Raw genomic sequence first — 57,348 nt, forward strand, 5'->3', positions numbered from 1 at the left:
TGTCTCTACAGCCCATACTCTTAACTTCTCTGATCCATATACCTTTGTAATTATGTGTATATGTATCTCTATTTCAGTGGACTCTGAGCTCTAATGGCACTGAGTCTAAGACGAGTCTTTCCCTCAATCCCAGAACCCCATAGCTGGATGGGACTTCCTTATATGAAGCTTGAATTTCCTACTCGGAGCTCTGTCGAGAGATGTTTACATGCCCCCCCTTGAATCTCACTATCATCCAAGATGGTCAGATCTGTTTCTGGATTACTTTGCTCATCCAATATCTTCCCCCTTGAGTTTTACCTCTTAATTCTGATTCTGTTCCCCTTGAATCTCCAACATCTAGAAGGCAGCAATGACAGTGAGACATGCAAGGGAACCCCTACACCCCCTCTGGTCTATAGCTGTTCCAGGTCACCATGCAGACTAGGCTAGATGGCTAGCAGCAACCTTGGATTCAGCTGCTGTTTGTCCCCTACTGTTCTGTTAAGTTGAGCTCTTTCTTTTTTTTTATTATATTTTTTAATTTAAATTCAATTTGCCAACATATAGTATAACACCCACTGGTCATCCCATCAAGTGCTCTCCTCAGTGCCTATCACCCAGTTACCCCATCCCCACCCCCCAAACTGAGCTCTTTCAAGCCCTACCATGAGGAGATCAAAGGGCAAGTTGCTTCATAGCTGCCACTCATCTCCTGAAATACTCAGGGCCACGCCTCTTCCAAGACCAGGCTTAGGGTGTGTAGGGGAGAAGTCCATCCTGGCAATGGACTCTTTGTGCTTTCCTGGTGACACAGGTGGGGACGCCCCCCCTCCCACCTCCTGCATCTGCACCTGTTGAAGTCTGTTCATTGCCATGAAGCCAACTGTGCAAAAGTCTTTGTGAACCTTGGGCTCCTGAATTTCCAAGACAATCAAAGGTAGGATGTACAGGCTCCCTTCCTTGCAGGGAGGCCCCTCCTCTCTTCCCACTCTCCTTGCCATTCCAGATCTGATAAATGAGGGGAAACCCTTCTGCATTTGGTGCTGAGGTTGTCCCTTTGTCATCTCCAGGTAAGCGGCTCCTGGGACCACCCTCTGTTCCCAGTCCTCTGTGACTGTGTGTGTGTGTGTGTTTGATGGTGAGGAAGGAGGGTACCACAGGTACCAGTAACACCCTGAGCCTGCCTTCCTGAATCCCCTTTGCTCCCCACCCCTGTGCCTCCCTGTCTTCCTGGCACCCTCTTGTCATTTCCACTGCTTCAAACCCCAGACACTATCCATCTTCAGCCATCTTTGGTTAGGAAGTTGAGGCAGGAATCCAGGAACAGCTGATGGAGCCTGAGCAGATGGGGTGGCAGGGAGAGTGGACAGGAAAAGATGCATTTGAGAGCTACTAAGGAAACAGTGCCACACAGCATCCTGGGTCCACCTGCCACCATGGCAAGGGTACAGGTTCTTTATCAACAAGACATAGGACTACCCTGGCTGCATTATGGCTTCAGGGTCTTGCAAGTCATGAAGCCTCTCTGAGGCTCATTTCCTTCCCCGTGAAATGGAGACCTTAAGAGGATCAAGTAAGATTTCAAAGGAGCCAAGTGAGTCTTTAAGGAAATAGCAGAAAGGATTCTGGTCTGGTCTGGTGGCAACTTGTTACCAGAAGGCTGGCCTGGGATAGAGTGCCTTATTGAGGCTCAAGGACCATCCCCCTCCCCCCCCACCATCCTGGGCGATGGGCTTTCACATCCCCATTTTACAGAAAATGTGCTGAGCTTCCAAGAAGTTCAATGCCTTGCCTGGTGCCACCAAGAAAGCAAGTAGGAACAGGGAACCAACCCAGGAATGTCTGCCTGTAGGGGTGCACCATTTTCATGGCACTATACTGTCCATGCCTGGGGTGGGCTGGGGTGAGGCATTTAACCTGTGCAATCTCTTTGGGTCTGCCGCCTTCTCGAAGTCTCTACAAGAGACACCATGACTCTGAACACCACAGCCCCAAATAACTTTCACCCAGACTTGTTTTCCTGGTGGATTCTGCTCTTCCTCGAATGGCCCCATCCCCACCGCACACCCAAGTTGGAAACCTGAGTGGTATCCTGGCCACCTCCTTCTCCTTCCTCAACCACCAGGGTACTAAATCTTGTCAAATCCATTTTCTGAATAGTTCTCAATACCATCCCCTCCTCCCACCCCCATTGCCTCCACCTCTCCCTCACTGCAACCTTCCCATAGTCTTCACAACAGTCTCCCTACACTGGCTGCCTACCGCCAGAGTGATTTCTGTAAAACTCCAGACTTGACCAAGATACCTCTCCTCTTTGACTTCATACCTGTGGCCTCCAGGGTTTGGAACACTCCTCCCTACCAGGTATTCACTGCTACCCTCCCATACCCTCCCACATCAATCAGCCTTAAGTTCAGGAGGCATCTCTTCCAAAACATGTTCTCTGACCTCTTCTGCTATCTAGTGTGGCCAGGTGTACCTCCTCCATGTGGGTACCTACAACCTGTACCGTAATTGGTTTGTCTCTCACTGCCCAGGGTGAGTACTTTGAGGAAAGCCCCTATACAGAATTCCCCTCGTGTGCCTAGGGTGAGCAAGGCACCTGGCGTACAGCAGCATTCAATGGGACTTGATCCCAGGACCCCAGGATCACGATCTGAGCCCAAGGCAGATGCTCAACTACTGAGACACCCAGGAGTCCCAAGACAACCCTGGTATTGCTGGATATATATTCAAGTCATTTTCCTTCTTCATTAAAGTCCATTCAAGAGCCAGCAGAGCCAGATTGCTTTGAAAATCCAATTTTAGGGGCACAGAAAGACCCTGCTGACCCCAAATATTTGCTCCTCTACTGTTTAATGCCTGAAATGGGCTTATCTGATTCCCACTGAATAGTAATAACATGCAGGTCTGCCATGCTTTGAAGTTTACTGAAAGCTCTCACATCCCTAATTTCTTTGGATTCTTATGACCATGTGAGTCTACATCCTACCCCACTGCTTTTCAGAGATGAGGAAATTCAAGCTTGAGAGAAGTGATTGATTTGCTTGAGTTCATCCAGATGGTTTTTAGCAGGTCTGTGACTAGCACATTCCAACATACCATAGTTCCTTTCCTTGATGCTCAGTCTGGTTTTGAACCTTATTAGGAAACTCACATGAGTTTTTTTGTTTGTTTTAATGTCCTCCAGTTTTCTTCACTATTGAGTTACTGATTTTCTGTTCATAATTAGCTAGAATTTGTGAGGAGACACACTGAGACAATGGAAATACCCCATTTCCCATCATACTTCCACCTTCGAGCTTTAGCGTCCTTGGATGATTTTCTAGCTCTACCATTTCTTCTCTGCTTATTAGTTGGCATCCTACTGCAGGATGGAGCTTCCCCTGTGTTGGTCTGCTACAGTTGCTGAAAGGAACTTAACAGGAATGTACTGTCTCACAGTCTGGAGGCTAGAAGTCCAAGATCAAAGTGTGGTTCTTCCTCAGGGCTGTGAGGGAAGGTTCTGCTCTGAGTCTCTCTCCTTGGCTTATGAATGGCCACCTCCTCCCCATGGGTCTTCACAAAATCTCCTCTCAGTGCATGTCAGTAGCTGTGTCCAAATTTTCTCCTTTTTATTGGGACACCCATCATTGTGGATTAGGGCCTACCCTACTGATCTCATTTTAACTTGGTTATCTCTGCAAAGACCCTGTCTCCAAATAAGATCACATCCTAGCATGTGATTAGGGCTCCAATACACATTCTTTTTGGTGGAAGGTGGGTGGGGGTGAGGGAGGTCACAATTCAACCCAAAACATATTTATTTATGGATTTTTATTTTATTCAGTACATCACTATCATTATTACTAATTGGATTGTCCCAGGTTTGGCCAGTGTGAGCCCTTGAAAACTGCCTCCTCTGTCCTTTTGACATATCCCCATGATTCTTGGAGCACTTTGTTACTTTCTGGCCCAGAAAGATGTTCCAGGCTCTATTTTTTCTGCCCCAGGACTAGAATCAGGTGCTTTTCCAAGAAGCAATGTTTTGAGCTATGCTCTTTGCTCCTGGCATGTCATTGTTTCTAAGTGGTTGCATATATCACTGCTACATCTAATTCTATTCCAATATCCTTGAATTCATTCTCTCCTTCCCCCTGTCCATAGTTTCAATGCCTTTTTCCAGCAGCAAAAGGAGGTGCAGAGGCCTGAGGAGGGATTGGGGAAGAAAAAAAAAGAGAGTGAGTGGGACCTGAAGACAGCCAGGAAACCCATCAAAGAAAGATTCCTTTTCTGCCTGCTTGCCAGGAAGTTTGTGCAGGGTAGGGGAAGGACTGGGGGAAAACCCACTGTCCCCACCTCCCCCTGCCCTCTCAGGTTCAATTAGATAAGTCAGACTGTTGGATCAAAGTCAGGCCACAGGAAGAAGGCAGGTGAAGTCTTTGGGTGTGGTCTCAATAAAGCCACGAAGTCCCTACCATTTGAGCAAATATTTTATAAGTTTCCTTAGCTTCTGCTCTCTACTTATTTCCTTAGTTTTTAGTTGAGATAAAATCCACATAACATAAAATTCATTATTTTAATGCCTTTAAAGATTTTATTTAGTTATTTATTTAAGAGAGAATGCAAGTGGGGTGAAGAGAAGAGGGGGAGAGAGAGGGAGAGAGAGAATCTCAAGCAGACTCCATGCTGAGCAGAGTCCCACGTGTGGGCTTGATCTCACAACCCTGAAATCATGACCTGAGCCGAAACCAAGAGTCAACACTTAACCAACTGAGCCACCCAGGTGTGTCCCGATGCCTTTAAAGTGTACAGTTGAGTGGCACAATTGCTACAACCCTCACACTACTTAATTCTAGAACATTTCTATCACCTCAAAAAGAAATCTCATATCTCTCAATCTTCTTCCTCCCAGCCCCTAGCACGTACTGATCCACTGTAAATCTCTATGGATTAACCCATTCTAAACATTTCTTGTAAATGGAATCCTATACTGTATGACCTTTGGTGTTTGACACCTTTTGCTTACAAAGAATGTGTCTGTACACTTCATTTCTCTTTATAGCTGAGTAAAATTCCACTGTGTAGAGATGCCAGTTTTGTTTAAACATTCATCCTCTGATGAATATTGGATTGTTTACATTTTTTGGCTACTATGAATAATGCTGCTATGAATGTTCATTGGGAACTTTTTGCGTGAACATGTTTTCCGTTCTCTAGAGTATGTACCTTGGGGTTGAGTTGTTGCATCATATTGTAACCCTGTGTTTGACTTTTTGAGGAACTTTCAAACTTTTCCACTGTGGTTACACAATCTTTCATTCCCAGGAACAATGTATGAGAGTTCCCATTTCACTGCCAATACTTATTTTCCTTTTTTTTTTCATAGCCATCCATGTGAAGTCGTTTTGATTTGAATTTTCCTAATGAGTAATGGTGTTGAGTTATCTTTTCATATATTTATTGGACATCCATATATTTTATTTGGAGAAATATCTAGTCAAATTCTTTGTTTCTTTTAAAATTGGATTATTTTTCTTTTCATCATGAAGTTCTAAGAATTTTCTGAAGAATCTATCTGGATACTGATGACTATCTATCAGATGACTTCCAAATATTTTCCCCCACCATGTGAGTGGGCTCTCCACCTTCTTGGTAGTATCCTCTAACTCACACAGTTTTGATTTTAGTAAAGTCGAACTATTTTTTCTGTGCTTGCTTGGATCTTGATATCATATCAAAGAAACTGTTACTTCATCCAAGGTCATAAAGATTTACACCCACATTTCCTTCTAAAAGTTCTATAGTTTTAACTCTTACATTTATGCTGAGTTAATTTTCATATATGGTGTGAGGGAGTGGGTCCAACTTCATTCTTTTGCATGTGGATATCCAGTTGTCCCAGTATCATTTGTTGAAAAGACTATCCTTTTTCCATTAAATGGCTCTGGCATGCTTATAAAAAATCAATTGACTGTAAATGTGAGGGTTTATTTTTAGACTCTAAATTCCATTGATCTGTATGTCTATCCTTATGCCCATACCCAAACCATCTTGATTACTTTAGTTTGTGGTAACCTGTGAAAGTGGAAAGTGTTAGCTCTATAACTTCATTCTTCTTTTTCAAAATTATTTTGATATTCTAGGTTCCTTGCATTTCTGTATGAATTTTAGGATAAGCTTGTCCATTTCCTTCTCTTTCTTAGCCTTTCATTCCCTTACTTCTCTCATATTTTTAGCACCTTATATGGCAGTTGAGGTTTCAGCTGTGAACCAGCAGTGAGATCAGTGATTGTGTGACCATGAGCAAGTTGCTTCACCTTTCTGTACAATGATATTATAATATCTACAGTACAGGGTCATTACTGTAAAGATTAGATTAAACGCAACTCTATATTAAAGTTCACGGAAGATCCTGTGGATGATTTAGTTATCTCATTGGCTTGTAAACAAATTGTTGTAATAAAAATAAGAATGGCCACCTGGCAGGGGTCACTTGATCTATGCCAGACTGGGAGCTAAGCACTTGACATGAATTATTATGTTCAATACTCATAATAACCCATGAGATGATTATTATTAATACCCATAATAGTCCATGAGATGAATATTGTTATTTCCCATTTTATGACTGAGAACATCAATAATAAGGCACAGAGGAATTAAGTAATATGAGTAATGCAGTTAAAGAGCTGAGCAACGATTTCAATCCTGGCAGATGACACTCAAATCCAGAAGGTGGTGCTTCTAGGCCATGGCTACTGGGGTTAGGGAGAGGCTTAAAATGGTGGGTTCTGGGCTGATTTCCAAGAAGTGGGTCTTAGGTAACCTGCAGGTGCTTCTCATCCACATTTTTTAATGCACCAGGGGGCACCTCAGATTCTGTATCTCCCTCTCCCTCAGGCACTTCAGGTAGATCTCATATGTGGAATGGAGCCAAATGAACCTCTCCTGGTGCCTGCCCCAGTCTCTCATTCTCCCTCCCCTGGACAGCTACAATATAGCCTCCAGCCAGCCTTCCTGCTCCAGTCCCTTCCTACCACACCTACCAGTGGATCCAATCATACCACTAGAGCACAGATCTGACCTAACTCTGCACATCCAAACCTTGGGTGGCCCCACTGCCTACAGGATCAAGGCTGAGCTCCCAGGTGAGAGACAATATATGAACCTTGAATTCACACAGAATGTAGTTCAAATGCCAGCTCTGCCTTTTCCTGACCTCTATGCCTCAGTCGCCTTGGGGATGAGTGTGGATTCATGGAGAGGAGAGATCTGAAGCACTTAGCAACTTCATAGGCAGCTGTGCTCTGCTCCTCTGCTGCCCTCCTGCCTGATCCACCACACCCTACCCACACAACCACCTACTTTTGGACTATTTGGGGCCATCAGGGCCAACTCTGTCTTTCTGGGACATGTTTTCAAGTGTTTGAAGCCATTTCTTGTTGAAGCTAACAGCCCACTTCTTCCAGTCGTTTCTCACTGGGATGTGTCTTGGAGTCCCCCTCACCCCCTTGGTTACTGTCCATTGACCTGCATCATGCACTTTTGGGTTTGGTGCTACATCATTATTCTTGGGTGACTCATTCAGGAGTGGCAACCAGGACAGTTGCTCTTGGTGCCATCCCATGAGGGCAGGACCACTGCTCCCTGCTCACTGCCAGGCACGGCTCTGTTTCCTCACCTGCTCCTCTCCTCCCTCATGCCTACTTAGCCTCCAACCTCCTGCTCCCTGGATCCACAAGGGAGGGGAGAGACCTCAGAGGGCACCTTGGCCAGGTTTCCCAGGTTTCATCATCACAATTTTTGTCATATGTACACACTATTTGTCCTGTTACCTACTTTATTCTATTTTGTAAACTCATATTTTTTACTTCTGGGAAAATCTGATATTGATTCCATAAATATAAAACCCCTTATCTTAGAGGGTAGCTATAATAAGATATATTTAAATTAAAGTGAAATATGCCCATTTTTGTCTCACATGGTAATGTGGCTGCCACACTTGGGGAAATGCAAATCCAACCACATCCCACTTCTCAGAGGGAGAAACTATGGTGGGCAAGGGGCAGAGTCTGAGCTGGAGCCAGGTGGGGTTCAGGGCACTTCACAGGGCCCCTCTTATTTCTCCTCTTTCCTCTCCAGCTCATTTCCTCAAGTCTGCTCTGTCTGTACCTGCTGCTCTCTGGCCCTCCTCTTCTGCTCCTCCATTCCCTTCCCTCTTTCCCCTCCTCCTCCTTTTCCTCTTCCTTCTTTCTGAGTTCTCCCTTTCTATTCTGTTTTCATAGAACCACCTTCTCTTTTGCTCTTACTTTAAATGTAAAGATCACTCTGGCTGTTGGATTCCACCTCTTCAAGATGGAAAGGTTTAAGTTCCCATTTTGGGAGCAAGGATAAGAGACTCTACAATGTTATCTAGTCATTTAGCACTTGTAGATTTCAGTTTTTCCCCCTTTGGAAAATGGGGTTGATAATCCCTGCCTTCCCCAGATAAAGCATCAAGACTGGGTGTTTTGTTTTACTTTTTTTGTTTTTGTTTTGGGGGGTGTTTTGTTTTTAAAGATTTATTTATTTATTGGAGCAGGGGGAGGAACAGAGGGAGAAAATCCTCAAGCAGATTCCTGCTGAGCATGAAGCCCTACCCAGGGCTTGATCCCATGACTCATGAGATCATGACCTGAGGTGAAACCCAGAGTCCAGATGTTCACCCAACTGAGCCACCCTAGGTGCCCCAAGACTGGGCATTTTTTTTTGACTGGGCATTTTTTTTAAAGGGCCTTGGAGGAAAATGGGGCACCTGGGAGGCTCAGTCAATTGAGCCTTTCCCTCTGCCCCTCTCCCCAACCAGCACATGCATGTTCTCTCTCAAAGAAAGAAAGAGAGAGAGAGAGAGAGAAGCAAAAGAATGGACTTTGGCCTGTAAAGGATGTTCCTAATTGGGGTGAAGCACCCCACCCAAAACCCTCCCACTCAATGACCTCTGCCATGCTGCTCACTGGGGTTGCAACATGCGACAGCATGGGCTTCCCGCCCTGTTCAGCCTTGTCCTCATTCTTCTCCTGCATGCTGCTTCTGCTGGATGTTTTCCTTCTCCTGCCATACACTGTCCCAGTACCCTTGACTCAGAAAGTTCCCTCTGAATTGTTGAGAAGCAAATCTTTGAACGTGTATCATCAGATGGAATCATGCAAAGCCCCTGAGTGTATAAAAGGCATCTCATTCAATGTCCTCCATACTCTGCCAGGTGAGGGTCATCACTGAAGGCTGCTGAGGGGAAGGTATAAAACTGGTGAGGAGTTGAGGGGGGCACTCAGTATTTTTCACTCCCGGAAGAAGAGCAATGAAAAGATCAGGTGCTCCTGGCCTGGCCCCCATCAGAGGACCTGCCTACTGACTCCCCCATGTACACACTGATCCCAGTGGTGCTGGGCAGAGACCACATGGGAGTCCTTGGTCTAGGGGAGAGCAACTCAGAGTTGGTCCATCATATATTCATTCTATAAACACTGGCCATGCAATAGGTGATCTGCTTGGGAATTTTTGGGCATGAAAATGGGACATTGATCTTGGTGTTCATGGTCACATGGGAGACACAGACATACAACCTCATCTGAGTGACGTGTGACACTGTGCTCCTACGCCCATGTGTTGCTGCATGTCCTGGATGACCAGAGCAGGGAAGGCAGGAAGCCGAGTATTTCCGTGAGAAGTAGAATGGAGCGCATTGGAAGGAGGGGTTGGGACTTGAAGCAGCAGTGATAAAAGTTCAAATAGGGGGTCCCAGCCTGGGATCCTGGAAAGGAGGACAGAGTGAAGTGGGTACCATATTCCTCTCTGTCTGACAAGGTCACTTCAGTCTCTATGAGCAGCACTGCTCATTATGATCTACAAAGCCCTCCTGGAGCTACCAGTCCCTTTCACTGTCCAAACCTCAGCACAGCCATCAACATCAAGTGCATTCCCTACTTTCCTTCCAGCAAAACACTGGCCAATTCCTTCAATGTTCCCCCTCCTCACCTATACCCCTTGTCTCAGGTTGGGGTCCTCAGAACAGACCCTGAAAGGAGGATTCAGGGGCAAGTGTTTCATTAGGCAATGGTTCCAGGGGGAACCAACAGGACAGAGGGGAAGCAGAGAAGAAGGGAAGGGATCAGCAGGGTCAGCTGCCAGAGAGGAACTGGCTTGACCCAGTCGGGATCTCAGGAAATAGTGTAGGTCATGCTGTATCTGGAGTTTGTATCCCTCCAGCAGACATATGTCAAAGTCTGCCCCAAGGATGTAAGTTTCTAGGTACTTCCCATTTTTGTGGGGAGCCTGCTGGATAGGTGGCTCTGGCACTAGAAACCCAAGGCCATCAAAAGCCAGTGTGTGTGAACAAGGTGAAGGGGTCCAAGGACATATGGACAATGAGATGTTGTTGAAGCTCCATGTCTGCTCAATCAGCACCTGTAACAGTTTATTCCGTACACTTGCTCACGTATCCACGTCCCCACTGGAAGTCTGGAACATAGCACGTGCCTAATAAGAGTTGGTATATGTCAACTCAGGTGAATGCACCTGGGTGGCTCAGTCAGTTTCGTGTCTGGCTCTTGGTTTCAGCTCAGGTCATGATCTCAGGGTTGTGAGATTGAGTCCCACATCAGCCTTCCCTCCGGGCATGGAGCCTGCTTGAGATTCTCTCTTTCCCTCTCCCTTTGCCCCTCCTCCACCAAAAAACAGACTTGGGGAATGAATGAATGAATGAATGAATGAATGAAAGCAAGGAGATAGGGTGACTTTCCCCATTTTTGGCCAAAGAAACTAAAGTTCAGAAAGGTGAGTGACTTATCCAGAATCCCACAGGGAATGAACAGCACACCAGGGATCCTCATCAGCCTTCTAACTACTCATCCAATTCTCTGCTTCACTTAAGCTGGGCAATCCTCTCCTCCTCCAGCCTTTCTTAGAAACCACATAACCCACATAACCCCTGACTCAGCTAGGCAACAACTTCCTCTTGGCAGAATTCATAAGCCTCTAGGACTTTCAAGGCAGCCTGGAGGGGTTGGGGGAGGTTCCATCAGTGCATGTTTCCTCCTAACTGCCCCTATAAAAGGCAGCAGGAGGTTGGGGTGGTCTGAAAGGAACTGTGGCCCTCTCTTCCCACACCCCAGCTCTAGGTCCTGAACTCCTTCTCCAGCAAATGGCAGGCCTTGCAACCTTTGTGGTTAGCCTCCTGCTTGTGACCTTGTGTGCCCACTGCATCGATCCTGCAGGTAAGACCTCCAACTGTACCCCAGGGCTGTCAGGTGGGTCAGTCATGCCAAGAACATGGCTGAGACGGCACAGCAAAGGGGAGAGGAGCAACCAGGCTGGGTTGGAAGGAGATGCTGAGGAGTGGCAGCACAGTGCCTGGGCTGGAGGTGTTAATGTAGGGAGTGTGCTTGGGCTCCAAAGCCCAGAGTCTCAGGGAGGCTGGAAAAAAACATAGCTCTCTTCTCTGCGTGTTTTAGGCTCTGTGTCCATCCCCTCTTCCTGCTGCATGTTCTTCATTTCCAAGAAAGTTCCGGAGAACCGAGTGGTTACCTACCAGCTGCTCAATGGGAGCGTCTGTCCTAAGGCAGGAGTGGTGTGAGTATCTCCCTCTTCCTGGACACCTGGCAGGAGAGGGGGGAGTGAGCCTCCAAGGTCACCCAGGGGTAAAATCAGGAGGACCTGGCTCTCTAATCCTGGGGGAGCCACCCCACCTCCCCAAGCCTCGGGTACCTCCCCCATGAGATTGGGAAGAGAACTCAAGCAACCATCATTTCTTGAGCATCACACATATATGAGGCACTGTTTGGGGCATATAACATTGTCTTTTTTTTTTTTTTTCAAATTTTTTTTTTATTTATTTATGATAGTCAGAGAGAGAGAGAGAGAGAGAGAGAGGCAGAGACACAGTCAGAGGGAGAAGCAGGCTCCATGCACCGGGAGCCCGATGTGGGATTCGATCCCGGGTCTCCAGGATCGCGCCCTGGGCCAAAGGCAGGCGCCAAACCGCTGCGCCACCCAGGGATCCCGGGGCATATAACATTGTCTTAACTAACCCTCTCGACCATTCTGTGAGCTAGCTATGATTATTCCCATTTTACAGAGAACAGCTGAGGTCCAGAAAGGTGACCTGCTCAAGGTCACTGGGACTCCAGATAACTTCACAGCTGCCTCTCACACAAGGCAGCAAGTGTGAACTCACTTGGTAACAGTGGCCTACTGTAGAAATGTGACATTGGTATTAGTAATAATTTTGCCCACTGGCACCAAAGCCAGTTCCCTAGCCCAGCACCCCCTAGCTCAGAGCCGGCTTGGCAGAGGGCATCCCACCGCCTCCTCCCTGCTCTGGCACCTATATTAGTCATGTTTCCTCGCATGGCATGTGAACTGGAGGCATCTGCCTTTATTCATGGGGACTTTCAATGCATTTTCTCCTCTCTTCTCTCTGTGGGTAGAGATTTTGTATCTTCAGACCTAGCATTATCTTTTTTTTAATATAGAGTATATTTATTTATTCATGAGAGACACAGAGAGAGAGGCAGAGACATAGGTAGAGGGAGAAGCAGGCTCCCCGTGGGGAGCCTAATGTGGGGCTCCATCCCAGGACCCCGAGATCAGGATCTGAGCCGAAGGCAGATGTTTCACTGACTGAGCCACCCAGGTGCCCATAGATTCAGCATTATTTAAAAGCAAGGCTGGGCCTCCCTCATCTGACAGGAAGGCTGTCGAGCATAAACAACTGATGGACAGAAATGCAGACACATAGAGAGAAGGCCATGTGTCAGGCGCTGGCTAGGAGACTCCGGGCAGCAGCTTGCCCTCTGTGGGTTTCAACACCTACCTTCTCATCTAGTGAAGTGGTCTGAGGTTCCTGCCAGCTCTCAAGTGTGCCCTGTCACCCTTCCCACAGCTTCACCACCAAGAAGAACCAGAAGTTCTGTGGCGATCCCCAGCTGCACTGGGTCCAGAAGTTGATGAAGAACATAGAGGCCAGGAGGAAGAAGGTGTCTCCTGGGGTCAGGGCAATGAGCACCAAAGCCCTGGTGCAGAGGTACCCTGCCAACAGCACCTCCATCTAAGCACTACCCAGCCCTCAGCCTGGGGCCTGTGAACCAGTAGTGAGAGCGGGGAGAGCTAATGTCCTTTTCCCTAGCATCAGTCTATTAAAAAACCCAGGGTAGGGCAGGCCTGCTCTGGCGGACTGAGCAACCACTCCAAGTGTCCTGGGCCCCTTGCTTTCCCTGAGCTGGAGAAACTCCCAGAAGGAAGGTGGTGGCCGCTGTTGGTCCTCCTCCTGAGCTAGTGCTGGCCGTTCTCTGCTTCCCAGGCTCCGTCAGAACCCAGGAACATAAGGCCCAATCTGCAGACAAACTCGGCTTGCACCTAAAAGCTTAGGCTACAACTGGCTTCTGTAGGTCCTCTGGTCTTGCAGTGGGACCTGTGGGCTGTCTATCTGTCTGTCTGTCTGGGCATGGATGACCTTTAACAGCTGTGGCTCTTCATAACATTGCAGATGCCCCAAGCTTGTCCCCGTTCAAGAATCCCAGATGAATAAAAATCCGAGAAAATATAGCGCTCTTTTGCCACACGCACTACCAGATCCTGGCCTTCCTTGCACGCATCTCATGGAATGTGATTAATGAAGTTTAGAAGGACTTGTTGGTTTCTGTAATGAAATGGACCTGGAGGGGGTCGCTTGGGTAGCTCAGTGGTAGAGCATCTGCCTTTGGCTCAGGTAGTGATCCGAAGGTCCTGGGATCAAGTCCCACATCGGGCTTCCTGTGAGGAGCCTACTTCTCCCTCTGCCTTTGTCTCTGTACTTCTCACGAATAAATAAATAAAATCTTTTAAGAAATGGACGTGGCGGATCAAGATGAGGGGCCAGCCTCAGTAGTTTTTAAATTTCTTTGTGAAGATATGGTTTGGAGAAGGCGTTCTGCTTTGTGGCATGGCTTGCTCTGTGCTGCTTTGGGGGAGAAGGACCTGTGGTGCCTTTAAAGCTGGTCTTTCCCTACACTTGGAGGATGAGAAGATGGAGGGGGCGCCCTGGGGCAGGGAGAGGGAATCCAGGATGTTTTTTCCCCCACTATGTATAAGGTACCATGTGATTTAGATGTCAAGAGTGTGGACACACTTGCTCAAAAAACAATTCAAATAAAATGTGATTTTCCCTTTGAAGGTGATCGTATCTTGCCTATTCTTTTCCTGGAGGGACAGGGGTCTGGGTATGAACAATAATGTGCCTCAGAGAACATCCTGAGTGGCCCATCGGAGGGTCTAAAGGCAGCCTGAGTCCAGGGCATCCTAGGAGAGATCTTGGGCTGCTCTTGGAAGTTCTGATATGAGCTTTGTAAAACATTCGTGCACAGCTGGATTCAGTTTAAAAAAAAATTCAACCAAACATTATTGCACAAGGCTATGAAATGAAAAAGATGGTCTCTGGCTTCAGAGAATTAGGGAGAAAATAACACACACATGCTCACAAATCAAGAGCCAAATGAGTTTAGTACCAATCCTAGTTTGTAAGCTGTATGACCTTGAGATATGTCATTGCCTGAGCCTCAGTTTCATTCATCTATAAAATGGTGATAATAAGCCCTTTCTACTTGGGGTTTTCCCCAGAAGCAGACCCCAAAACAAAGATTTGAGTGCAAAGATTATGTGTGGGAAGTACAGGGAGTATCCCCAAGAGAACAAAGAGGCGATATAAGGCAAAGGAAGGTAGCCAGTAAGGGAGTGTCACCTGGCAGAGAGCAATGAGAGCCAAAGCCACTGAAAAGTGGTTTGAGACCCACTCCCTCAGTATCAGCCCCACTCTGCTCCGTGGGTCATTGCCAGCTGTGGGGAGGGGCACTCATTCTGCAGGTGGGGATAGAACAGCCTTCCATGTCTCCAAACAAGCCTCCAGGCAGTTTGGAGACATGGAAGGCTCCAAACAAGCCTCCAGGCAGCCTCCAGAGTCTGCAGGACACATTCAGCACATAGCTGCTCTCGAGTTCTTATAACTCCACTACAAAGCAGAATAAAGAGTAGTGCTAGGCAGTTCAGAGGAGCGGACATCTTGGTGTGTGCCAAGGGGAGCCTGCAGAAATCTTAGCACAGACTTGGCATTGGAATTGTGACCGAGATTTTACTCTGGCAAGAAGAGCGTATTTGTAGGGATGGACGAGAACTGGAGCCTTCAGGGTTGAGGGACTGAGATGCAAATGGACAATGGCCAGGCTGTAGATGACATCGGAACTCTGACCCACGGTCTCTGAAGCAACCAGCCCGGGACCATCATGACTTGGTCATACTGCCAGCTTCCTATTTTCTCCCCTTTGCAACTCAGGACCAACCAGAGAGGGCCAAAGACATTCCCAAATCAATCACATAAGATGCTTGCTTCTCCATGCCAACCGCCCCCAACTGAAGAACACCTGTGCCTTCCCTTTTGTCCACCGTGAGGCACCCCCAGTCCCTGGCCTGCCTGGGAGTCTCTGACAAACAAGGGTGAGAATGGCTGACTCTCTCGCTGTAGCAAGCTCTGAATAAAAATTGTGTTTGTCTTCATCTGGCTGATCTTTGTTATTTCCACAAGGAAGTTGTATAGTCTGGCCTTCACTTTCCACATCTGTAAAACGGGCATAATAGAAATGTTTATCTCATGGGTTGATTGTGAAGACTCAGTAAGGTATTAATGCATGGGAAGCATTCAGCTCAATGCCTGGTTCATAGTAGAAGCTCAATAAATATTAACTGGGGGCATGGCCAAGCCCAGATGGGAGGCGAGAAGCTGAAGCTGGTCTTGCTGGGGCCAGGGCAACTGGCTGACACTTTTTTTAAATTGCAGCATAAGTGACATTCAATATCTTGTTAGTTTCAGGTGTATATCATAGTGATCTGTTTATACATTATGATATGGTCCCCACAATAAGTCTAGTTGCCATCTGTCACCATACAAAGTTATTACAATAGTCTTGACTATTTCCCACTGCTGTATGTTACATCCTCAAGACTCATTTACTTTATAACTGGAAGTCTGTACCTCTTAGACCCCTTCACCTCTAGCTGACACTTCTGTGGCCATTCCAGCAGGCTCTGTGCTCCTGCTTCCTCCTGTCTTATTTCTCTGGTGGCCTTTAAATGTATCTGGAGAAAGAAGGCAGTAGTTGGAATGATGACCGCTGGAGCACCTGAACTGTCCACCAGAAGTCTTGTCCTGCCTTTATCTGCCCTTGCTCCAGAATGTGAACCATGGACATGGATGGCCAGTCTTTTTCTTTTTTAAGATTTATTTATTTATTTGAGAGAGAGAGAAAGAGAGAGAGAGAGAGAGAGTGGGGAGAGAGGTAGAAGGAGAGAATCTTTAAGCAGACTCCCCGCTGAGTGCTGAGACCCATATAGGGCTCGATCCCACAACCCATAAGATCATGACCGAGGCCAAAATCAAGAGTCAGATGCTCAACCAACTGAGCCACCCATGAGCTCCAATGGATGGCCAGTCTTACCTGATGACATGATACCCTCCTGCTTGGCTTCTGGACAGGCCGCCAGCATAATGATACCAAGCCACTCACACTCTTTCTCAAGCTTTCTTGGGAAAGACATTCTGGAGATGGATATGGAGGCTGTCCTAGTTGCTGGTCAGGGAAGGACTGGGTTCAGTTTGTAGCCATGTTGGGGCAAAGTTGACCTATGTTTGGGAGAGTTCCCCACCTTCAGTAAAACCTGTCATACAACTCATTAAAAGTGAGTTAAAAGCTCTTTCCTAACCACACAGCTGGTATGTCAAAAGGTTTTATCATAAACCAAGAGTGGAACAGGAAGGGGACACTTGAGTCCTTGAGGTCTTGAGGCCAAGGGGTGGGAGAAAGAAGGAGATACCTAACAGCCGTTCTCCATCTTGACTGGGCTTTGAATCAGCTGAGAAACTTTACATACAGATTCCCAGGGCCCACCTCATACATGACTCAGACTCTTGCCAGGATGCAGCCCAGAAATCTGCAGTCTTTTAAAAAGTTGCCCAAACTGGGTGTTATACTATATGTTGGAAAATTGAATTTAAATAAAATGTATGGTTGTTTGAATCTAAAAAAAAAAAAAAAAAAAAAAAAAAAGTTGCCCAAATCGATGTACCCACTGTGGAAAACAGTATGGAGTTCCCTCAAAGAACTAAAAACAGAACTACCATATGATCCAGCAGTTTCACCTCTGGCTATTTGTCCATAGGGAAGAAACACACTAATTCAAAAAGATATGCACGTCCCCATGTTCACTGCAGCACTATTCATTCATACAGAAGCAACCTAAGTGTCTGTCCATCGATGGACAGATGGATAAAGAAAAGGTGATCAAATATATGCAATGGGAAATAAATCAGCCATGAGAAATCCTGCCATTTGTGACAACATGGATGGACCTTGAGGGCATCACGCAGAGTGGAGTAAGTTAGGCGGGAAGAGACAAATACTGTATGATCTCATTTATATGTGGAATTTTTTGAAAACAATGAACTCACAGATACAGAGAACAGATGGGTGGTTGCCAGACGCAGGTGAGATGGGGTGGGTGTGTGAAATGAGTGCAGGTGGTCAAAAGGTACAGACTTCCGGGTTTTAAGATGAGTAAGTCCTAGGGATGTCCAGTACAGCCTGGGAACTGGAGTTAATGATACTATATCACATATTTGAAAGTCGCTAAGAGTAGATTTAAAAAGTTCTCAGTGAAAGAAAAGAATTATAACTATGGGTGGGGACCGATGTTAACTTATTGGGGTGATCATTTCACAATACATGCGTGTATCAGATCATTACGTTGTACACCTGAGACTAATACAAGGTTATATGGTCTTGGTTGCTTCTGCTTTCAGGTATCAACTCGAGTGGAAAAACAAAGACGAGGACATCATAAAGCCTTATATTTGTTCAAAGCCTTTGAACTTTCCAAGTATCACTCCTTCCTTCCATCCCCTCCCCTCCTCTTTCTTCTCACTCCCCCTGATTTTTCTTCTCTCCCCAACCAGCCAGTCGTCCTTCTGGGCTCAGCAAGGCTCCACTCATCTGCTGAGAGGACAGTGTTTCTGGACAGCCATGTGCTGATGGCTGTTCCTGCCAGCAGATCAGTTCTTCAAGAGAGGCAACTTCTCTTCTTCTCTATTCCCACTTTCTTCTTCGAAACAGACCTGCCTGGAGACACTGGTTTGGCTGAGGGAGATGTTTTGCTGCCCAAAGTGCTGGAATCCTCTTTTGGATCTTGCAAAGTGATTGTTCCACAGAATTCCATGGCTTTGTTTCTCTGGGCTGAACCTCTCTACCTCTATATCTATTAAGAGTTACCTAACTTCCCAGAATGACAGGTCTGTCAGTTTCCAGGAAACACCATCAGAACACTTGCAGATTTCCTCCTCCTAAAGCTGTGGGGTAGACTCATGGGCTTCGCCCAAATGGATGGTGATAGGACCCCCTCAAATGCTCAGCCTGCCTCCCTAATCCCCTCCCCCACCGCCAATCCCCCCTCCTCCGCCCCTCCCCCGCCGCCAGCTCCCTCTCTTTGGCTCCCACCCAATCCCATCTGCAGTTCTGCTGCTGCTTCTTTGCGGCTTTCAGACCATCTTTTTTTTTGGCTTCTACATTTTCCCATTCCAAGAAAAGATATCCTGTGACTGGCTTTCCCCAGAAATCTCACCATTCTTCTGGCTTTCCAATTTCCGAGCAGTGACGAGCTCTATAGAGTATGCGCTTCTTGTCCCGACACTGTGGGTATGGCCCGGTCACAATAGCGCCCAGTGACCCTTTCTGAGGATCACCAGGACAAACCTCCGGTGGGGTTCAGAATTACTTCTCCCAAGTAACCCTTGGTTTGCTTTTATGTTTAGGACATTGTGAATCATGGGACTGATTGCATTTCTCTTTATATCAGCTCTTTGAGAGCATGCCAGCTCTTACAGCCTTGACAGGTGCTGTACCTTATCTCTCCAGGCATTATTTGCCTTCTGCTTTGATATCCTCACTTAATTATAGGGTTGTTTTGGCTCCACGACAGAGCCTGGAGCAAGCTAACCTTGAATCCTTTTCTCAGGGGAGGGGGACAGGACCCTAAGAGGTTCAGAGGCAGGAGAGGGTACAGGCATGAGACAGACCTGCCTTTGAAACCTGGCTCTGCCCCCTGTTAGCTGTGTAATAACCTTGGACAAATTACCTCCCCTCTTGGAATCTCAGTTTTTCTGGATGGAAAGGGTTGGCATGATCAAATCTCCCTCACAGGAATGCTTTGGAGATAAGTGGAATAATTGTAAGACAGAAATGGAAATAAGGTTTGTCTCTTCTGATTTCAGGAAACATATTTTTCTTTGCTTGACTCCACTCTGTTTCTATCAGACCCAAACTAGGATGGTGCCTATAGTTTGCAGGGAGCTACCCAGCTCTGGGGAAACCTTCTACCACATGCCCCCCCCCCCCGGCCTCTCTCTGATGTCTACTGGGACCATAGACAAAGGGTGCATTTCCAGTCACTTAACTTTGGTCTTGTCTACCATGTACCTGCAAAGCCTTGGGCAGTACCTGGGCACCTGGCGAGAACCCAGCAAACATTTGTTACATAAATGGATTCCAGACTCTGTGCCAAAAGCTTAGGAGGACAAACAAGAATCCTTCTTCCTGGCTCCTTTCTGATGAATTGCAGGGGCAGGGTAAGGGTGCAAATGGAGAATAACTGGTATGTTGTCCTTCAAGGCGCAAAGATCACTTTCTTTAAAGGAAGACTCTTTCACCCCCTAGCTTCTTTCAGATTCCCTCAATGTACATTCTTGAAGCTCCCTATGCTTCTCTATCAGAGTACATGCCCCAGGTATAATTCATAATTTATTGGGTAATTGTTTTCTGCTTGATACCTATTCTCTCCTCTAGAATATACATAGTAGGGATCACATCTGTCTTGTCACCTCTGGATCTCAGCATCTAGAACAGTGCAGAGAACCAAAAATCATCTGTTGAATGAATGACTCAATGGAGAAATGAATGGAAAGAGCTCACCGTCCAAGAAGGAAGGCAGACAGGTAAGCTGATGTATGTGGAAAGTGCCATCTGCAATTCAACTCTGTACAATGTGGAGCCAGAGGACAGCCAACTGATCTAGCTCAGAAGGAAAGATGGAAGAAGGCTTCCTCGAATAGGTGACATGGGTCATCATTCTGGAGGGTGGAGGCATTGCAGACCCAGAAGAGGGAGTTCTACACCCGCCGCCCCAGCAGAAGGATTTTCTCTTACAACCCATAAGTCCATATGTAGTGGATACTGGCAGTGCCCACTCCATCTCCCCTCAGCACCTACCCTTCTGTTCCCACCATTCTGTCCGGCCTCCAGCCTCCAACCACGTGTGCCTTGAGGTCCTCCACCCGAGGTCCAAGTACCCAAGGTCAGTGGCCCCGGGAATGGCCCGGCTTCCTTTGATCAGTTGCAGTGACTGTGGCTCACATCCCAGTCTCCAGAGGGATGGAGCCCTGGTTGCCGGCAGGGGTAGCCTGCTCTATAAGACACCCTTTCTTCATTGGCTGCCTTCCCTTCTCTGTCTGAGTCCTCTACACCTCTTCTGATAATTCCTGTGGTCTCCTCCAAAATATACTGTTTGTCCTCAAATCCTTGCCTCAGGATCTGCTTCTAGGAGAACCTAGTCAGCTTGGGCTGCCATAACAAAATACCACAGATGGGGGTTTTAAACAACAGGCAACTATTTCTCACAGTTCCGGAGGCTGGAAGGCCAAGATCAAGGTGACAACGGGGTTGGTTTCTCCCGAGGCCTCTCTCCCTGGCTTACAGGTGGCCATTTCTTAATTAGGCCTTCAAGTGGCCTCTTCTCTTGCACACACATCCCTGGCATCTCTTCTTCTTATAAGGATACCAGTCCTATTGAATCAGGGCCCCACCCTCGACCTTAATTACGTCCTTAAAAGTCTTATCTTCAAATACAATTACATTGGGGATTAGGTGGCACAATTCAGTCTATAACGAGGGGAACTCAGCTAAGGAAAATGCACCTAGAGGGACAAGCCAGAAGAGTGACAACAAAACAGTAGGCCTGATTCTGGAAGTGTCTAGAGTAGTGGGGAATGAATATTATAGTCCACACCTTATGGGATTCAGGGTTCCGAGAGATCCATATATACATGGCAGGAGCCCAGCCATCAGGCTGAAGGGTAGGAGATATAGACTTCAACCTAAGGAAGAGGCTGTAGGGAACAGGGCAGGATCCTGGATTCACTAATTTATCCACCATATCATTTCCTTCTCTTCCACTAATTTCTTGAAATATGATATACATAATACAGAAAAGTACATAAATCCATAGAGTACAGCTCAGTGAATTTTCACGAGATAAAAAGGTGCACCCAGATCAAGGAACAGAGCATATCAGCCTCCCACAGAGCTCCCCTTGGGGCTCCCTTCTGCTTGCTACTCCCCAAAGGTAATCCCCATTTGACTTCCATTAGTATAGGTTAGTTCTGCTTGTTCAGTACTTTAGGCACATGGAATCCTACAATATTTTTCTTTCATATCTGGCTTCTTTTCTTCAGCATGATACCTGTAATTATAGTCTATTCTCATTGTTATACGGTACTGGATGATGTGAATAAACCACAATTTATTTTCCATTCTGCCATTGACAAATACTTGCATGGTTTCTAGTTTGGGATTATTATGAGCACTGTCTCTTGGCAAACACATATACACATTTCTGATCAGTATATTCCTGGGGGTGGAATTGCTAGGTTATGGAGAACATGTACATTCAACGTTAGTAGATACTGTCCATCGTTTGCCACTCCCACCATGGTACGTTTCCAGGGGCCGTATCCTCGCTGGCTCTTGGTATTTTCCATCTTTTTCATGTTAGCCATTTTGGCAGGTACGTGAGTGGTATCATATGGTGGTTTAAATTTGTATTTCTCTGAGAACTAATAGAATCAAGCCTCTTTAGTTTATCATTTGGGTTTTCTCCTTCATGAAGTGTTCAAGTTTGTTATTTTTCTATTATATCATTTAAAAAAATTAGTTTCTTTTTACATTCTGAATTCCAGCCTTTTTAGAGATACACATATTAGTTTCTTTTTTTTTTTTTTTTCACATATTAGTTTCTTAGAGCCTCCATAACAAATTACCCTGAACTGGGTGGCTTACAACAACAGATGTTTGTCCTCTCACGGTTCTGGAGGCTGGGTGTCTGAAATCGAGGGGTTGCAGGGCTGTGCTCTCTCCGACGGCTCTAGGGAAGAATCCTTGCTCACCTCTTCCTACTGTGTGGCGGCTCCGGGCGTTCCTTGGCATTCCTGGCTTGTGTCTGCATCACACTGGTCTCTGCCTCTGTCCTCACAAGCCCTTCTCCCTGAATGTTTCTGTATCCTTTCACATGGCCTTCTTATAAGGACACTGGTCACTGGATTTAGAGCTGAATGGGAAACAACTCTTCTGTTTCATGTCTACTCACTACAACACTCTACTCTCAATACTTCACTTTGGAGACCAGATGTGAGTTTTCCTCACCCCAAGCAATTCTCAGACACCAGCAGGGTATCCTGCAATTTCACTCAATCTTGATGCTATCTACTCTTTGGCAGATAGCATCAGATCCCACAGATTAAGGGCTCAGCCCTACAAGACTGCCCCTCCCCCAGTTCAGCTGCCAATTGCAAGTCCAGGTTGTCACCTGTGCTTCTGACCTCCCAGCAGTAGATTGGAGGTTCCCATGACTCCCTCCTCAGGATTGATAATTTGCTAGAGCGGCTCACTGAACTCAGGAAAACTAGATTTATTCACTAGATTACCAATTTATTCTAAAGGATACAACCCAGGAACAGCCTGATGGAAGAGATGCAGACAGTAAGGATGGAGAAGGGTGCTGAGCTTCCAAGCCCCTGGGTAGGGGTAAGCACGCTACCCTCCCAGCGCCTATACCTGTTCACCAAACCAGAAGCTCCCTGAACCCTGTCCTTTGGGGATTTTTTTGGAGGCTTCATTATGTGGGCATAATTAATTAAATCACTGGCCACTGGGGATTAATTTAGCCTCCAGACCCTCTCCTCTCCCCAGAGATTGGGTGGGTGGGGCTGAGGTCCTCCAATCACTTGGCTATTTCCCCTGGTAACCAGCTCCCTCACTGTAGTTTATCTAGCGGCTTTTCAAAAATTGCTATATTAACATCAACACAAATGTGGTTGGAAGGGGCTGGATATGTGTAATAAGATGTTCTTTTCATCTTTATTGCTCTGGAGCTATTTCAAGGACAAAGGGCCGAATGTTAGAAACAAAAGATGCTCCCATTGCTCTCCCAGCTTAGAAAATCACACAGGTTTGGGGCTCCTGGGTGGCACAGTTGGTTGAGCATCCAACTCTTGGTTTCAGCTCAGGTTGTAATCTCAGGGTTGTGGGATTGAACCCTGGGTCAGGCTCTGTGCTCTGAGGAGCCTGCTTAAGACTCATTCTCCCTCTGCCCCTCACTTTCTCTCTCTCTAAAATAATTTTTTTTAAAGAATGAAAATTACAAGGTTTTGGGGGCTGTGTGCTAAGTATTGTAGACCAAATATATATTTCTTATTCTAAACCACAATATCGCAAGAGCCCACCCCAATCCAATATGACCTCCTCTTAACTAATTACAGCTACAAAGACCTTCTTTTCCAAATTAGATCACATTCCAAAGTTCTGGGTTGACATGAATTTGGGGGAGACACTCTTTGACCTAAGATGTATTGTAAAATTCTACCCCCCCCACCCTCCCGCCTTTTCACTCTCTTATTGGTGCCTTTTAATGAATAAAAGTTCCAAATTCTAACTACAGTCCAATTAATCAACTCTTTATCAGCCCCTTGTGGTTAGTGTTAGTTGCATCCCGTTTATGAAACCTTTGGGTCCCCCTTACACTGTAGCTGTTGAAGCAGGAACTGGTGTGTGAAGGTGACCAGCAGAATGATGTGGGACAAATTGAAGGCATTGGAGGTGGGGTTTAGGCTGAAAAAAAGAATGTTCTGGGACAAACATGTTAATGGCAACAGGTGCCATTGGGGCCCCACCCATGTCCCCTTATTCACTTCTGTGAGTGAAAGGCTGCTTATTGAAGAACACTTGCCCTGCCTGAGGGCTATTATCCTGATCACAGAGGATGCTCAGCCTGTTCCAAGGACAAGACAGGGATGTGGGATGGGGCCCAATGACATGTAGAGAGGTGAAGGGTTAATATTCCCACTTCCTCACCCCACAACTGGGCCAGGTTTGTTCTGCACGGTTTCCCCAAGCCCCTCAGAGCTACCAAGCTTCAGCTGCCTTTAGCAGTAGCAGTAACCCGCTTGATCATCTGCCTCCATGTTGGCGCCCTTCCTTCCCTACCTCCTGTCCGCTCTCCCCGACTGGCATCTTCTGGAATTACCACTGTCACAAATTGCTTGTGCTGGGGTCCTTGTCTCAGCACCCGTTTTAGGGGAACCCAGGCTAAAACAATGATCTTCAAATCTGCCAAAACCTCTGTTTGCTCATCTTCCAAGAGAAGATAAATTAGGCATGTTTTAACAGAATGGGTGAATTGGTAGAAGCAATGGAAATATAGATTTCAGCCAAATTTTTAAAAGAACCTAAAAGAATTTTGTCAAAGAGCTGTCTTAGGTTGAGACAAGGTCAACAGTGAGTTCAGAACCATAGTCAGAATAGTCTGGATGACTACAAGTGGGGGTGTGAGGGTGCTGTTTTAAAGGGTCCCAGCTAGCTCTGAAAAATTCTATAGCTCTAGATGGCTAGTGGATTTTTTTTTTTTTGCTCTTAACTCAAAATTTTAAAGCCCCAGGGTGCATTATCAGGGGGTGGATATGACTAAGCACAGGGTTATGAAACACAGATCTAAAAGTCCCACTCTACCCCTCCCTAAGACTCTCCTGGTGAAATTCACTGCCCCATTCTAGAATATGCTTTCCCCATTTTAGTCAAATTTGGCTAAAATATAGATTACTTGGTGCCTCTCCCAAAGAGCTTGACCCAGGAGGTACGAAGCAGGAACAGGGAATGTTTTTTTAAAGATTTTATTTATTTATTTGACAGAGAGATAGAGCAAGAGAGCACAAGCAGGGGGAGAGGGAGAAGCAGGCTCCCCGCCAAGCAGGGAGCCTGATGCAAGGCTTGATCCCAGGACCTTGGGATCATGATCTGAACCAAAGGCTGATGCTTAACCAACTGAGCCATCCAGGTGCCCCGAATGGGGAATATTGTTGTGGGTGGGTTTTTTGGGGGTTTTTTGTTTATTGGGCTCCGGACACTTGTGATGTTCTGTGAGGTTTGGGACTCTCTAAACCAGATGAGGTAGCTCTAAGTGCCCCCAAGCAGCTCTGGCACTGAGAAGATAGGAACAATACTAGAGCATTGTTGTTGAACATTCATTGTCATGATTGGGCTGCTCTATGCTCACATCCTGAGACCATCCATGCCTGATCAACAGATAAGCAATGTTTAAAAAGCAAAGAAAGTTTTGGTCAAAAGCCAGAAATCAGTCCTCTAAGGTATTTTGAGTCAATTCTCGAGAACCATTATTTCATTTCCACTGCTTTTCAAACAACAAAGCATTGGTTCAGACAAAAACACCAGGGCAGAAACTCCCAATGGAGTACTGGCTCCTCCCCTTATCTCAGATGACATTTTTTTCTTTCCAATCTTCTTCTATAGGTATCAGGTTGCACCTCCACTAAAGGGTCAAAAGAACTGCTTTTGTTCTCAAACACAAACTTCTCTGGAATTCTCTTCAGGAATATCTTAGCCCTATAAAAGGGGGTCAGGTGGAGTCAAGAGGAATTTGGGAGAAGGCTGTGAAGGGCCCAGCTTGCAGCACCATGAAAAGCTTTCCTGTTGCCTTTCTTGTTCTCCTGATCTTCATCCTGAGTGTCCATCGTGGAGTTACCACACGTATGGAGCTGTCCCACTCCCTTGCTGGGTGGCCTGGGAGTAGAAGCAAAGAGCTACCTCTGAGCTCATTCCTCTCCCTGTTTTTTAGGTGGCAGTGATGTGGCCAAGTTCTGCTGCTTCCAATATAGCCACAAGATCCTTCCCTGGAAGTGGATACAGTCCTATAAATTCACCAGGAGCAGCTGCTCCCAGCAGGCTGTGATGTGAGTATTTCTTGTTTGAACTTTCAGGGTCCCCACCAGTGATGTTAAGTGCCTGGGTGCTGGGAAGACCCCCATAGTGCCAAGATGAGACTCAGGATAGGACTCTGGTAACTTTAGCTGTCTCCCTACCTCGGCCACTAATGAGTGTGACTCTGGAGCCTTAGTTTCCTAACTTCCATACTATGTGCCAAACAATATGCTAAGTGCTGGGTATAAAAGAGAAAACAGACAGCCCTCATAGACCTTACATCTAGCATAAGAATAGGGTGTTAAAGGCATTTGCACAAAATAGATAATCACAACTGTAATGAAGAGAGAGAGCAGGAGGAAATTTGTCATTGTAGGCGCTCTGGCTGAGCCTGAGGAGGAAATTGACATAAGACGGATTAACAGCAGAAAAAGCACACAAATTTTTCCATGTACAAAGGAGCCCCCATAGGAAAATGAAGACTCAAAGAAGTGGCAAAACCTAAATGCTTTAATGCTAGCTTGAACAAAAAGAGTTGATTGTGGAAATGTGACTAAAATCTGTAGGATAGACTGTATAGGATAGTAAGACTTACCCTAATAAGGTCTGTTTGTAAAGAATTTTCTTGGCCTTGACTTCCCATCTCTGATAATAGGAATATTCCTTTCCTCCTGGTACAGGAAGGACATTTTTCACATGGGAATTCTATCTCCTGTTTTCAAGGGAAAAAAGAGGAGGTCAGAATGCCCTTCTTGCACCTGCTGGGTTTTTTTTTTTTTTAAGTGTCTTTAGCTCAAAATAATCCTTCTGCCAAAGTGGCATATTTTGCCACCATTTGTCATAGTCACACAAGGACATACTTTGGTGCGAGGAAGGTCTCCTGGAGGACGTGACATTTATACTGAGACCCCCAAGGATAAGGGAGAGTGGCCCTTGTGAAAGGGTCAGGGTGGAACAAGGATGTGCTGGGCAGAGAGCAGCAGGTGTGTGGGAGGAACATGTCACTGACAAACAGACAGGTAGACAGGAGCCAAGTCATGCTGAGCTTGTCAGTAGCAAGAGAGATAACACAGGACTAAATGAGATATCACATGCAAAGTATTTGGCACCGTGCCCGTACACATTTAGCAAAGCTCTCTTTAAATGCAAATACAGAGAGCATTTGGTTGCTTCTTCCAAGGACACAGGGTTCCTGAACATCAGAGAATGGTGCAGAAGGGAGGAGATGGTGCTCCAGTGGCAGACTTGAATGTCATTGTTTTGAGACAGGAACAGGGAAGAGATGCATAAGCGCCTAATTATGGAGGGGCACCCTCTGGGACTCAGGGTGCCCTGGGTCTTCTCCTTTATGTTTTGATTTAAAGCTTTCTGGAGTTTTTAAGATGTCAACACTTAACATCTGGCAAAGAGCCCTGAGCTGGGCTCAAAGCAGTAGCTCCATCACTTACAAGCTATGTGAGCTTGGGCAAGTCAAGTTTCCTCATTTGTAAAAGGAAGGAGAGAGGCCAACATCAGTAATCAGTCCCTGTATAACAAACCACCCCAAAACTTAGTGGCTTAATGCATCAATGATCATTTGCTTATCTCTGTGGGACAGGACTTTCAGCAGAGGTTGGCCAAGTGGTTCTGGCCTGGCATCTCTCATGTGGGTAGAGTCAGATGGAACTGGGGTTGGAACAGCTGGCAGCATCTCTCTTCGGGGCCTCTCTGTGTGGTCTGTTGGGACAGCTTGGGCTTCCTCGTGGTGTGGTTCCCTAGAGTGGTGGCCCTCCTTACAAGGTGGTTCAAAGCTCCAGGATAAGTGCCCCTGTGAACCACGCAGAAGCTCCATAACCTTCTATGATTTAGCCTATGAGGTCACACAGCATCATTTCTGCCATGATCTTCTGGTCAACCAGTCCCTAAGACTGGCCTTGATTCAAGGCGAGGGGACACAAACCCTCATCTTTCAATGGGAGTGATGTCAGAGAAACTTGCAGCTATGCTTTCAAATGTTCACAAAGCCCTGCGTCTCCATTTTCCCATCCTTTTGGCTTTTCTCCTCAGCATGGGGCCAGCCTGAGAGCCCTGTAAATACTGCTGTGCCCTGCAAGCTGCTCTAAGCTACAGCACCCAGATCTAGGCTCTCATCACATCTGAAGCTGGAGGATATTTAATGATATCAACGACAGCCCCCACACTTCATGGGTGCACAGTGTTATAAAGAATGCAGGAATCCTATATAAACAGCCATGGCAAACGACCCATGACATTGTGGTTAAGAATTGAGCAGCATGGCAGGCTTTTATCTCATGTTTTTCCGTGAAGATCTGATATGCTATAATTCCATGATTAAAAATAATAAAGACTTTTTGGGGGTGAGGCTAATGTTCTAAAATGGATGGTGGTGATATTTGCATCATCCGTGGATCTACTAAAAACTATTGAATTATAATGATACACTTTAAAAGAGTGAATTGAAAAAAATAAATAAATAAATAAATAAATAAATAAATAAATAAATAAATAAAAGAGTAAATTGCATGGCATGTGAATTATATCTCAATAAAACTGCTATGTTATAACAAAAGAATTAGAGGCATCATCCAGGTTACATGCTTTGTACTAAAGCTGTCAGAAATTATTTCCTGGGGGAGGTGGGCCTGGAAGCATGAGCTCCAGTGGAAAACTGGGCAGAGAGAAAAGCAAGGACTGGAAGAGGAAGCAGAAACTCTAACAGGTGCAGCAAGATGAGAAAAAGTGAGCAAGGGGCTGATGACCCTCCCCCCTTTCATCTCTTCAGGAAGCAGAAGTTCTCAATATTGACTGTCAGCTTCTCTTTTCCACAGATTCACTACTAAAAAAGGCCATAAAGTCTGTGCACAGCCAAAGGAAAAATGGGTGCAAAGATATATTGCTTTACTCAGAGAACAGCAGCAATCGTGAATGTTGAATTTTAAGCCCAAGGACACTTGACCCTGTTGTCCTTGGAGGAGCCTGGAGATTTTCTTCAGCAGAAGACTCTGGGCCTGAGGAAGAGGAGAGGTTTTAATAAAGATTTCCCCATTAAGATTTGACTTGTTCCTAAATATTCTTATTCAGTAAAATCTGAGTCTTCTTCAAAGCAAAGAAACGGAGTCAGTATTTTTGGCTGATTCCCTGCACCAACACTGGTTTGGGATTCTTATGTTTTTGTGCAAACAAACAAACAAAAAAAGGCAAGGAAAAGTTTAACTATTTTGGTAAATGCCCATCAAATGTTTTCACATTGTTTACAGAGTTAAGTTTGTGTTATTTGGAAAATTAAATTCTGTGCAACTCCTCATGACCTGTGGGTGCTGGGTAAATAAAATGCCTCCATATTTGGCAGTGTTTTCTTATAAGGTGTCAATCAATAAACATAAATATTGGGGTGCCAGTCGGTTAAGCATCTGACTCTTGATTTTGGCTCAGGACATGGTCTCAGGATCGTGAGATTGAGCCTCTCAATTCAACAGGGAGTCTGTTCAAGATTCTTTCTTTCCCTCTCCCCCTGCCTCTCCCTCCTCTAAATAAATAAATAAATAACATCTTAAAAGTATGTTATCTATCTACAGCTAAACTTTTACTAAACTTTCAAGTAAAAATTAAATAACAAAGCTTATGGAAAGGCAATTGAGGTTATTCTGGAATAGCAGAGAAACTGCCAACTAGAGGGAACGGTGAGCGAGTCTGGAGAACAAAGGAGGAAAGCGGGGAGCTGGAAAGGGTTGTTTGGAACAAAAGTTCATTGGAGGAAAATGAAAGCTAGAAGTGGCTGTGGCTTCTCATTGGCTGCATTTGTCCGACAGAGAAGACATCTCTTTTCTTCCTGCTGGTCTATGTGAGTGGTGGTGATGCATGAGCACTCTCCCTTCATAGCTTTCCCACTCCATTTTAAAAATTTAAATAGGCTCCTTGCCCAATGTGGGGCTTGAACTCATGACCCTGAGATTAAGAGTCACACACTCTAGCTACTAAGCCAGCCCCATGTCTCAGCCCCTGCTCCATTTTTGATGAATGAGGCTTCCTTTATTCATTTTCACATTCCCCTGCTTTTGATCAGGATCTTTCCTCAAAATCATCACTGTTCAAAAGTCAGACTTTCTGTATTTAGTGGTTTTGTCCTTCAGTGCCAGGAAGGACCTTTCCCAATTGTTATGTTGAATGTCAAAGAGAAAATGTATAGCAAATGGAAGCCATTTAAGACCATGTTTGAGTAACAAGGAAGGGTAAGAGAAAGAACTCTCAGATATTTCCCATTTAAAGTCTTTATCTTATCAAGGTTGTAAGTGCTTGAGATCATCTTGGACCTTGAGCCAGCTCACCCATTCGGTCTGTCATTTCTACAAAGGTTTGACAGGCAATGAGTACAAGGCTTAAAAATGATTATACAGGGATTCCCCAGGTGGTGCAGCAGTTTGGCGCCTGCCTTTGGCCCAGGGCGTGATCCTGGAGACGTGGGATCAAATCCCACGTCGGGCTCCCGGTGCAAGGAGCCTGCTTCTCCCTCTGCCTATGTCTCTGCCTCTCTCTCTCTCTCTCTCTCTCTCTCTCCGTGACTATCATAAATAAATTTTTGAAAAAATGATTATACAAAACAAAGAGCAGAATAATAAACCCAGGTATGTAATGGTCCTAAACCAGGAGCCCAAACCTGAAAGTAATCAGCTAAATAGATCAGAAGACCCAGGGTCGGTTAGGCCAGGTTTTCCCCTAGCCTGAAATAAAAAAACTGTTCTAAATTCCAGAGGTTGGGGCACCTGGATAGCTCAGTTACATGCCTGACCCCTGATTTCACCTCAGGTCATGATCTCAGGATCCTGAGATCAAGCCCTGTGTCTACTGGGCATGGAGCTTGCTTCAATTCTCTCTCTCCCCCTCTGCCTCACCCCCACTCCCACCCCCAGGCTTGCACTCTTAATTAATTAATTCCAGAGGTTCTCCCCCTTAGCAATGGCCTGGGAGATACAGATGATGGTGTTCTTTTTCCAAGCCAATGCCAGTTAGGGAAAGAAAGGGAAGAAAAAAAGGATTTCATGTTTAATCCAATTAAAATTAGAAATCTTATTTTGGAGAGTCATGGCCAGATATTTGGGGAAACTAGAAGAATTTGGTGTCCAGTACAATTTATAAGTCTATCACAAAACCTCAGAGACAATAGAATTAGAATCTTTTTTTTTTTAAAAGACTTTATTTATTCATGAGAGAGAGAGAGAGAGAGGGAGGAGCAGGCTCCATGCAGGGAGCCTGACGTGGGACTCGATCCCAGGTCTTCAGAATCAGGCCCTGGGCTGAAGGCAGGCGCTAAACGGCTGAGCCACCCGGGCTGCCGGATTAGAATCTAATATTGAGGGATCCCTGGGTGGCGCAGCGGTTTGGCGCCTGCCTTTGGCCCAGAGCGCGGTCCTGGAGACCTGGGATTGAGTCCCGTGTCGGGCTCCCGGTGCATGGAGCCTGCTTCTCCCTCTGCCTGTGTCTCTGCCTCGATCTCTCTCTCTCTCTCTCTGTGACTATCATAAATTAAAAAAAAAAAAAAATTAAGAATCTAATATTGACAATGGTGCAAATATAATTTTTTCTCTCTGCAATTATCCCCATTATTTTCTTCAAAGATAATCACAGTGAAATGGATTTGTTTGTATTCAATATGACCTGGTTATTTACATAAGTGTAACAAGAACAGCGATTGACCATATAAACTCTGATAAGACTGCTTTACTGAAACTTTTATAAGGAATCTCAGATTGAGCTTTTAAAAGCCTCTGACACCAGGACTTTATTGGCTACATAGAAGACTATTTTAATCCCTTAAAATTGTCTGTTCATATCTGAATCTATGCACATCTCTCTTCAATATGACAATCCTGTTAAAGTCTTGGTAATATAGCCAATATTTTTTTAAGATTTATTTATTTACTTATGATAGACATCGAGAGAGAGGCAGAGACACAGGCAGAGGGAGAAGCAGGCTCCATGCTGGGAGCCCGACACAGGACTCGATCCCGGGACTCCAGGATGGCGCCTGGGCCAAAGGCAGGCACGAAACCGCTGAGCCACCCAGGGATCCCCTATAGCCAATATTTTAAATTGTGTTCAGTTTCAAGGAGAACAGATTTTAATTGATCTTATGCAAATAACTAATTATATTGCCACGAGAAAACAAACTAAAGAGTTTCCAAATTCTGGAGAGATCAGGTAGGGCAAGAAAGACAAATGTTTCATCTTGGTTTACAAAGGCACATTTTACTAATTGACATAAAACATAGCTAACATTTTAAACAAAAAGACATAGAAATTCTAATCACTCTTGTCAGTTCATTCAGCCCCATGTTATTGATTTTTGCTCTCTTTGAATCCAGGTTTCCCATTAGTTCTGGAAATTCTTACCTAATTTGGTTCAATTTTATGATCTCAAAGTTATGATAAACCTGCTTTGTCAGAGCTCTTTCCATGAATCTCTTTGAAGATGAATCACATTTGTAGGTATACTTTTGCAAAAATCATCAGAGTAAAACGATAACTGGAAATGACCAAAGACTTAGAAATGTCCATTATTTTTTTAATAATGTTTTTAAATTTTATTTATTTAAGTAATCTCTGCACCCAGTTTAGGGCTGGAACTCACAACCCTGAGATCAAGAGTCAGATACTCTTCTGACTGAGCCAGCCAGGTGCCTCTAGAAGTGTCCATTATTAATGATCTGATAAGAATTCATTGCAATGGAATTGACAAGGAAACGTGGTTATTTCAATAACATACAATTTTTTACAATAATAAAGGAGTTAGGACTGGTAACATTATGCTAGGATATATCAGATTTCCTGTAATTTCATATATTTTCTAGAATATTTATATTAATAACATTCACATATACAATATAACCTAAGAAGGTTTTTCATTATCTATGTAACAATGCTTCCCATGTAATTTAACATATCAAATACACCCAATTAGTTTAATACCTCCATTTTTTATAAGGAATAGAACAAATCCTTTGAGGTGTTTCAGAGGCCCTCTGGAAAAATTCCAAAGACTATATTTAGGATTTTATTTGGGGAAATTTGTCAAAAATATCAAGAGGTTTTGAAATACCAGGTCAAATAGTATCATAGGTCACTACAAAACAATACTTAGTTAACCATTTAACTGTGGTGACAATAGATGTTAAAGGCAAATATAGAAAGTCACATAGTTCAGGGCACCTGGATGGCTTGGTTGGTTAAGCATCCATCTCTTAATTTCAGCTCAGGTCATGATCTCAAGGTCTTGAGATCAAGCCTCACACTGGACTCTGTGCTGGGTGTGGAGCTTGCTTAAGATTCTCTCCCTCTGGGCAGCCCGGGTGGCTCAGCAGTTTAGCGCCGCCTTCCAGCCAGGGTGTGATCCTGGAGACCAGGGATCAGGTCCCATGTCCGGCTCTCTACATGAAGCCTGCTTCTCCCTCTGCCTCTCTCTCTCTCTGTGTGTCTCTCATGAATAAATAAAATCTTAAAAAAAAATTCTCTCCCTCTGCTCCTTCCCCTACTCTTGCACTTTTTTTCTCTCTCTCAAATAAATAAATTAAATTAATCATAAAAAAAAGAAAGTCATAGAGTTCAGAGCAAAAACTTCTCTTTTAATATGTAGAAAACTTAGTTTACTTAAGAAATAAGAATATGATAAAGACAGCAAACAGGAAATTATTTTGATGAAACAGTCTTTTTTAAAAATCAGATTACTTCAAAAGGTAAAGAAAAGCTTTTATAATATCTTACTAAAAGCAGACCAATAATCCAAGAAAACTTTGTCCTTTCAGATAATAAAAGAAAATTAAGATTTACTTTTACATAGGTCCAGTATTGATATTAAAGCTTATTTTTAAAACCCTTCTTACAAATTTATTTAATCTTATCTAGCTTGATCATACATAAAAATCTTTTCCCAAGATTCCTTTTCCACAAACTTCTACAACTTACTGTTTATTTTAGTTTGTCCCTTTTCTCTTTCCTTTAATATAATCAGCGATACTTTAAGACAAAATCACTTTTATTTCCTTCAACAAAAATGCATCTCCATACCTCATACCTTTTCTTTTTTTATTTATTTTTATTTATTTTTCTTTCTTTTTTAAAAAAAGATTCTCTCAGGAACAAGACAGGGATGTCCACTCTCACCACTGCTATTCAACATAGTACTGGAAGTCCTAGCCTCAGCAATCAGACAACAAAAAGACATTAAAGGCATTCAAATTGGCAAAGAAGAAGTCAAACTCTCCCTCTTCGCCAATGACATGATACTCTACATAGAAAACCCAAAAGTCTCCACCCCAAGATTGCTAGAACTCATACAGCAATTCGGTAGCGTGGCAGGATACAAAATCAATGCCCAGAAATCAGTGGCATTTCTATACACTAACAATGAGACTGAAGAAAGAGAAATTAAGGAGTCAATCCCATTTACAATTGCACCCAAAAGCATAAGATACCTAGGAATAAACCTAACCAAAGATGTAAAGGATCTATACCCTCAAAACTATAGAACACTTCTGAAAGAAATTGAGGAAGACACAAAGAGATGGAAAAATATTCCATGCTCATGGATTGGCAGAATTAATATTGTGAAAATGTCAATGTTACCCAGGGCAATATACACGTTTAATGCAATCCCTATCAAAATACCATGGACTTTCTTCAGAGAGTTAGAACAAATTATTTTAAGATTTGTGTGGAATCAGAAAAGACCCCGAATAGCCAGGGGAATTTTAAAAAAGAAAACCATATCTGGGGGCATCACAATGCCAGATTTCAGGTTGTACTACAAAGCTGTGGTAATCAAGACAGTGTGGTACTGGCACAAAAACAGACACATAGATCAGTGGAACAGAATAGAGAACCCAGAAGTGGACCCTGAACTTTATGGTCAACTAATATTCGATAAAGGAGGAAAGACTATCCATTGGAAGAAAGACAGTCTCTTCAATAAATGGTGCTGGGAAAATTGGACATCCACATGCAGAAGAATGAAACTAGACCACTCTCTTTCACCATACACAAAGATAAACTCAAAATGGATGAAAGATCTAAATGTGAGACAAGATTCCAGCAAAATTCTAGAGAAGAACACAGGCAACACCCTTTTTGAACTCGGCCACAGTAACTTCTTGCAAGATACATCCACGAAGGCAAAAGAAACAAAAGCAAAAATGAACTATTGGGACTTCATCAAGATAAGAAGCTTTTGCACAGCAAAGGATACAGTCAACAAAACTAAAAGACAACCTACAGAATGGGAGAAGATATTTGCAAATGACATATCAGATAAAGGGCTAGTTTCCAAGATCTATAAAGAACTTATTAAACTCAACACCAAAGAAACAAACAATCCAATCATGAAATGGGCAAAAGACATTGAAGAGAAATCTCACAGAGGAAGACATAGACATGGCCAACATGCATATGAGAAAATGCTCTGCATCACTTGCCATCAGGGAAATACAAATCAAAACCACAATGAGATACCACCTCACACCGGTGAGAATGGGGCAAATTAACAAGGCAGGAAACAACAAATGTTGGAGAGGATGCGGAGAAAAGGGAACCCTCTTACACTGTTGGTGGGAATGTGAACTGGTGCAGCCACTCTGGAAAACTGTGTGGAGGTTCCTCAAAGAGTTAAAAATAGACCTGCCCTACGACCCAGCAATTGCACTATTGGGGATTTACCCCAAAGATACAGATGCAGTGAAACGCCGGGACACCTGCACCCCAATGTTTATAGCAGCAATGGCCACCATAGCCAAACTGTGGAAGGAGCCTTGGTGTCCAACGAAAGATGAATGGATAAGAAGATGTGGTTTATGTATACAATGGAATATTACTCAGCTATTAGAAATGACAAATACCCACCATTTGCTTCAACGTGGATGGAACTGGAGGGTATTATGCTGAGTGAAGTAAGTCAGTCGGAGAAGGACAAACATTATATGTTCTCATTCATTTGGGGAATATAAATAATAGTGAAAGGGAATAGAAGGGAAGGGAGAAGAAATGTGTGGGAAATATCAGAAAGGGAGACAGAACGTAAAGACTGCTAACTCTGGGAAACGAACTAGGGGTGGTAGAAGGGGAGGAGGGCGGGGGGTGGGAGTGAATGGGTGACGGGCACTGGGGGTTATTCTGTATGTTAGTAAATTGAACACCAATAAAAATTTTAAAAAAAAAATAAAAAAAATAAAAATAAAAAAAATAAAAAAAGATTCTCATTCTTTCTGTGACAGAGAAAGAAAGAGAGAGAGCACGAGTGAGGGGAGGGGCAGAGGGAGAAGGACAAGTAGACTTCCTGCAGAGCATGGAGCCTGATGAGGGTTGATCCCAGGACCCTGAGATCATGACCTGAGCCAAAACCAAGAGTCAGATGAGCCACCCAGGTACCCCATACCTCAGACCTTTTCTAACAACACCAAAAAAATCCTACTTTCCTGGCATACAGAACGGTTTCCCTTATTATTTCTAGTAGTTTCATTACATATGTTAATCAGAATTCTTGACTCTGAAATCTGATTTTTTAGTGAAAACTAAATAAGTATTGTGAATTATCCATTACACCAGTATTTTTTGGGTCAGCAATTTTATGAATACATTTCATAATATCCAGAGACATATACTTCCTCATAGACAAGTTTTCAATGTGGCGTGAAATGTATTTACTGATAGTTTCTCTGTAATAATAAGCAAGAAATGGGTAGAAATATGTACAGTAATTAGTGTTTCATTATTCCATCTTATTCAGAAATTATCTGGATATTCAATGAATTTAACTTAACTCATCATTTCACTTAACTTACCAAACTTGAAGGTTTCAAATTACCAAAAAAGATATGAGAAAATTATTTTAAAAGTTTACCTAAAAATATTTTATCCTATGTACATCTTTTTAAAGCTATTGAAGTAAAACTGACATACAACATTACATTAGTTTCAAGTATACAACATAATAATTCAATAATTGTATATATTAGTCAATACCACAATAATTGAAGCTACCATTCATCACCATACAACATTATGACAATATTATTGACTATATCCCATTTGCTATTCTTTTCATCCCTGTAACTTATTTATTTTACAACTGGAAGTTTGTACCTCTTAATCCCCTTCATCTATTTCACCCATTTCCCTACCCTCTCTGGCAACCACAAGTTTGCTCTCTGTAACTTATGAGTCTGTTTCTGGTTTGGTTTGGTTTGGTTTGGTTTGGTTTGATTTGTTTGTTTTAGATTCCACACACAGGTGAAATCATATAGTATTTGTCTTTCTCTGACTTACTTCACTTAGTATTATACCCTCCAGGTCCATTTATGTTGTACAAATGGCAAGGTTTCATTCTTTTCTTATGGCTCAGTAATATTCCATTATGTATATATACCACATCATTATCCATTCATCTATCAATGAACACTTAAGATTTCTTTCATATCTTGGCTACTGTAGATAATGTTGCAAAACATAGAGATGTATATATCTTTTCCAATTAGTGTTTTTGTTTTCCTTGGATAAGTACCCACAGGGAGTTACTGAATCATATAGTACTTCTATTTTTAGTTTTTAGAGGAAATTCCATACTGATTTTTATAGTGGCAGCACGAATTCACATTCCACCAACAGTGCACGAGGGTTTCCTTTTCTCCACATCCTCACCAACATTTGTTATTTCTTGTCTTTTTGATACTAGCCATTCTACTGGTGTGAGATGAGATCTCACTGTGGTTTTGATTTGCATTTCTCTGATGATTAGTGATGTTGAGCATCTTTTCACATGTCTGTTGGTCATCTGTATATTTTATTTGGAAATGTGTCTATTCAGGTCGTCTGCCCATTTAAAAATCAGATTATTCGCTTTTGTGTGTTGAGTTGCATAAATTCTTTTTTTTTTTTTTTTAAGTAGGCTCCACACCCAGTGGGGGGCTCAAACTCATGACTCTGAGATTAAGAGTTGTATGCTCCTCTGACTGAGCCAACCTGATGCCCCAAGTTATATAAGTCTTTTATATTTTGGATACCAACCTCTATAGGATATGTCACTTACAAATACCTTCCCCCCATTCTGAAGGTTACCTTCTCATTTTGTTGATGGTTTCTTTTGTTATGCAAAAGCTTTTAGTTTTATATAGTCCTGATCACTTATTTTTACTTTTGTTGCCTTCGCTTTGATGTCAAATCCAGGAATTCATCACCAACACTGATATCAAGGAGCTTACTGCCCATGTTTTCTTCTAGGAGTGTTATGTTTTCAGATCTTATGTTCAAGTCTTTAATCCACTGAGTCTATTTTTGCGTATGGTGAAAGACAGCTCCATTCTTTTGCAGGTATCTGTCCAGTTTTCCCAACACCATTATTTATTGAAGAGATCATCCTTTCTCCATTGTATACTTTGCTCCTTTGCCATAAGTTTATTGCCCATATAAGTGTGGATTTATTTCTTGGTCCTCTATTCTGTTTCATTGATCTATGTGTATATTTTTATGCCATTATCATACTGTTTTGACTATTATAACTTTGTAATGTAGTTTGAAATCAGGGAGTATGATACCTCCAGTTTCATTCTCCTTTCTTAAGACTGCTTTCACCAAAGGGTCTTTTTTAGGGTATTTTGAGAGTTCCATACAAATTTTAGGGGCAGCCCCAGTGGCCCAGCGGTTTAGCACCGCCTTAACCCCGGTTGTGATCCTGGAGACCTGGGATTGAGTCCCACATGGGGCGCCCTGCATGGAGCCTACTTCTCACTCTGCCTGTGTCTCTGCCTCTCTCTCTCTCTCTCTCTGTGTCTGTCATGAATAAATAAATAAGATCTTAAAAAAAAAGAAACATACAAATTTTAGGATTGTTTGTTCCATTTCTGTGAAAAATGCCATTGGAATTTTGATAGGGATTATTACACTGACTTATAGATTGCTTTGGGTAGCATGGAAATTTTAACAATATTTTTTCCCCCAATCCATGAACATAAAATATCTTTCCGTTTATTTATTTATGTCTTCTTCAATTTCTTTCATTAATGTCATAGTTTTCAGGATAGAGTTAAATTTCACCTCCTTAGTTAAATTTATTTCCAAGGATTTTATTCTTTTAGGTGCAATTGTAAATGGGATTGTTTTTCTTAATTCCTCTTTCTGTTGTTAGTGTATAGAGATGCAAACAATTTTTATATATTGATTTTATATCCTGTAGCTTCACTAAATTCATGTATTCTAACAGTTTTTTGTGGAGTCTTTAGGGTTTTCCATATATAATATCACATCATGTGCAAATAGTGACAGTTTTATTTCTTCCTTTTCAATTTGGATACCTTTTATTTCTTTTTCTTGCCTAATTGCTCTGGCTAGGACTTCCACTATTATATTGAATAAAAGTGGCAAGAATGGGCATCCTGCCTTGTTCCTGATCTTAGAGGAAAAGCTTTCAGCTTTTCACCACTGGGTATGATATTAGTTTGGGCTTGTCATATATGGCTTTTATTATTATGAGCTATATTCCCTTTAAACCCACTTTGTTGTGAGTTTTTCTTTTTAAAAATTTTTTGTGTTAGGAATTTAAGTTACTGATTTGCAACTTTTCCTTTTTTCTAATGTAAGCATTGAAAGGGTAAATTTCTCTCTCAGCACTGAGCTGTGTCTTACACATTTTAATACACTGTAATTTCATTTTCACTCAACTCAGTATATTTCACTTATTTCCCTTGAGATATCCTCTTTGACCCATGCATTGGTTTATTTTTTTTTTTCATGCATTGGTTTAATTCTATTTAGTTACCAAGTGTTTATCCTAAGTGTCTTTTATCTTTCTGTTATTGTTGTATAGTTTTATTCCAGTGTGGTCAGAGAATACAGTCTGTATGATTTCAATTCTTTTTAATTTTAGGCTTGTTTTATGGCCCAAAATATAATGTACCTTGGCACGCATTCCTTGTGTACTTGAAAAGGATGTGTACTTTGCAATTTTGAGGTGAAACATTGGTTAGATCATATTCATTGATAATATTGTTGAGTTCTGCTATATCTTTGCTGATCTTCCTTGTTTTTTTAAGATTTTATTTTTAAGGAATCTCTACACCCAGTGTGGGGCTCAAATCTACAACCGAGATCAAGAGTCACATGCTCAACCAACTGAGCCGGCCAGGAGCCCCAGGTTTGATGTAGCAGTTGTTCTATCAGTTGTTGAAAGAGGAGTTTTGAGGTCTCTGAGTATAATTGTAGATTTGTCTATTTCTCCTTTTATTTATTTCAATTTTTGCTTTACATATTTTGCGGCTCTGTTGTCTGGTACATACATATTTAGGACTGCTATGTCTTCTTGGTGGATTAACCCTTTCATTATTATATAATGTTTCTCTGTGTCCCTGGTAATTTTCTTCACTCTGAAATCTAATTATCTGATATTAATATAGCCACTTCTGCTTTCTTTTGATTAATATTTGCATGCTATCTTTTATCATCCTTCTATTTTTAACCTACCTATGTTGTTACATTTGAAGTGAGCTCCCTTGGTCAACTTATCTTTGACAAAGCAGGATAGAATATCCAATAGAAAATAGACAATCTCTTCAACAAATGCTGTTGGTGAAACTGGACAGCAACATGCAGAAGAATGAAAGTGGACCTCTTTTGGAGCACCTGGATGGCCCAGTGGTTGAGCGTCTGCCTTTGGCTCAAGTTGTGATTCTGGAATCCTGGGATTGAGTCCCATATTGGGCTCCCTGTGGGAAGCCTGCTTCTTCCTCTGCCTATATCTCTGCCTCTCTCTCTCTCTCTGTCTCTCATGAATAAATAAATAAAACCTTAAAAAGTAAAGAAGATATATATATACATGTAATTAATGTTACATTACTAACATATATACACACATATATATAGACATATATAACTATATACATATAGACACACACACACGCAGACTACTCAGCCATCAAAAAGAATGAAATCTTGCCATTTGCAACAATGTGGATAGAGCTAGAGTGTATTATGCTAAGTGAAATAAGTCAGTCAGAGAAAGACAAATACCATATGATTTAACTTATATGTGGTATTTAAGAAACAAAACAGATGAACATATGGGAAAGGGAAAAGAGAGAGAGGGGGAGAAAGAAATAAACCATAAGAGACTCTTAATGGTAGAGAACAAACTAAGGGTTAACGGAGGGAGGTGAGTGGGGGGATGATTTAGATAGGTGATTAGTATTAAGGAAAGCACTTGTTATGATGAGTACTAGGTGTTGTATGTAAGTGATGGATCACTGAATTCTACTCCTGAAACCAATATTGCCGTATATGTTAACTAACTAGAGTTTAAATAAAAATTTGAAGAAAAAAATGAAGTGAACTTCTTATAGATAGACAGAACATAGTTGGGTCATTAAAAAAATCTGTTCTGCCAACCTTTGTCTTTTAACTGGTATATTTAATTCATTTAATTAGTAAGGGAGGGATGCCTTATTACTTTTGGGTAGGGGTGAAAGTCCTGACTTCCTGCATTAAAAGAAGGCTGAAAGAAGTTCTTTAAACACAAAGAAAATTATAAAAGAAGGAAGTTTGGAAATTTGTGACCAATGGTAGAAGCAAAAAAAAAAAAAAACAAAAACAAAAACCAGCATTGTACTAGGATGGGCTAGATCTTCAAGTGAGGGCAGAGATTAGGATTTATGCATTATTGAGTTACTGCATTGCCATATGTATCCAGCTATTAAGATTGTCTGGGAGATTCAGCCACAAGAGAGCACATGGGCAGGATGCCAGTTTATAAGACACTACCCATGAATAATGGCTATTATGACTTGACCTTAAGAAAGCACTTACTGCTTAAAGTCTAATCTTCTTAACTTCCACGATGTTCTAGTTTGAGTTTCCCCAGAAACAGGTCTTGAGATAAAAATTTTGGTGCACGTAATATATTTTGGTGATGATGTCAGGAGACACCAGCAGGAAATAGGGAAGTGAAATAGGGAAGTAAGGGAAGGCAGCCAATAAGAGTGTTTTTATCAGGCAAGTTACCACTGTGGGCAACTGAACTTAATCCTGTTGGGGACCTCTGGAAAGTGATGGTCAAACACATGTCTCAGAACTAACCTAACTCTAAGAGCAAGGGAGCAAGGGTATTTATACACCACCTCCAGTCAGTCGTTGGCTGATGGACAGAGGAAGTGATACACATTCTACCTGCTGTGTATGAGGGCAGAAGCCACCAGAGAGCCTTCAAAGAGATGTAGACACTGATAGGCTGGGATACAACGTAAGGCCTGAGAGCATGAGTGGGGCACTGACAACATCTCTTTCCCTGGACCAAGTCCCAGCCTACTTTTCCAGCTTATCACTTACCACTCGCCCAACCAAACACACTGGGCCACTCTGCTTTCCTGAATTGTATGAGGCAACCCCTCGCTTGCTTCAGGCTTTCAAGTAGCCACTTCTTTCTAGCTCCTAAATATTATTTCCTGCTCTGAAACATCCCCTCTCCATTCTCAGTCTCTTTCTGAGAAAATTCTACTTCCCAACCTAGAACCCAAATGTAAAAATGTCTCTTCCGTTTGATGAGAATGTCAAGGTCATATTTTCCACGGGGTCTCAGTGATTTCCTCCATGCTCCCAACAACAGCAGCCCACTCCTGATTCTGAAGGGCTCCCACGATGTTCCCCAGTAAGGTAGTGCTTGTGTACAGTTATAATATAGTTGACAGTCCTAGCTCTCTAGGACTGCAGGCACCCAGAGCTCAGGGGTTAAGTATAAATATCTTTGCACAAATGAAGGACTCACAAACACTTGTGGACTATGCCACTAAAGATGAAATTTACCAGACACCCTTTGCCCATGCTCAACTCTGAGTCAGAGTGATCTATGTAGGAGAAGAGGGCTTCGCATGCAAGTCTACACCGCCAAACTCCAGCATTGATGGGTCGGTCTATCAGCAAGACAAATCTTTATTGGTAGTTCCACAGGATTACCAGCAGATGGCCACAGTCTCCCACCATCTTTTAAGAACTACTCCCTGACAGCTGGTGGATTTACAAAGAAGTTCATTCTACCTATGAGTCTTTACTGAAAATCTGCCTGTGATCCAGGGTCATGTGTGAGCACTGCAGGAGGAGAGCAGGGGAGAGATATGAGAAAAGGAAGACTTAGCTCAATCTTCAGAGGGTACAGCTTAGGGGTTAGGGGTGCTGGAAGGTGGGAAGGGGGAGCAATGCAATTAAGATCCCCAGCAAGAAAAGGGATCTGTGTGAGTTTGGTTGGAGCCACCATATGCTTGGGCCTCAGTTTCTTCATTCATAAAACAAGGAGGCTGGAATAGATGTTCAGGGTTCCTTAGAACTCCCAAGTTCTGTCAATGCACCAAAGTGTGCTCAGGAGCAATCTGAAAGAAAAACCAGCATGTGCAGATAAGGCTTCATGAAAGGATGCCAGCGGAGGGTCCAGAGAGATGGATGGGATTTGGTAAGGGATTACAGTGAGGTTTGTACAGTGCAATGGGACAACAGTTATCAAAATGACTGACATTTATTATATATTACCATCTCATTCATAAAACACATCTAGAATGTTCCTCAATCCTGTGAGGTGAGTTGAGTAAAACAGAATGATTCCCATTTTCAAGGAAGCAGTGGGTCTGAGATCACACTACTGTGAGTGGTGGAATGTGGGCTATACCCAGTCTCTCTTACTCCACATCCTGTGGTTTCATCCACTTCTTCATGCCGCTTACAACAGCATGGCTCCACTGGACAGCTATGACATTGAGAATCTTGGACCTCAGACCAAAACATCAGAAAAATGCTTTACTAATTAGGAAACAAATAAATCTCTTTGTCCCTTGAGGGCATACGCTCCCAAAGTGACTTTTGGGGGCTGGGATCCCTGCTCTGTCCCCTGGTTACTGGCTCCCAAGGGCCTCTCGGGCTGCTCCTAGCTGATGGGAGCCTCATGAGACACTTGCCCCTCCCCACTGACTTACTGGCATCAGCAGTGAATCATCATTGTGTAGTTCCGTTTGACCAAAAAGGAGAATGCACATGTAGGTCCCTAGAGATTCATGTGGTTGATGCCCTGAAGGAGACTTCTGGAAGGACCTCTTGGGGTCCCTTCAACTCTGCAAATCTTATGTTTTAGTCCTGGTTTGAGTTCAGGCACTCCAACTTTGGAGGCCTTGGCTTCTTTAATTGATAATAATCCCTCTCATTTGTACATTATCTTAAGTGATAAAGTGCTCCCATAGCCTCTTGATTCTTTTCATTCCTTAAAAATCCAATGGGAATTTTTTGTCTCCAATTTAGAGACCAAAATTAAAAAAAAAAATCTAAGACACCAAAAATGTAAAACTTGCTCAAGTCACAGAGCTCAAATTCAATAAATACTTGACTTATTTATCCAGTAAACATTTGTTATGAACCATTGGGTGATCAGATGCTATTTGAGAATACAAAGGTGAACAATCATGGTCTCTAGCCTTGTGGCACTCATGTTTCAGCAAGAAATATAGAACCAGGAATACATTTTTTTTAAGATTTATTTGCTTATTTTAGAAAGAGAGAGAGTGCTGGTGAGCAGGGGGAGGGGGAGAGGGAGAGAAAGACTCTTTAAGCAGACTTTCTGCTAAGTGTGGAGCTTAACACATGGTTTGATCTCACAACCCTGAGATCATGCCCTGAGCTGAAATCAAGAGTTGGATGCTTAACTGACTGAGACCCCAAGGCTCCTCCCAGGAATACATTGTTATCATGTAAGGTAGTAAGTACAGTGGAATGTTGGGTAAGGTAAGAACAGTGATGGAATGGCATCTATATGCCAGAGCCTGCATAATAAGCTTCTGTCACAACATCCTTTGAGATAAGTCAGGATAAGTTAAGTTATGCTGTGGGACAAATAGCCCAAGTTTCAGCTTATGTCCCACTCATACTACAAGTCCAACATGGATGGGGAGGAAACCTTGTTCATGGAGTCACTCAGAGATCCAGGCCAACCATGCCTTCAGGATTGCAGCCCCAGGAAAAACAGAACTCTGAACCACAGCAAAATGCTGTAGCTCCATAGTGACACCTGTCAATCCCACTCACAACTCATTGTACTACAAAGTGGACTGGAAGTTCAGTCTTCCTTACATGCAGAAAGAGAAGAAAAAGTATATTGCTGGGGACTAGAGTCAAGCAGAAAAAGAGATGCATTATATAAAAGAATACCATTCTGCTTCTTCAGATTCTGATTCTATAGGAATTATTTTACAACTCTGTAAGGTATAGATAACTGGTAGACATTTGGATTCTGTTCCAGTCAATAAAGGTTCAATTGAGCACATTCCCTTTCCTTGTGGAAAACCCAGTTTGCCTCTATTTGCATATTCATTTAAATATTTCTGATCTATAAAGGTGTCTGTTTTTCAAATTCTCTTTTGAACCAGTTATAACATCTGCCTGGTTCCTTCATTCTGAGTACAATAAAATCTTTAATATGTTCATTTTTACACTGTGATTTTGCTTTTTTCTGAAAAGTGTCTTTCAATGACATACTTTAGGATGAGGAAAGAGATTCAGAGAAGTCAAAAAGCCCAACGTCACCCAGCTAAGGAGTGGCAGAGGTGGGAATTCTGATTCCTTCTGTATGATCTCAGAGCCCATGCTCCTTTCGCCACACAGTTGCAATGCTGGGATGTGGGAGAGGGTAGGGTACATTCACTTTCAGGGTACAAGCAAGCTGGGTGTATTTAAGCTGGGTCTTAGAAAATGAGTGGAGCTTCTATGCGCAGAGAAGAGCATGCACAGAAAGGCAGGAAGCCAGGAAAGGCAGGGTGTATCTGAAGAACACACAGCATAGCACGGGCAAGGTCAGAGGGGCTGAAAGGTGGACAGGAATCGTTAAGACTCAAGTGCCCTTGCCTGGGTGTCAGGACTCCACCTGTGAGCAACGGGGGCCCTTTGTGGATGTTAAGCAAGAAAGTAAAGGATCAGATCTGTGTTTTATAGGAAATCATGACCGATATTTGCATGGATAACAGGTTGGGAGACACTATGTAAAGGAGGGCTACCCTCGTGTTCAGGGCAGCATTATCCACAACAGCCAAAAGGTGGAAACAACCTCAAAGTCCATCAACCAATGAGTAACCAAACTGTGGGGTACACATACAATGGAATGTTATCGAGAAGCCTTGAGAAGGACTTGCCAACACACACTACCACATGGATGAACCTTGAGGACATTACGCCAGAGGAAAGAAGCCAGACCAAAGGAAAAATACTGTATGATTCCACATATATGAGGGACCTAAAAAAAGGCAAATGCATAGATACAGGAAATAGAATAGAGGTTACCAGGGTGGCTGGGAGGTGGGAGCAAAGGGTTATCGTTTAACCCCTTGTTTATGGGTACGCAGTTTCTGTTGGGTTCTAAGGACATGTTCTAAAAATGGATTGTGGTGGTGGTTCCACAATACTGCACTGAACTGTATACCTAAAAATGGTTAACATGGTAAATTTTGCCACAACAAAAGCTAGTTAAAAATTTAAAAGGCAGGGAAACTGCTGCTCGGTCCATGAGAGAAATGTCAAGAACCTCAAGCAGGCAGGATAGGAGGGATGGGAAGCACTGAGACCAGGGTTCAAATCCAGAGGCTGCTAGGGTCCAGCAGCCTCTCTGGGGCTCATGTGCCTAGACTCTATTCTAAAATCCTCAAATCCTCTGCTTCTAATATACCATCCCTATGAATAATCTAATACACCTGCAACATAGCACTTGTGTCAATGTGCAATTCTTTTTTTTTTTTTTTAAAGATTTTATTATTTTTTCATGAGACTCACAGAGAGAGAGAGAGAGAGAGAGAGGCAGAGACATAGGCAGAGAGAGAAGCCGACTCCATGCAGGGAGCCCAATGTGGGACTCAATCCCGGGACTCCAGGATCATGACCTGAGCTGAAGGCAGACACTCAACTGCTGAACCACCCAGGCGTCCCCACGTAGTGAATTCTTAACACCAATGAACTAGAGAAGGAAGGACGGGATCTGCAGCAACTCTTGGTGGACAAGGAGAGGGGGTCACATCAGAGAATGCCTGGTCAGCTTTTCCTGAATAAACTTGCTCCTGCTCTTTGAAAAAACCTCGCCGACCCCACACCCAAATTCCAACATGCTCTGAGATGGGATGGAAGCTGGGGGTCAGGGAACCCAGGTGAGGTGGTTTCCCAGAACTCAGGCTTATAGGTGGACTTGGGGCTCAGCAGACACGGGACCCTGGAACAGAGCAGAAAGAAATTGTGGTTGAGGAGACAGGAACCAAGGATTGGCCAGAGTAGAGATGGAGCCTTAGAAACCAATCTCTCTTTTTTCTTTTCTCTAGCTCCCTGCTCTGCTTGTTAATGACCTTGTCTCTTCCATTATTAATCCACTGTTTCAGCTGAAGCTGTGACTCTGTGGGTCCATTAAAGCTCTCCCGAGGGAGCCAGGCTTCTACCAAGTGCATTAGAGCTGAGTGCATTAGAGCACAAGCAGAGAGGCACCAGAAGCTGGCTGGGCTCATCTGGGAGGAGCTGGGTTGCTACTTCCATCTACCACCTACCCCCCCACCCCCAACCAGCAACCCCAGCAGAATCAAGGTGCTTGACTGAGGGCATCTCTGCACCAAGCAGTTTCCTTGGCCTCAGTGTCCCATGCAGACATTTCTCCCACATGTGAAGCAGGTTTCTCATACAAGAGACCTTCTGCACACATGATCTGCATGCCCCAGGCAGTGGCTGAGAGCAGGGACTCGGGCTGCTGGGGCTTGGATCCTAGTGCGACCACTCATTAGTTTGGAGATCTGAGATAAGTTCCTGAACACAAACCCTCCATGAACCCATTTTTTTTTTTCCAGCAAAATGGAGCTTGCAGTGAGACTGAGGTAACGATGTTGCTCTGAGGACTAGATGAGATCATGCATAAATAAGCTGAGGGCACAGTGCCTGACATGTAGTAAGCGAGTAACAAAGTCAGTTGCTGCTACTGTTTCTCTTGTTTTTATTATTATTTTTTAGGGGAGGAGGAGCAGAGGGAGAGAAAGAGAGAGAATCCCAAGCAGGCTCCATGCCCAGCACAGATTCCAAGGCTGGGCTTGATCTCACGATGCTAAGATCATGACCTAAGCCAAAGTCAAGTGGGACACTCAACTGACTGAGCCACCCAGGTGCCCCTCTTGTTTTTATTATCATTGCAATGAGAAAGTTGGACAAGGTGCCAATATGTTGTTCATTCATTATATAAATATTTAGGAGCACTCATTATATGCAAAACACTCTTGAAGATGCTGAGAAGACAGCAGTGAATAAGAAAAATCCCTGTCCTCAGAAATCAAGTTTTAGTGGAAGAGATAGATGGTAGGCAACAAACATAATAAATAAGTAAGCTAGATAGTATGTTAGAAGGTAAGAACTCTGAAAGAAATAGAACAAGATAAGGGGGCTATAGGTGGTTTGGAATGGTCAGGAGAAGCCTCATTGAGCAGGTGACACCCAAGCAAAGATTTGAAGGAAGTAAAAGGGATGAGCCCTGCAGGTATCTAAGGAAGAATGTTTGAGGCCACAGAAATAGCCAGTGCAAAGGGCCTGGGGTAGAAGTGTGGGTTTGTTAGAGGAGACAGTATAATGCAAGGAAGGGGAATGAGGTGATGAGGAGTGGCAGGTGTCATCAGAGTTAATGAACTACGAAATGTGTAGGGCCTTGTGGCTTACCGTCAGGACTTTGGCTCTGAGAGAGGATGGGGGGCCTGGATGGGGTCGGGGTGGGGGAACAAAAAAGTGGTAGACTCAAAGGATTGCAAGCCCCAGTGAGCCAGAGTCAGGGTTCCCAAGGAGGAAGACAGAAAGACAAAAAGTGGTGGCCCAGAGAGAGGCAAGCACAAAATAGGGTGATTGGTACCCATGAAGTCAAGGGTATGAGTAGGTAGTGGGCCCCAAGTATGACAGTCCCATAGAGGAGGTGGTTGGGGTGTAGACTCCGCAGTGGTTGATTTGTATGTGAAAGGCACAGTTGCAATTGAATTTTTTACTACCCCTAACTGAGTTTTTTATTCCCCTAGAATTAGTTAAGCCAGGGAAGGGTAATCTTGCAGGGTCAGTGAGCTCCCAAAATGGAAAAAGCATCAGAATGTAACAGGTGTGGTCAGTCCAGTCAGGAAGTAAGGCACAAGGGGCAGTTACTGCAGGAGGAGGGGAGAGTAGTGAGGAGTGTTGGACAGTACAGCTGATGGCCTGAGTAGAGCCACCAGATGGACATGGGTGGAGCTGGGGAGTGCTTAGAGTTTGTGCTTAGAGTTTGTGGGGACAGGTGTGAGCTGGGAGTCTGAGCTTTTTCTCAGAGCTACTGACATAACAGAGAAAAGAGGCCCAGTGACATCAGTCCTGGTGTGTGGTCATGGCAGATAGTGGGATAAGGCTACTTAAGGGGTACAAGGGTGGCAGTCTTACCTAGAGCACCTGGGGCCCTCTGCTGACTTCTGGGTGGAGGGTAAGAGCCCTGGAGGTGTGGCTTGGTTCCTTTGAGTGAGTCTTACTCTTGACCTCTGCCAAGGGAGAGCTGATCTACTCCTCCCAGTGGGCTCTCTTTGGGCCCCTCTTGATGAAGGCAGATCAGGGGAACCAGGTTTACTCCTAGAGGGCAGGACTCTCTCCTGGCTCTTGTCAGTGTTGGGGAGACCCAGGGAAACCAAGATGGAAACCCAAGACCATGGGCTCCCTCTTGACCCCTTCTGATGGAAAGGAAGCAGTCTGAAGATGGAGGTCTTGCATTCTAGGATTGATGGACGTTTGATTGAAACTTCAACAGGCACCTGGGTAGCTCAATGGTTGAACATCTGCCTTTGGCTCAGGTTGTGGTCCCAGGGTCCTGGGGTAGAGTCCAGCATCAGGCTCCCGGCAGGGAGCCTGCTTCTCCCTCTGCCTATGTCTCTGCCCCCTATGTCTCTCATGAATAAATAAATAGAATCTTTAAAAAAACAAAGAAAGAGAGAAACTTCAACAGCAGGGCTCCCAGGTGTGCTGCATCAGGGGGTCACTTAGGTGAGGGGGGGGTTGTGCCCTACTTTCCAGGAGAGCACTCTCCTTGCTCTGAGGGATGCTGCTTGCCACTCTCTGAAGGTCAGGGATGTTCTCCTTAGCATCTAATTGCATGTGAAGCATTTTCAAAACCACTGTCTCAGTGGCTTTCAAATATTTTTTTAAAAACACTGGGATGATCTTTAATGTGCTTTAAATGAATCACTTTACAAAGAACATTCACACTTTTTAGAACATAACTTTGGAGGCAGTATACAAATTTAAACAACTGCTATAAAAAAACACTACGGCATGGTCTGATCTTCCAAAAACGGACTTTAGGAATGTCTGAGCAATTTATTAAGAGTCTGAATAGTCATAAAATATGCCTAGTTACGTTTCCACAGCTTTGAAATTTGCACTAAGAATAGCTGCTCCAAGCTGAGTTTTCTCCATCAATCTCCTGAGTTTTTCAACTTCCAGTTACTCATGAGTCCATTTGCGTGCAGCTTCACTCCTTAGAAGTGTGTCATGAAATAAACTGGCAGCAAGTACGGGCAGAAACTTGTATTTCTAGGACATGTGTAGATAAGTCAAATTTGAACATTCTATTTGAGGGAGAGAAAGAAAGGAAGAAAGGAAGGAAGGAAGGAAGAACCAATTCACATCATTCAGAGTAGAAATTTCTAGAAAAAGCAAAATCTGCATAGCAGCAGTTACGACCTTTAATGATACTTTCTTATGTTGGAAGATATATCCTGCCATATATCTTTGCAGGAAAAACTTCATTCAAGGGGGGCCATGCCCAATCTAGCCCATATAGTTCAAAATGGCCAAATCTGAAACTCACCAACTCTCTCTAGAGGTGAGGAAAAGGTCCACAGAAGTTAAGTGACATCATTTATGGCAATCAAGAGTCAGCACTTTTATTATCTAATTCCAGGGCTGACATACTCTCTGCTTTACTATACTTTACTGCAGGAAAACCCCACAACATCAAATATTCCCTTGGTTCTTTTTTTTTTTTTAATTCTATTTATTTAGTCATGAAACACACACACATACACACACACACACACACACACACACACACACACAGAGAGAGAGAGAGAGAGAGGCAGAAACAGAGAGAGAAGCAGGCTCCCCAGGGGTTGATCTGGGATCACAACCTGAGCTGAAAGCAGATGCTCAACCACTGAGCCACCCAGGTGCCCCAAATATTCTCTTATTTTAACCAAAAAGTTCTGCAGAGTAAGCCACTTGTTCCTTTGTTTTTCTTGAGGCTAGGTTACAGTCAGCCAGGATTTTAGCATAAGGACCTTTCCTAGTCTTGAAGTGGTGCATTAAGTCAATCATCCGTAGGCCAAGTTCTTTTACGTTTTCTCTGTTGGGAATATTTCCCAAGGCTGGCTATTCCGCCCTGGACAGACACCTGTTGTGCTGTCTGTCCCTCAAGCGGGGAAGCCCTGAGGGCGGTAACTGTCCTCACAGAGGCGAGTTCACAGGCTGCCCCGCGCTATTGCGCCCTCCGAAGGTGATGCAATACCGAGCAGGTCTGAAAACCCGCAGGGGAATAGCAGTGCCCTTTGAATTGTTCACAAGATTCACGTTCACAGTAACACGCGCGGGAGAGGAAAAGGAGGTGTAATGCACCTGAGCCATCAATCCCATTCGGTAACTGGGTGGAAACAGAGGTGAAGGAGCGAGATGAAGACCGAGAAGGGAAAAAAAAAAAAAAAAGAAAGAAAAAGAAAGTGATGCTCAACCCAAAGTTCAGATGAACTGAGATGCCTCATTTGTATTCCTGCAAAATGTCTTACACGGCGATCTGCTGTCATGCTAACTGCGCCGTGCTGCCTCTGGTACCCCAAGGAGGAAGGAGCGAAGGGCCCCCATGTCAGCGTTTGTCGGGGGTAATCCAAGCTCTGCAGCTCCAACGCGGAGACAGTAGCAAGCACTCTTTACAGGCTCGTCATTCCCTCGAACTTTTCCCACTTTCCGCTGCTTTCAGGTGATTCTTTCTCCTTCTTGTTTTTATTCCGCAAGGTTGGTGCGGCCGCCGCCTGCCACCCCCCTTCCCCTCCCGCAGCAGCAGCGCCCCCCGGGCCGGGCCCTCGCGATCCCCTGCCTGCCGCGGGACGCCGAGGCTGCAGGTGGCTGCGACCGCGGCCGCTCTCCGCCCTTCCCCCTCCCCCGCCCCCCCCCGCCCGACAGCCCCGCCCCCTCAGATCTTCTTGTTGCTTGCTTGCTTTCTTCGAAATCAATTTTCAAAATGAAAATCTTACACGGAACTAGCCACAATGTAAAAACCAAGTAAAACCGAGACTTATGTATTACAATTTCAAATGTGTGAGTGAATTTACTCTATAATCAGCCCATGATCTCATGCAGGTCAAAATTCTGTCCATAACACATTTTGGTCTTTGATTCTTAAAGGATTAAGAATGTATCATTTTAAATGATATTCAAAGAAGATGTTTCTAGAGTTCCTGGGGCTTCCAAGGGATCCAGATTTGAAAGTGGCTGTCTCAAAAGAAATAATACATAAAATAAATAAAAATTAGAAATTTAAAATTTTAAAAATAGAAACTTTTTTTTTAAAAAAAGGCAAGTGGGGCAGCCTCGGTGGTCCAGCGGTTTAGCGCAGGCTTCAGCCCGGGGTGTGATCCTGGAGACCAGGGATCCAGTCCCATGTCAGGCTCCCTGCATGGAGCCTGCTTCTCCCTCTGCCTGTGTCTCTGCCTCTCTCTCTCTCTCTCTCTCTCTCATGAATAAATAAAATAAGATCTTTTAAAAAATAAATAAATAAAAAGGCAAGTGGCTGTCTCTGGGAGGGGATAATCAGGGAAAGAAGGGAAAGGGAGAATCAGAGAGAGGAGGGAAGAAGAGTCAGGGAGGGGTGGGGGGAAAGTCAGGGAGGGGAAGGGGGAGGGGAAGAGAAGAGAGAAGGGAAGGAGAGGAGGTGGAGAAGGAGGAGACTGGGTTTTTTGTTAATTAGCCTTAGAGAGCTATTTGGTATTTTAAAACTATGTATCACAACTTTGATAAAAATTAAAATTTATAGGGAAAAAAGAAAAAGAGAACTACAGCATTGTTTCCTTGAATCATACAGTTTACTGAGGTAGGTATTAGTTAACAGTTGAGGAAGTTGAGGGTCAAGGAGGTTAAGTGATTAGTACTCAGTTAGCAAGTGGGTCTGGCACTTGGCCGCAGGTCAGCTCATTGCAAAGTCTATGCTTCCCCTAGTTGCACAGCCTCATTGTCCGGGGAAGAAATGGCCCGCTGCCTAGTGGCTGGGCTCTGGGAAGCTTCCAGACCCAACATCTCCTCCCTTGTCTGCTCCTGATGCCTGAAACTCCTTTAAGAGAGAGCAGAACCGTCCAGCCCCATTTCTGCAAAACAAGTAGTTCTCATTTGACACTAACTGGTCATTTTTATTGTGAGTTCTTCTTTGGTGTTAAGAATCTGTTCCCCTATGTAGAAGCAGCAGACACCTGTCCTATTGGGGCCCTCTTCTCTTCTGATAGGACCTCCTCCCAATAGGAAGGCTTAAGTATGGCTGCAGGACCTACTTCCCAGGTGGCTCTTTCACACTTGTGGCTGTCGGCAGGAGTCCTTGGTTTCTTGCCATGTGTGCTGTCCCTAGGATGCTTGAGTATCCTTCTGACATGACAGCTAACTCCCCGCCCCGTGCCCCCCAGTCAGCTGCAGTGCCTTTCCTATGGTGGTCTCTGATATCACAGACTGTCATTTCTGCTTTATTCTATTCCACAGAAGCCAGTCACTGTGTCCCACCCACATTCAAGGAGAGGGGAATTAGGCTCCACCCTTTAAAGGAAAGAGTATGAGAGATTTTATGAACACATCTTAGAATCGCTGTATGAGTCCTTTGGGTCTCCAGGATCTTAATGCTGTACTGGGACTCATCTAGGAAAGGAGAATGGGGATTCCCTCTGCCCCAGATTCTCTCCAAGCTTCTCTGTGGCTTTATGTCAGGGTCCCCTGTATCCCCAGAACTCAGTTCAGGGAGCCAGGATTAAGAGCCCATTTGTAGGGACCAGACTCTGCTTTCCTCCTGGCTCTCCTCAAACCCCAGGTCAAAACTTTCTCTGGTCTGGGGATGGGATACCCTGACCCTTCCTCTCTTCTTCCCAACCTGTTGTTTATGGCATAATTGTGCCCTCCCAGGCTTTTGAAACTCAAACCCTAGGCTTCTGTAACCCCAAAGCGTTTCTTTCTGCTTTTCTGTGGCATCTCTTCTCCCCTGAGGTAGTAAATGCCACCAAGTAAGAGGCAAAGGGGAAAGGGTAACATGGGGGTGGGTGACATCTCTCAAAATGTTATCCTGCCACACCCCTATTCACAGATCTCCCCTTTGGGGAACCTTGCTTCTGGTTTTGCTCTAGGCAATCTCACATCGCTTTTTTTGCTTGTTTGTTTTTAAGATTTTATTTATTTATTTGAGAGAGAGAGACCACAAGCAGGGGGAACGGCAGAGGAAGAGAGAAGCAGGCTCCCTGCTGAGCAAGGAGCCCAACGTGGGGCTCTGGGGCTCGATCCCAGGACCCTGGGATCATGATCATGACCTGAGCCAAAGGCAGACACTTAACTGACTGAGCCACCCAGGTACCCCTCACATCCACTTTGGATGACCCCATCAGCTCCTGCCACTTAGTGCCTGGCTTCCTCCTCTCCAGGAAAAGATACCCCTTCCCACCTCAGAATCTCATGACCAGATGGGGAGACTCACCATCCAGGCAGAAGTCCTCTCCCAAACTCACCTCCAGGTGGAGGTATAGATCCTCCCCACCCTCAGGGCTCCAACTCCACTCTGCCTGCAGCCCTGCAGCACTCCTATCTTCCCACGTATCTGCTCCTTCACAGATCTCCACAAGCCCTTCACCTTCATTTTTCCGTTATGTGCTTTCGGAGCAGTGCCATAGTGTCATAGTGGCACCATCCTGACTCATACTTAAGTCACCTCTGTACTCATTGCAATTGACCATCTATGTAGCAAAGAACTGGCACCTGGGTGGTTCAGTTGGTTAAGCGCCTGACCCCTGATTTCAGCTCAGGTCTTGATCTCAGGGTCATGAGTTCTGGCCCTCACCTGCAGCTCCTGAGGGTTAATCTGGATGCCCTTGCAGTGTCATGCCTGGTAAGACTGTCTTTGTTTTCCTGGGAGGCTTGGCTACATTGGACCCTCTAACAATGTGACCGATCATGAGGGCTTTGGGCCACACAATGTCAGTTTGATCTTGGGATGGGTGACCACCATGTCTATGTGATGGAGCTCCTATAAATCTCTGCACAGAAGGCTTGGGGGAACTCTTCTGGTTGGCAATATTCTGAACATGTTGTCACCCTACATCACTACTGGGAGGTCATGCTCTCCACGACTTCACTGGGAAGGGACAACTGTAAGCTCTGAGTGTGGAACCTTCCTGGATTCTTCCCTTGGCAGATTTTAATCTGTCTCTTGTTGCCATAATAAACTGTAACCATGAGTATAACAGCTCTCAGAGAATTCCATGAGCTCTTTTACTGAATTATCAAACTTTGGGGACCCCTGAACTTTGCAGCATCCACGGATTTACTCAAGCTCCTGGCTCCGAGGCACGTGTTTCCACCTTCCGGTTCCTTCTTAGCTATCCTTCTCTGACCTCTCTGTCGCCTTTGACACTGATTTTTAAAGATTTTATTTTTAAGTCCATCTCTATACCCAGTGGGGCTTGAACTTACAATGCTGAGATCAAGAGTCATGTTCTCTATGGATGGAGCCAGCCAAGCACCCTGGCCTTTGACTTCTATTGACCCCCTGCCTTTCTGCAATGCTTTCCTGCCTGGGCTCTGATGACACTGAAATCTGCCAGCCTTTCTTCTGCTCCCCAGTCTCCACTTCATTTCCTCAGTCTGCTCTGGTTGCTTGTCCCTGACCATTTCCTGTGGCTGCTTTCTGGTTCTGGTTTCTTGTCACTTGCCTGAGTGACAACTAAACACAGTGAAGCTGAAGCTCAGCCCAGATCCTTGTCATTGCAAATCCCCGACTTGGTTTTCTCTTGCTCCTTAGGCGATCGGAACTGTGTGACTAACTTACAGTCAGGTAAACTTTAAAAATGTGTACTTGGGGATCCCTGGGTGGCGCAGCAGTTTAGCGCCTGCCTTTGGCTCAGGGTGCGATCCTGGAGACCCGGGATCGAATCCCACGTCGGGCTCCCGGTGCATGAAGCCTGCTTCTCCCTCTGCCTATGTCTCTGCCTCTCTCTCTTTCTCTGTGTAACTATCATAAATAAATGAAAATTTTAAAAAATGTGTACTTGGTGTGTTTTAGATATATATCCTTTGTTGGGTAAATATTCTGCAAATGTTTTGTCTCACCATGTGGCTTGCCCCAGGTTTCTGTCTGTAGTCCCTTCTCTCCTCTCATCCAGGCACACATGTTCCCTGTCATCTCAAGATGGTGACTCCCCACTTACATCTGTAGCACTGACTACATCTACAGAATAGTCCTCCTGATGTTCCAGTAGGCCAATGGACATCTTCGTGTAGCATTTGAACCCCAGGATGTCCATGAATGAACTCATTAATTGTCCCTCAAAGTATTCCTCACCTTGGTCAATGGCATTATTTTGCTAGTGCAGGATGGAATAGGCTTGCCCTGCAGACACTTGACCCTGGTCTGTCACTGGGGTCCATCTAGCACTGACTCCCAACTCTGGTTTGCACGCTGCCTGTCAGGCTTTGGCTTGTTTCCAGTCTCCCTGGCTCCTGATTTTTTAAAAGATTTTATTTATTTATTTATTTATTTATTTATTTATTTATTTATTCATTCATTCATTCATTCATTCATGAGAGACAGAGAGAGAGAGGCAGAGACATAGGCAGAGGCAGAAGCAGGCTCCCTGTGGGGAGCCTGATGTGGGATTCAATCCCAGACCCCAGGATCACACCCTGAGCCAAAGGCAGAGGCTTGCTGAGCCACCCAGGTGTCCTTATCTGGCTCCTGATTTGCCGCAGCCCCTGGCTCCAGTGTCAGATCCTGCCTTAGTTCCCAACCCATCCAGGATAGGCACCCCATTCCAGCTTACCTGCCCTGGTCAGGTACCCCTGACCACTCCTGTCAGGTTTCTGCTGCCTTCTATTGGTTACCACCCTTTTCTCCAATTAATAGCAATCCTTTACACACAGAGACACACTGACAAAGACACACACGCACTTAATACTTTGAGCACTGGCATGAATATTCCAAGATCTGGCAAAGCCTTTAGGTAAT

The 57,348-nt window shown here is 44.2% G+C and overlaps 2 protein-coding genes across 4 annotated transcripts; both read left to right on the top strand.

Annotated features, from left to right (window-relative positions):
• Positions 1-721: 721 nt before the first annotated feature.
• Positions 722-14,151, top strand: CCL24 (C-C motif chemokine ligand 24). Of its 3 annotated transcripts, XM_072837421.1 has the most exons (6): positions 722-919; positions 6,865-7,112; positions 11,115-11,216; positions 11,454-11,571; positions 12,884-13,024; positions 13,487-14,151. In XM_072837421.1, exons 2-6 carry the CDS (start codon positions 6,902-6,904, stop codon positions 13,611-13,613), a joined length of 699 nt encoding a protein of 232 aa, XP_072693522.1. In that variant the 5' UTR covers positions 722-919; positions 6,865-6,901; the 3' UTR covers positions 13,614-14,151. The 3 variants fall into 3 exon arrangements, with proteins under 3 accessions (XP_072693522.1, XP_072693523.1, XP_072693524.1); XM_072837422.1 differs by having other exon boundaries at positions 12,884-14,151; XM_072837423.1 differs by lacking the exon at positions 6,865-7,112 and having other exon boundaries at positions 912-1,052.
• An 11,524-nt stretch (positions 14,152-25,675) lies between these two features.
• CCL26 (C-C motif chemokine ligand 26) lies at positions 25,676-29,106 on the top strand. The gene is made up of 3 exons (XM_072833997.1): positions 25,676-25,886; positions 25,975-26,089; positions 28,886-29,106. The coding sequence occupies exons 1-3, from the start codon at positions 25,814-25,816 to the stop codon at positions 28,980-28,982; spliced, it is 285 nt and encodes a 94-aa protein (XP_072690098.1). The 5' UTR covers positions 25,676-25,813; the 3' UTR covers positions 28,983-29,106.
• Positions 29,107-57,348: the final 28,242 nt, after the last annotated feature.

This window comes from Canis lupus, chromosome 8, assembly GCF_048164855.1.
Source record: "Canis lupus baileyi chromosome 8, mCanLup2.hap1, whole genome shotgun sequence".
In the NCBI taxonomy this organism is placed as follows: domain Eukaryota; kingdom Metazoa; phylum Chordata; class Mammalia; order Carnivora; family Canidae; genus Canis; species Canis lupus.

Coding starts and splice junctions, on each gene's coding strand:
- CCL24 (XM_072837421.1), top strand. CDS start 6,902: ATGAACCTCTCCTGGTGCCTGCCCCAGTCTCTCATTCTCCCTCCCCTG. Junction 7,113..11,114: donor GATCAAGGCTGAGCTCCCAG/GTGAGAGACAAT, acceptor CCCACACCCCAG/CTCTAGGTCCTGAACTCCTT. Junction 11,572..12,883: donor TGTCCTAAGGCAGGAGTGGT/GTGAGTATCTCC, acceptor CCCTTCCCACAG/CTTCACCACCAAGAAGAACC.
- CCL26 (XM_072833997.1), top strand. CDS start 25,814: ATGAAAAGCTTTCCTGTTGCCTTTCTTGTTCTCCTGATCTTCATCCTG. Junction 25,887..25,974: donor CCATCGTGGAGTTACCACAC/GTATGGAGCTGT, acceptor CCTGTTTTTTAG/GTGGCAGTGATGTGGCCAAG. Junction 26,090..28,885: donor TGCTCCCAGCAGGCTGTGAT/GTGAGTATTTCT, acceptor TCTTTTCCACAG/ATTCACTACTAAAAAAGGCC.